Raw genomic sequence first — 72,089 nt, 5'->3', positions numbered from 1 at the left:
TTATTGCATGTGATTTTAATAAATGTATTTACTCTATGTGCATTATGGTAAACACGTATCTTTCCTTATAGAAGATTGAACTTTAATTACCACACGTCTTAACGACTTTACGAGAGTATGACTAGGTGCATCATGTTATAAGTTCATCTTCCCTCATAGAGCATCTTCCCTTGTAAAAGATGGTCTGTTGGATATATGACACATCTTAGCAGATTTTGAAGAATTAATGGATAAATATTGTTGAAACCCAATTTTGATTAAGTTTTGATTATGACAAAAATAATAAACGAATAAGATCCCTCTACAGATTAAAATTCAGAATTAATTAATTGCTTTTTGTACTAACAAGTTTGTTAAGTGTTGATAATTATTTAAAGCAATTGGCTGCTTCTGAGTCTATTAAGCAAACTCAGCAAAAAGCCTTCATCAATTAAAGGCTCAACCAGAAGTAAGGCCAAAGTCTGAACCCGAAGCCCAACGCATCAGAAGCCCAACCCACCAGAAGAAGACAACAACATTGTCTTCCCCAGGATTGCTATTTTTGGTTCTTCAGACAATCATCTCTGCAACCAAACCTATCTATCTCGTATACACAATAATAGAAACACTCCAACCTGACTTGAGTTCCAGAGAAGACCATTGGATGAAGTATCTCAACGGACCTCTGAGTCAAAACAACTAGTTTCTCAAATTGGCAATTAATCAGATAAACCAGAATCCTAGAGAAGAACAAAAGACAAAGCTTCTCAACTGACATCTTCTGGATTCAAACGGCCAGTTTGAATTTCTGCCTACATAAAGAAAGCTGAAGGATAAATTCCAATAAGAGATTTCAAGCGCGAAAAAGCTATATACAAGATATACTATGAAAAGTGAAAAACAGAGCAAATTGCTAAACACAATCAAATCTCATATATGTGGAAACGTTTGAGATAGAGATTAGTTCGATTTCTATCTGAAAATGTGTAATCTTTTGATTGTATTCAGTAGTTGTTTGTTACTTTGGTTATAAGTAGCAAAGTGTGAATTAGTGTGAGTGTTGGGTGAAGGAAGACACTTCATTCAAACTTAGGATTTTCTATAACAGGTTTTGTTCTCTACCTCTGAAAGAGATCGTTAGTGGTTTAAAGCTCAAGAGAATGTATCTTGAGGACTGGACATATGCAAGAGGCTGAACCCGTATAAATCTACTAAGTATTTCTTTTTTTACTATTGCCTTTTACTTCTAGTGAATTATATATTCTCTGAACTTTATCTCACATATCAACACTCTGAATATTCTTGAAACTATGCATATTTTACATATCTCTTGCTTTACGTTCTTCAGAACCTCTGATAAAGAGTCATCATCTGAGTTGGGAATTATCAGAAGCCGAAGCAATCTCAGTAGACTGAAATCGCCTCTGATACTGAAATTACCCTCTGTGTTATATTGACTTGAATAAAAAGTTCTAAAGGCGTAAAATTACTCAATAGTTATATTCACCCTCATTTAGAACTATTCCATCTTGTTAGGGGCCAACAAACATATCTTCTATAGAAGATCATGTTATAAGTCTTTCCAAACAGAATGGTGATCAATAAAACCATTAACCTTCTGTTAGCCTTTATTTTTCTCATTCAAGATTTGAAATTAAGAGTTATGTTGCTTAAAGAAAATAGATAAATAAAGAGATAAAACACATGATATTTTACATGGAAAACCCCGATGATGGAAAAAATCACAAGAGCGCAATTAGAGTTCCATCATCTTTATTAATTCATAATAATGATCACACTATACAACTATATTAAAAATAGAGCTTTCAGGTGATTTGCATTCCACAACTTATGAATTTTTCTTTCCTTCTAAAGTCTCGAGCATGCAAGTTCCTAGCATAATTATTTTCCTTATCCGATAGGGTCCTTCCTAATTCGGACGAAGCTTTCCTTCCTCCCAAAGAGCATTGGTTATAGCTGTCTTTCTTAAAATAAGATCTTATTCCGTCAAAAGTATTTCTTTCACTCTTAAGTTATAATAACGAAACACCCTCTATTGATATGTTGTTAAGCGTATACACGCTTGATCTCTATGCTCATCCAATAAGTCTAAGTTGTCACAAAGTTATCTAAATTTGCTTCCTCGTCAAATTCAATCATCCTTGGAGAAGTTGCTCCTATGTGTTCAAACAATGCAAGAAAACTATGACCTTCGTGATTGGAAGAGTACTGCGGGTTTCATTGCTCGTTCAATAGATGGGAAAGTTCTAGTGTCACGAGCTTTCCCTCAAGGAGATGCTGGTCCGCAACGCATGCTGAACTGCTCGCCATTCTTAACGGCTTGACCTTCACACAAGAAGTGTGGTTTCAATCTCTAGTAATCGCCTCAGATAGCAAAATTTCCATTGATGCAATAGTTCAGGGAAGGGATATTACCTACATGGATTGTATTTCTGCTTGTATCAATCCTAGCTGTTCTGATTATAAATGAAAGCTTTCTTATTATATATATATATATATAAACTATTACTTAGTTTTGGTTAATTTAATATCGCGGTTTAATACATCATTTGTCCATTGAACTTGTCCAAAATGGTTGATTGTCCCTCTGAACTTTCAAAGTGTCTCGATAGGTCCCTGAACTTGCATAAAATGTTCAGTTAGCCCCCTGAACTTGCGTAAAATGTAATCAATTAATCATTTGGTTGTAAAAAGTAAGTCAAATGCGGAAGATATGTTACACATGCCTTAGAATGTTATTACATACTTCACAAAATAGATTAAAACATGTTAAAAAAGAATTTCTTACTTATTCAACTATAAAACATTTTTTTCTCTAATATTATAATCGCATACCCCGATCTTAGTCGTTTTACTTTTTTAAGATGTGTGCAACATATCTTCTGCATTTAACTTATTTTTTACAACCGAGTGATTAATTGATTATATTTTACGTAAGTTCAGGGGGCTAACTGAATATTTTATGCAAGTTCAGGGGGCTATCGAGATCCTTTGAAAGTTTAGAATGCCAATCAATCATTTTGAATAAGTTCAGGGACAAATGATGTATTAAGCCTTAATATCGCTGGTCTTATTTTAATTTTAGAAAACCTAATTTTATTTGAATCAATTTATTTTCTTCTTATTTTCTATGGAATTAATTCCCAAGTCTTCAAAACTAACTGCAGTTTGGTGAATTTTGACTCTAAGAAAAGGTTTATCTCTCACCTAAACATATAAGCATAATAAGGTTCTGCTATTTTTATGCTATTTTTTTTTTCTAATATTATATATCATATATCATTTCATTAAAGGGGAAAATATAATATAAAAGCGAGAAATAAAACTCCACATAAATACAAGTTAAAGCCGATACAAGATCCAGAAAGGAAATAAAAAAGAATATAAAGGATAATAAAAATCTCACCTGGAACAAAAAAAAACTATAAATCACATATTTTTCGTAAATACACATTTAAATAGTTGCAATCTAGTCTTTATCATTTAGGATCTTCCAAACATTCATATTTGAGTCATTTCTATCGCAATCATGTAGATCTAGTGATCTACGGATAAGATAAAATGCTTCCGCTTTTTCTAAATCCGAAAAAGCTATAAACGTAAGAATTATAAATAATAGATGTCGTTCAGATGAAAAATAGATCCGATGAGATATATGGACTTCAACACAACAAAAAAAAAACACTTGGAATGTGGAGGAAAACAAATTGATGAGTTCCTTCTTCCTTCTCATTATAGATTCAGATACTCTTGCTCAAAAGAGGTAAATTCGTTTTCACCCGCAAGAGACACCAAGTTGCTGAGGTTGATAGTGGGAGAAGAATGCGACGCTAAGTTAGAGAGGATATTCTGTACTATTCTTACCAATTGAGTGAATGTCTAGCAATATTAATTAGTTTAATACAATATGACTCCCCTGAGTTTTATTAGAAATACGATTGCCCACCCTAAATTTTAAGGGAGTCTCATTAGCCTACTAATATGCTGAAAATGATTTATTGGTTCCCTAAACTTATCTAAAATAATAGATGTATATCCCTTAAATAGCTATAACGATCTATTAATCTTCTAAGCATGTTTAAAAGGATACACGTTTTTAAATTGTTTAAAACTTTTATTGTTTAGTAATATGGATTTAGAGAGCTAATGTGATATTTTAAGAAAATAAATATAAGGGACTAACTAGACACCCTTTTAAGAGTATGAATCGATTTTTCTAATAGAGGTGCCTCATGTATTAAAACTATTAATTTACTTTAGACTATTATTTTTAAGAAAAAAACATCTTTAAGCTTTTTTTTATTGATCAACTTCTAAATCTTTAAATTTGATATATTGAACTTTCAATAATTAATAATAACAAAAATTAGTTGATTGGAAACGTATATTTAATTAAACGAAGTTATTTATTTTATTTGTATCTAAAATTGTTCTAAAAAAAAGAATACAACTTTTTTACAAACAAGAAACATGTAAAGGAGTTTCAAATTTTCAAATTGTTAAAATATCAATTGGATTGGAAATTATGTTTAAAGTCAAATTTTCAAATCATTAATGTATGCAATAATACTTATTAGGAGTTGAATGTATCATATTGAAATATTAAAGATTTAATTAATACAAACTAAAAAGATTAAGAGCCTCAAAATATTTTATTTATTTATTTAATTCTTAATGACCCATACAAAAATAAAAGAATTTGCATTTTTCGTCAATAACTACTAGGACCATATTCATTCAAAATCTTGCATTAAAAAGAAAAAATGTCAATTTGGTCTGACAAGTTTGTCTCGCCATTTTTTTTCATTGAGCGATAATTTCTATGTTTTTTTGTAATGAAAAAAGCAATAATTTAAAGGCCTAATATACAAATAACCCTCCGAACTTGTCTAAATATTACAACTGTCCTTCTCAACTTTCAATTATAACAACTTACCCCTTAAACTTGTCCAATTGTAAACCATAACCCTAAATTGGAATTTTTTTTACCCCGTACTTGAAGCAGCCGTAAAAACGTTTTACCGGATTCACATCATGCCAAAGATCTGATTTTCACACTTCACGAGTATTGCAACTTTTGTATTTTATGTGTTTCTTCAATTGCAGTCCATGTCAGCAATTTGAGGTTATGTTTTACAATTGGACAAGTTTGAGGGACTATGTTTCATCATTTGACAATTTTGAGGGGTAAGTTGTTACAATTGAAAGTTGAAGGGGGCAATTGCAATATTTGGACAAGTTCAAGGGGTTATTTGTGTATTAGGCCTAATTTATATTTGGTATAAAGTCCATTTACCCCAAACTATATGACAAAAATCAATTAGTTTTCTATTTTATACAAATCAACAATGAGATCCTCAATCTCGGCAAAACTCGTATTGAAAAAATTAACAATAGATACTTCTTCTGCACGATGGTGTCGCTAGTATGAAAACTACTTTTCACTTAAAGATCAAAGTTTGCATTCTTATAAAAAGAGAAGTTTTATTATGATCCCGATACATTGGAATTTATCAATAGGAACATGATATTCGTATGTTTTCTTTCTTTACACCAAACTGAGTTATTATAATCAAATCCATTTAGTACAAAGTGATTAAGAATGCAAAATTGAACAAAACCGACTTACCTTCGAAGAATTTCTCAAGCATGTACTTTCAATTGTCTATTAAGGATTTTGCTTGGTCTCTTCTGAAATGTAATTTCCACAATGTAAACTCTAATTTGTAGGTCTATATTACAATAATTTTACAAATAGGTTAAGGAATTAGGGGGTGTTTAAGGTGTTTGGTTAGACACCTCCTGTTTGCCTTTTGTAGCCGAAAAGTAGCTTTTTATAAAAGCAGGGAATCCCTGCTTTTTGGAACAGCAACCTTTTCAAACAGCAAACAACAAACCGTAACAGGAAACAGCAAACAGCAACAACAAACAACAGATAAAACAAACGGACCCTTAAAGCTATAGATGAGATTATGATCGACCGCCGGAAGTCATAAATTTTAATAAATCATGGACAAATATTATAAAATAATAAATGTTAAAAAATAATAGGTTATTGGTTAAAAACCAACATTTTGAATATGTTAGAGGTAAGGATGTAGACAAGGTGGGACGAGGCGGGAGAGAGATTACATTCTTCATCCTTGCTCCTCGACCTATCAGGGATTTTTCATTTCCATCTCTGAAACCTAAACAGGGAACATTTTATGCTCGTCGCCTTCCTGCAGTGAATCCTCATCCCCGGGGAATTCACGAGGATCAATATTTTTTTTATAGTTAATTGTGCTTTAAGCCCCATCATTTTTTTTTGACAACCAATGAAGCATATATTAAGAATCAAGAAGAAACATATTACAAATAAAATCAGGGGGTACAGAAAACCACTCACCCCGATATAAAGGTAAAATACTACTTCTAGCAAATAAATGAGCAACAGAGTTTGAAGAACGACAGACAAATCGAATAGAGCAATTAAAAAGCTCGTTCAATGAAAAATGACAATCATTGGCTAAGACGTTAAAAGGAGATGAATCCTCTAACGGGTGGGTCATAGACTGTACCACGATCAAAGAATCTGATTCAATGATTACATCCTTCCATCCGCGGTCTTTCAATGAATCACTAACTTCATTATATTTCAATAAAGTCAATTCAATCAATTCATTAATTTCCTTTGTATTTCGTTATATTCATTACAATCAATTCAGTTAGAAAAAATAATTAAAATAGCGACGTGACATTCACATTGAAAAAAACTTACGTTTACATATAACATGCTAATCACATGACAACTACGTTATGTCATGTAACAAAAAAAATACATATTTTTTTACTTTTATATTATAATTTCAAGCAATTGGATTAAGTAAATATAAAATATATTTTCTTCAATCGTACGACTGTTATATTTTATATGTAAGAATCAATCATTTGCAGTATGATATACTACTTTAGTGCAATAAAATGAAAGTTAACTTTCACCAAAATAAAATGCAATAAAAAACAGAACTCAAACTTTAGTGACTAATAGTGTAATTTACCAAAATTACACCCACAACATCTTTTGTAATTTGAAATTCCGCCCATCCACTTATTAAAAAAAATAATTTATTTTGTAACGAATAAAAGAAAAGAAGGTAACAAAACAAAACTAAGGGCAAATATTAAATTAGTTTAGTCAATATGAAATAGCCGTTCAATACAATTTTTCAAACTATAATACACCAAAAATAAAAAGAAAAATTATATAATAGTCTTTACTTACATTATTTATATTATTAATATCTCCCTCTTGAAAGTATATTTCATCTCTCTCTGTGCAAGCGTGGAAGCTTTCTGCTATTAGCATTTCTGATTTGCCGCGAGAGAGAAATTCACACCAAGCTTATCTTCGTTCCTTTCTCATTCATCTATAACCTAAAGGATTCTAAGGGTTTTGTGATGTTTCTGCAATTTCAGATCTGATCACGAATTTGCAGTTTGAGTTCTTTTTCTTGGTTTAAATCTCGACAGATCTTTGATCTCGTGGTATATTCTCTCCATTTCTATCTGGTAAATCTATATATTTTTGTGCTATTTCATGAAATGTGGTTTATGATGATTGGAATGACGTGTTAGGGTTTAAATTTAAGATCGGATTGGGGTGTGTGTGTTGCAGAGTTTTTGTGGATTGGAGTTGCGGTTTAGAGGAATTCTTTCATGTTCTGCTTCGGATTCGAATTTTCTCCTCATTGTGAGTGTTGCTTTATTTGAATTTTTTTTTATCCGTTTTTGTTTTGTGGATTATAATTTTCTTCTGTTTGGTCTGGTTTTACATGCGAAGCTGTGTTAAATAGATCTTGAAAATTGGCGCCGCAAAAGCGATCGCAGCGCCCCATGGGTGGCCAGATGCAGCAAAACAATGCTGCTGCCACGACGGCACTATATGATCATGCCGGCGGTGGGCCACTGCATAATGCAGGTGCTGCTAATGATGCTGGCGATGCGGTTATGGCACGGTGGCTTCAGTCTGCCGGCTTGCAGCATCTGGCCTCTCCCCTGGCTTCCACGGGCATTGATCAGCGGCTCCTTCCTAATCTCTTAATGCAGGTAATGATGTGCTTTATCGTTCATAATTTCTGTTCTCTTAAGTTACTATTTACTAAGTTGGATTTGATAGCGGCAGTGGGATTCAGGTTGCCGATTTTGTATAGAGAAAGGAATTTGGATAAGTTCGTTTTCTTCATTTCTTAGATTTGCAATAAGGTGTTCCTTATAGTTTTTCTCTTTTCAAATATATTATTCTTTCGGTTCAACTTGTTGATATATGATTGATCTTTGAGCTCCTATGGCAAATAAATGACCCTTCTATTTGTTGGGGGTTCAAGGTTGCACTTACCTGTGAAGTTAACTGTTAGCATTGTTAATCACATTGTACTCATTTCTGTTACCTGAACATCAAGTTTTATGTGGCTAGTCTTGTGTTTGCAAACATCTTCATTGTGTTTTTACTTTCGAGCTGCCACTTGGTGAATATACTATCAAACATGATTTCTTTCATCTGCTTGAGTGAGTTTCTAGTTTCGTAGTTCATAGTAACATATTGTTTATATTTTACCTTTCATAAAGGGTTATGGAGCACAATCTGCTGAAGAAAAACAGAGGCTTTTCAAGCTAATGAGAAACTTGAATTTCAATGGAGAATCAGGTTCAGAGCCTTACACACCTACTGCCCAAACTTCAGCTGGCATTGCTGCATCAGACAGTCTTTATTCTCAAGAGTTTAGGGGGGATTTTGGAGCTGGCCTCTTGGATCTTCATGCTATGGATGATACAGAGCTTTTATCCGAGGTATGGTTTTGTTGTGCAGCTTGCAGCACGGATCTTCTTATTTTGGCTTTTGATGAGTGCAATACATTATATGAAGAGCAACAACATTCTTATCAAATGATATGTATCTACTGTTATAGTCCTTTTTTATTTTGCATCTCCATTTCCCTAGTCTTAGTAGCAATCAATTGTTATAGATTCCAATCACATGCAGGAATAAACTAAAAAAGGGAAACTATAGTTATTGATAGAATTTTTCTTTGTTAGGATAATAAGTATTTTTTTCCTTTTTATTTGAACTAATATTTCCTCTGTTTACTGTTTAGTGCTACATGTGCTGCATGGTTACTATCTTCTATGTTTTGGTTCCTCCTGCCAAAAAAAAAAAAGATAGCAGTTCTGATAAGGAAATCTAATCTTGTTTCTTCTCTAGCCTGTCCTTTTGTTTTTTTGATTGAACTATCTATAGATGTCCTTTGGATGTATAATAGCTACCTGCTTCACAAGCTGTGGCCTTTGATATTTACTTTCCATGTGCTTATGCATTGTCGCTTTTTCATCTCTACAGCATGTCATGACAGAACCTTTTGAGCCATCACCATTCATGCCTGGTGGCAGTTTAAAAGGATTTGACAATGACTTCAACATGACTAGCAGCAGACAGCAAAGAGAGCAAAATGATACGGATCCATCTATTCCATCCACCACGGCTGAAAAAGAGAACAGCACTAGGGAAAATAATGTGGCCAAGATTAGAGTGGTGGTAAGTTGATTATATACATAAAAGATTCCTATGCCCCCATCCTTACTCACATATGGATGCATGGTTGTTTCCTGTGAACGCTTTGTAGTTGTGAATATATCATATGGACGAAGAACATTAAATACTTAGAATTTGAATGTAATTTGCTTTTCTTTGCCTTTTGTTACTAGAGATACCAAGTTCATACTTCTTCACTTTAACTTATAATTCTCTTTAGCTAGTTTTAGTTATTAAGAAATGCTATAGTCGATAGTTAATTCTCCGTGGGATCTTTCTGTGAATGAACGAAAGGCCAAATCTTTTGAAGACAAGCCATTTCCAGAAATTAAGTTTCTTTTCGTGTTTTCAGGGTTATGTAATATCAATGCTTGTGAGATTTCAAATGTGTGTGCATATATGTTATTTCGTGTATTTTGAACATATGAGACAAGTATTTTTGAAATGCTTTTATGCATTTGCTTTTCAAGGTGCGCAAAAGACCACTAAACAAGAAAGAGACTGCTCGTAAGGAGGATGATATTGTAACTGTGGCTGAGAATGCTTTAACTGTCCATGAACCTAAGCAAAAGGTTTGTTATATGAAAACTCAGAATTGGACAACACTTATTTCGATTTTTTGTTTTTATTATTATTATATGAAATTATGAAATTTCTATTGATTTATCTTGATAGTCTGCTCCTTCCTTTTCCTGTGTAAGGCCTAACTTTTTTGCTAATATGGGAAGGTGGATTTGACTGCATATGTTGAGAAGCATGAATTTTGTTTTGACGCTGTTCTGGATCAGCAAGTCACAAATGATGAGGTACTATTTTGTGTTTGCGATATAGATGACAGTTTAATAGCTACTTTAGGGTTCATGGTACCATGAAAATGATTGAAAATTCATGGCTTTGTTTTTTGTTTAATTTTGAACATTTGTTTTGCTTCCCACTGTTGATGATTTTGATGGACATTTCATGTTTTTGAACAGGTTTATCGGGTTACTGTGGAGCCAATTATTCCTATTATTTTCCAGCGAACAAAAGCTACATGTTTTGCATATGGTCAGACAGGTAAAGATTGCTTTCCATACTTGCTATATTTCATGTTATCTATGTTGTCAGGGTTATGTTGAGATTGAAGACAGTTGATTGGGTCTTTATGCGTATGCACAATTAGTGGAAGCTGATGAAATGGACAAAACCAGCAATAGTTGGAAGCATCAAGCAACTTGAAATTGATGGCAGTTGTACTGCATCTATTCTGCTTTAGTGTTTTCTTTTTCTGTTGACATAGATTAGAAAAGGAAAATAGGATGGGGTTTTTGGCTTTATGCCGGGAAGATCAACTATGGAAGCCATCCATCTAATGAGACAATTAATGGAGCACTATCGAAATAAGAAGAAAGACTTGCATATGGTTTTCATTGACTTGGAGAAAGCATATGATAAGGTACCAAGGGAAGTACTTTGGTGGGCCTTGATAAGGAAAGGCATTTCGCGGAAATATATTGACATCATAAAGGACATGTATGAGGGAGTATGCACGAGTATACGTACTAGTGTTGGGAAGACTGAAGAGTTTCCTATTACGATTGGAGTGCATCAAGGTTCCGCACTAAGCCCATTTCTTTTTGCCATCGTTATGGATGAACTAACAACCAGAGGTCACGGGTTCGAGTCTTAGGAGCGGCCTCTTGCCAATTAAATTGGCAAGGGAAGGCTTGCCCCCAATACATCCTTGTGGTGGGACCCCTCCCTGGACCCTCGCTCAGCGGGGACGCGTAATGCGACCGGGCCGCCCTTTTTTTTTATGGATGAACTAACAAGTTCACTTCAAGATGGTATACCATGGTGCATGCTGTTTGCAGATGATATCGTGTTGGTTGATGAGACGAAAGGAGTGGAGAGGAAGTTGGAACTATGGAGACAAACTCTAGAATCTAGAGGCTTTAAGTTGAGTCGAAGTAAGACAGAATATTTGGAGTGTAAGTTTAGCGGCCGTAGGAGTAGGGAGGCAGGGACAATCACCCTAGATGGGAGAGTTGTTCAGGCCTCGGATTGCTTCCGGTATTTAGGATCTATTATCCAAACGGATGGAGAAGTAGATGGAGATGTTGCTCATAGGATTAGAGCTGGTTGGTCGAAGTGGAAGAGTGCTACGGGTTTACTTTGTGATCCCGGCATGCCTAATAGATTGAAGGGAAAATTCTACCGGACGGCAATTAGACCAGCATTGTTATATGGTACGGAGTGTTGGGCAGTGAAACACTGCCACATCCATAAGATGTCGGTGGCGGAGATGCGTATGTTGAGATGGATGTGTGGTCATACGAGAAAGGACCAGGTGCGTAATGAAATAATTAGGACAAAAGTAGGGGTCACATCTATTGAGAATAAAATGAGAGAAAACCGACTAAGGTGGTTTGGCCATGTGAGACGTAGAGCGCTTGATGCGCCGGTTAGGAGAACCGAAGAGTGGCAAAGGGATGTAGTGGTGAGGGGTAGGGGAAGACCTAAGCAAACTTGGAGGAGGGTGATCGAGAGTGATATGAGTTTACTGGGAATTGAGGAAAATATGGTAGTGGATAGGACGGATTGGAGGGAGCGAATCTGTGTCGCTGACACGACTTGACTTTCACGGTTTTATATGATGGTTCATGTTAGCCGATCCCGAATCATTTCGGGACTAAGGCTTTGTTGTTGTTGTTGTATTTAATCTGAAGCTTAGCCTGGTCTTAAACTGTTTTCTTCGGTTCTAAGATGTGATATCTTTATTTCAGGTAGTGGTAAGACATTCACCATGCAACCACTTCCTCTAAGAGCTGCTGAAGACCTTGTTAGATATTTGCACCAGCCAGTTTATCGAAATCAGAAATTCAAACTGTGGCTTAGCTATTTCGAGATATATGGTGGCAAACTCTATGATCTTCTCAGTGATAGAAAGTGAGTACCTTTTGTTGATTTTATTCACCTTTCTTTTAAATAATTTGTTTCAAGTATATATTTAATAATTGGGCAAACAGATGCTGAAATTCTGTTGATATTGTTCCTTCATGGTAAATGGTTAACGATTAGAAATATCTGCTGATATAATGTCTATCATAACCTTATCCATGACTGGTTAACGACTGATCAATTGCACTCGCATATGTTGCTGAACGCCTTTTCGGTTCCCAAATAGGAAGCTTTGCATGAGAGAAGATGGGCGACAACAGGTTTGCATAGTTGGATTGCAAGAATTTGAAGTTTCTGATGTACAGATTGTCAAGGAATATATTGAGAGGGGAAATTCAGCAAGAAGTACAGGTTCTACTGGTGCCAATGAGGAATCTTCAAGATCACATGCTATACTACAGCTTGTTGTTAAAAAGCATGTTGAGGTAAAAGAATCCAGGAGAAACAATGATGGTAATGAATCTAGAAGTGGAAAGGTGGTTGGGAAAATTTCTTTTATTGATCTTGCTGGAAGTGAACGAGGTGCAGACACCACAGACAATGATCGACAAACTAGGTACCTGCTATTTTAGCTGTATTTCTAATTGTGAATTTGTTTCATGATATTTGTATTCTTCCACTACCAGGTCTTCCTTGAATTTTTGAATATCTAGATGCAAGGTTATTTGATCAAATTGATCCTGGTGTCTCATTGACAAATTGGTACCTGCAGTTAGCATCTTAATCTGTAAATATTATATGATTCTCAGTTGGCCTGAGGTTTCTCTGAAGATTACATGGTTTAAATGCGCACTTTAATCCAATTCTGAAGTATTTGTACTGCAAAAAGAAGCAATACAATTGTTTCTTTTTGTGTCTCTTGCTGTGTCGTACAAAAAGTTTCAGTTACATGCCATTCCTGTCTAGTCGTTCACTTACATGTTGAGGGAATGCAAGGTTTTTTACACGTGATGCAATAATATTGTTTTTCAGGATTGAAGGTGCTGAAATTAATAAGAGTCTTTTGGCCCTTAAGGAATGCATTCGTGCTCTGGACAATGACCAGATTCATATACCATTCCGTGGTAGCAAACTCACAGAAGTTCTCCGCGACTCTTTTGTCGGAAACTCTAGGACAGTCATGATCTCTTGCATTTCTCCAAATGCAGGCTCATGTGAACATACACTCAATACTTTAAGATATGCTGATAGGTATTTATATTCCTTCTGAACATAAGCTTTATGTTTTATTGCGATTAACAGTTCTTCGTCCTTTTTATGAATCTCGAGCTAAACTTAATTTATTCAAATTGACAGGGTTAAAAGTCTTTCGAAAAGTGGAAATCCAAGAAAGGATCAGACTGTAAATTCATTACCTCCTACTACTAAAGATGTATCATCAACATCTTCTTTACCTCTGTCTTCTGATGTAGATGATGTTTTTGAGCAACCAGAAGCTAAAGCTGTGGAGACTGGTAGAAGGGCTGTAGAAAAAGAAACCTTTTCCTACAATTCTACTAGTGATTATGAGAAACCGCCCTCAAGTTTGACTTCAAGTTATCCCTCAAATGGACGAGAACAAAGTGGACCTTCGAGCTCAATGGACAGGGAGAAGTTTGAAATTAATAATTCAAATGCTGGTTCTACAAGTCAGAAAGTCTCCTCATTGTACTCTCAAAGTTCACTGGATGCAGAAGAGAAGGTGCAAAAGGTGTCACCACCTCGTAGAAAAGGGAGGGAGGAAAAATCAGAAAAATTAGGTAACTGGTTGAAAAAAGAAAGCAATATACCTGAATTTTCCTCTACGAACTCGAGGCAACAGAATACCACAAGCAATATACCTGAGTTTTCCTCTTCAAACTTGAGGCAGCCAAATACTGGTAATTATGCCACAAGCAATATACCTGAATTTCCCGCTACAAACTCGAGGCAGCAGAATACAGGTAATTACACAAGTAATACTGGGTCGCGACATTATGAGCCTGATCCCCCTTCAGATGGGAATATCAATGCAATACTCGAGGTGAGTAATGTACATTATGCTGCTTCTTACTTGCATTTGTTATGTTCTCTATTGATCTTTTTTTGTGGGGTTGTTTCTAGGAAGAAGAGGCTCTAATCACTGCTCATCGAAAAGAGATAGAGGATACTATGGAGATTGTTCGTGAGGTAAATGTTGATCCATCCCTTTATGGTTAAGTAAAATCAAGATGTGTTTTTTACTGTTAGTTGGGGGATTGGAATTAGAGGTGTCAAAAAATAAGTTGTTGTGTCATAATCGTGTTATGTAATCAATATATTTCATCAATTTATATGATATAAATACAAAAAAAAAAAAAAAAAGATAATCATGTCAAACGGGCTGTGTCAGGTGTGTTGTCTCTGTAAAACGTGTTGTCAGAAATTGACAACCCTAATTGTAGTTATCAACTGATTCTGCCTTGGGACTGCTTATTGTTATATGCTCTAATCAAATTTGTGTTATTTGGGGTTCCAGGAAATGAAATTGTTGGCAGAAGTAGACCAACCAGGCAGTCTCATCGACAACTACGTAAATCAGTTGAGCTTTGTGCTATCACGCAAGGCAGCAGGTTTAGTTAGTCTTCAAGCTCGCCTAGCAAGATTTCAGCATCGACTAAAAGAGCAAGAAATACTTAGTCGAAAGAGAGTTCCTCGTTAATACTACAGCAGTTTGTTTGTGCCCTGCTTGTAATTTCTTCTAGCAATGTGATTTTGTTCCATTGTCGAACGGTTTTTCAATTTGGTGTAATTGACTCCTGTTAGGGAGATCTAGTCACAATTATAGGGTAAAATACACCCATGACGTCTAAACATTGGCGTTACTAACATGATAGCTTACAAACTTTAAAATCGGACATAAAAGTTCCCTGAAATTTGACATAAAAATCCAAATGACGGTTGACCAGTTGAATATAAGTATATGTCAAAATTTAGCGACTTTTATGTTTGGTTTTGAAGTTCAAGAGCCATTATACTAGTAACGTTAAAGTTGAGACCCATGGATGTGTTTTACGCCACAAAATACTCAAGCTTGTATATATTTTCACTTACAGGCTTTTTTGTGTTAAATCCCTGCAGTCATAGAGGGATGTTATGGGCGGCATCCCAACTCTCGAAAGCTGCTATTCAGGCAATTTCTGGTATAGGTGGTGAGGGTTTCTTTCACATCCATTACCGCCGATAGCATTGTTATAAATGTAATATTCAGATGCTTCCAATGTGGTGTTGGGGCGTTAAAAAGAAATTGTGTAAGAAAGATAGAAAAATGTTGAAGATATATTTACTACATAAAAAGGATTATCAATTTGTTTTACTTTGCAGTTTTTTTCTTTTTTTGGCTTTCTGTTTTAGTTTTATGATCACATTTTCCATGGAACCTCTTCTTTTTTCCCGAGCTTGAAAAGGCGCATGCCGTAGTAGGGAAGTAGGGGTTCGAAACCATATTTGCTCTAGAGATGAGGCGATTCAACCCATAAGATTAAGAGTGTTGGTGTCAAAATTGTATTGTTGTGTTACCTTTTTATATATTTTACAAGATTATAAATGTGTACGAAATTTATAGCTCTAAATGATAATATGCAAGTCATGCCAGCCTGATCCGGATTCGATCGTACTGGACCATTTTATAGAAATTGCAAATTCATGTTAGATTGAAAGAATAAAACTAACAGAATATCTATAGACTAAGAACCACAAGATTAAAAATTAGTAACGGTTAATAAATAGGAAAAGATATGCAAAGAGAATTTATTATAAGAAATAACCCTTGTTCAGTTTCTGTTATATCTTACCCTCTCTTTTCTTTAAGACAAACAATGGTGAAATTAAATCTTTTACTTTCCTATCCTTTCCATTTTCTTCTTAACTTCGAAAATCTGCGGATGTACAAAGTAATCGTGAAATCTCAGCTCTATATATGAACTACTAAATGAGTGACGAAACCAGCTTTCTAAAAGGAAAAATCAACTTAATTCTTCTAAAAAAATATTTATTTTAATTATTTAAAATAAAAAGGAAATTTAGAAAAGTAACGAGGGGAACAGAAGCATGTATATTTCTCATTTACCAAAAAAAGGAAAACTAGAAACAAATCATTAAACCTAAGGCAGGAAAAGCCAAATCAAGAGAGAACATGACACTCTTTACATGCCAAATCCAAAAAAAGACTAAATCCTCCCAATACGAGAGAGCTTCAACTAATTGCAGAGTATATAAGCCAACACTTGTCCTGCGCTTTTATGTGCTATAAAATGCCGCATCAATGATCAATCACTGCAACAACAATCTTTCACTGATCAATCCAACTAAGACAAACCAAAACTGCTTTTACCGATTTCATCAAATGTTGAATGAATGCTCCACTATTCACAAGGTTGAGCACAATCTAATTTCGAACATCTGCTGTTTGCAGAACAGGGGACGAGAAGTAACGCTTTTGAATTTTCAAATCAGTCGGCTCTCAGTCTTAGAATCTCCTTGGCTGTCCTCTTTCGGAAATAGGGCATGTGCTCCTTGAAACAGAACCCAACAAAACAAGTCATTGATTTGAGTTCAAAATGACAATCATGATTCATGAAAATACACAAAAGATGATCTTGATTATCGCTCTTAAAATGTGCAAAATGAAGCATGAACCAGAACAAGAAGCACACAACATATAATCAAGGAAAAAAGTACGCTGAAGCCTTTGATCTCTACTACTTTTCAATTTGACATATTGAGCTCTCAATCAATTACAATCACACACATTAAGCCCCTGGTTTATAAGACAGGTGAATATCAAAACTTGGTTAAAAAGAACATTATTCATTTCATTTCACCTGTGTTTTAAATTGCATTTTGTACAGCTAGAAATGAGATTTTTACAGTTTTCTAGTCATAAGAAGAAAAGAAAAAAAAAAGCTTTCTAACTGTTAAAAATGCAATTTGAACCAAATTTAATGTTCAAAGCTAATTTTCCTGGTAAATAGGGGGCTTAATGTGTGCAATTACAATTCATCGAGACTTAAATGTGTCAAATTGAAAAATCAGTAGCTTAATCAACAACAACAACAACAACAACAACAAAGCCTTAGTCCCAAAATGATTCGGGGTCGGCTAACATGAACCATCATATGAAACCGTGCAATCAAGTCGTGTCAGCGACACAAATTCTCTCCCTCCACTCTGTCCTATCCACTACCATATTCTCCTCAATCCCTAATAAACTCATCACTCTCGATCACCATCCTCCAAGTTTGCTTAGGTCTACCCCTACCCCTCACCACTACATCCCTTTGCCACTCTTCAGTCCTCCTAACCGGCGCATCAAGCGCTCTTCGTCTTACATAAGTAGAAAAATTTGGGAGCCTCGGGATGCTATTTTCATATAATCAACAATAATGGTACCGCAAAGTGCTATTACAATTTGAACCAATGATCATATAATTTGGCTATAACATGCACAAAGAGAATGGAGTTAATCAAAGAATGGTCTTTCCATAAACAACTACCACTAGTAGGTGTTTTATCCCCAGATAGGATAGGGGTGTCAAAACGGGTTGTCATGTCATAATCACGTTATGTGATCTATATATTTCACATAACTATGTATGATATAAATGCAAAATCATGTTAAACAGGTCGTGTCAGAAAATGACAGCCTTATCCCTAGAATAATTGGTCTGGCTGGCAGAATGGATATTAGCCTTTTCGAATCCACATGTTTAAAGCCTCAATCAACCAACAACAGTTTTTAAGCCTTCTAACATGAAAATAAGAGACAAGTGTTTCCATCTAATTTTTGTACACAGCAGCATATTCATTAATTTCTTACCTGGCTAAAACAAAGTCCAATATCTCTGCTGTAAAAATCTGCATACTTGATCATGAATACACCGCAGTCAAACCTATATATAAAATACAAGGTTTAATAAGGAGCTTTAAAAGTTAATTACTGCAGAAAAATTATATGTGAATTTCTCGAGCATTCTTTGAACATAGACATGAACTTTACATCAGCTTAAATGTTTCCAAACACAAACATAAAACTCCGCTTTTTAAAGAACATAACAAGACAATGACATCTCACATCAGAAAAATAAGGTTAGTGGTAGACAGAAAATGTCATGGATTCAAATGATGCAAGAAAAAGACTATTTTAGATCATAACAGCTGATATTTGGCCCCATATAAGGATAGATGGGGTGGGGTGGGGGATTGCCGTCCGCCTTAACAAACAATAAAACCATAAGAGGTTGAATTTCAAGAGGGTCTAGTTATAATCTCTACACTGAGAAAACACCTTTGTGGATGTTATAGGGGATCTTTTAAACATGTAATTCTGATTAAAAAAAATGGAAGTATGCGTACCCATTTTGCTGTGTAGGAAGATCTACAAGAAATTCGCGTTCCCAATTACTGACATCAATGTCCTTTTTACACTTGTCCTTCACTTCGTCAACAAAATATTTAGCCTGGTAGAAATAAAGTATCAATATTAGCAATGTTTTGAAGACTCAAATAAGTGAAACTTCCATCCCTTGTTTCTTATAAATAAATTTTGCAATTTTAAGCAGCTCGCAAGCACATAGTCTGTCAAAGCATAGGATGAAAAACTGACGGTGCAAAACTTAAGATGGGCAACTCTAGGCTCCTCACAACTATCAAATAGCAATGCATACAAGCCCTAACCCTTTGTCAGGGATTCGAACTGCAGTATAGATGTCAGTAAGTAATTTAAGTTACATTACATCACAGCCCTCTTTGAAAAATTTCACAATCCTGAAGTTACATTGAGCACCCATGGTTACGACAACCACTGTTCACCCTTCTAGAAACTTTCAGATTATCTCTATTAGTCTCTCATTGAATTTTTTTTTCCAATTATCTAAGGGAGATGATAATTAGACAAGAAGCCCTCTTATCATATGAACAGAGATAGCATGTGGTGAACTACGCTAGCAAAATAGAGTTTCACAAGATTTTATGACTCTTAAATTACAAGAAAATACTACAGCACAAAATCGAAGGATGAAATCCCAAAGAACCTTTTTTTAGTCTGGTCCCAGATCACCTTAATCACAAGTGTGATGTTAATTCAACTAATATCTTTTTAAATGAAACCCCTAATTCTACTCTAGGAAGCACCGACACTGGTGCTCGTATGGCTACGGGTGTGGGTGCGGCAAACAGCATTTTTTAGAAATATGAGACACGGGCATGGCAGGGACACGCCATATATATATATAACACTCACAAGTCATTATAAACAATAAATAGCATCCATAATAGGTCACTAATTCACCAAAATTAAACTACTCAAACTATCAAAAAAGGGGCGGCTGCTATATTCTTTTCTTTAGATTTTGATTTCTTTTTTTATAAAGGTTTTATTTTAATTTTTTTGTATATCAACCCCTTTTTTGTAAATTATTACAAAAATCCCTATATTCTAATTAAATAAGAAACCATGTCCCCAAAGTGTATACCAAAAGTGTCCCCGTATTAAAAAAGAAAAGAGGGGACACTTAATTTGGAGTGTCGGACACTCGTACATTAACCTCCTAGAAGTCCGTTGCTTCCTAGATTCTACTTCCATATAGTTCTGATTGATTGGGTTGAGATACACAGCAGCTGAATATATATAAAAGACAGACTTGATTATGATAACATCCTACTAGGACCAGCTTAGTTAATTTGAATGCCAGGGACATCTTGTAGAGAATAAAAATGGTTGGCAACATCATAAATCCAATTACAGAAATCCTCATTAACCAAACTTACAAAACAAATGAGTTAAGCATACCAGAAATTCCAGCGCTTCAAAATCCCTTCCTTTGAGAGAATCAAGATACTGGAATTTTTTTTCCTTTCTATTAATAATTGCCAGGACCCAGTGTATATCTCTATGAACTGGGACAAATATCTGAGCACAATAGGAAGATTGAACCACAGTTAAGGGCAGAATTCACAAAGAGAGAAAGATAGGAGGAAATGAAAAAATGTAAGTTGTTTTACTTTATCACATTCAATCAAGAAATATCCCAGCTTCCTTTCTGTGGTCCATCTTCTGACAGCTTTGTAATCGTACTTCTTTGCTGCCCCACTTGTTAACTGGATATTAAACAAATTCGGGTCAATCAAATAACAAAAAAGAATGCAAATATAAACAAGGTAATACTGTATAATGTGAAGGGGAAAAAAAGCCAGAAAAAATAAAAGAGGAAAAAAAATATGTAAATCAATACATCATTTCTAGAAATATTCTACATCCTCAAGTGGCTAGTACTACAAAAATATTTGTAAGATGTTCCGAGCTCAAAAAACAGATATCAAATCTTTGCAAGACATTGTAGCTGCAAAAATATCAACGGAGTTCTAAAGATAAAGTACAGAAAATTAGTATACTGCTTCAGTTGAATTATAAAATTGTTAACAGTAAAGACATGAGTCATGAACAATATCAAGGGAAAGAATAAGAATGACTTCAAGAAAGATTAGTGATTCATACACTTAACGGAGACATCTGAAACTCCTAACATTAAGAACCAAAAGTTTCAGGCGAGCTTAAGTTCCCAAAGGCTCATTTTAAACAAAAGATCACATTTTGCCCTGAGTCTAAGTTCCATCTTTCAAATGACTAAGAAAAGCAAACAAACCACCAACCTTTTTGTAAAAAAAAGTGTTGAAGAAATGACATTTCAAAAACTTCTGTGGTTCTCTCTTTTCTCTTTCTTTAAGCAGCTCAAGGTACAAATTTATGACCTGAAAAGTACAGTGCAAAAAAATTCAACAAATCACTCTAGCAGCTCTTCTTACAACTCGTGACTGTATTTAAACAGCACATTGCAATATAAACAAAACTAAATAAATCAAGGTCTAAGCAAAAGCAAAGTTGAGCATTTATATTATATGTTATAACAAAAAATCACCTCATCATTCAACCATTCCCTTGGTTGAAGGCAACTCAAAGCTTCTCCAGTGATGTCAATATTTGAGTTTCTGTGATTGACCAAGACCTTCCTCCTGTGGGAAAAAATGAACCTCAATGATGCTATAACACCCTGATAGCACCTTTTGAACAGTCAAAAAACTCTAACACATACCTGCATTGACGCGAAAGTGCACGTTCAACCACAGACTCTTCTTCCTCTGTAAGAGGGGTAAAGGCTTCTTGAGATATGTCCTGTAATTCAATTAATACCCTTTAGATTTAACCTCTATGATTCCTACATTGTAGGATAACAATGAGCACAATCTAAAATTTCATTACAAATTGGCCCTACTATTTTCAACATCAATTCTTTCTGAAAAGAAAGAGTAAGATTCAATGTTAATTACATAAGTTTCCTTCATCAGAAAACAGAACCAGAAGATGAAGAAGCATTACCTTTTCAGCTGGTTTCTGCACAGGCCGTGTCGACTGATAAAAGCTTAGCTTCTTTTCAATCAACTGAATATCAAAATCCAATTCTTCCAATCTCCCATTCCTCCTATCGACACTCTCCAACAACTTCTTATACACTCCAACATCATCCAAACCAGCTCTCAGTACCAAGGCATCTAGCATTTTTCGATCATCCTCGACTCCCATATCCTCGTCCAAGGTAACAACTGACCGCTCCTCTACAATCTTAACATCGTCATCATCATCATCCTTGTTACTCAGAGCTCCATCACGTGAACTCTGGTCCAAGACAATTGACCTTCCTTCTCTTCCATCTGCTTCCCTTGCTCCAACTTCCTCTACACTGGAATCCTCAGATACCACCTCCTTCTGTGACTTCTGCAGCTCATTATCAACGTCAATCACTTGCTTATCTTTAAGAAAATGCCTTAATGTACCAAATGCCTTTCTCTTCGCCGATTCCAGCTTTCTACCCAAGAAATTCCCCATGTCATCAGCAAAAGATTTCTGTTTTTCACTATAATCAATATCGTGCGACCTCAAAAACCCAAATTTGTCTACTCTGCAAGGTGCGTGAACTTCCCGACGGAATTTCGAGGTTGTTTCCGGGTACCGTGAAATTCTCGAGACTATGCTGTTCGAAAACCCTAGGTTTGGCTTCGGGTTTGTTTCTGGGTGCCGAGAGATTGGAGAGCGGATACTATTAGAGAACCCTGGGGTTTGACTAGGATTTTGATGCATAAAAGAGAATCTAGCCTTTTTGGAAATGTGAAAATCTGGAGAAATCGGTAATGGATCTCGCTTGCTGTTACTGGTTAAGGCCCCCATTTTCTGAATCCAAATCCTAAAAACCCTAAAAATTCAAAACCCATTACAGAAATTCATTGTTAATCATAATCACATACCTAATTCGATAATGAGAGAGACTTTCTGGAAAGGAGATAAACCTTGGCCCCGCAGATTTAGGGTTATTTTTTCCTTGGAAATTTGAATTTGAACAGAAAAGGAAATGCCGCAGGAGTAATAATGTAGAAGAAAACAATTAAAAACAAATTTTGGGAATAGCAATTACGAAGGAGAAGAAGAGAGAGTTTCCTTGAGATTCATTGATTGAAACCAGAGGAAGGAAAGGGTTTAGTAAATTTTGCTGTTTTCGGCTTTTTCGTTTTTTCGCGGCACAAAAAAGAGTATTTGAGCCTCGTTAGCTTTGTTTATTATAAGCCGAACTAAAAAAATTAATCATTAAATTTAGTGGGCGATTATATACCGCACTAAAATTCTGGTTCACCATCCTGTATTGACCTTTTTGCCCTTCTTATTATTTCAAATATAAGTTTTGAAATTCCAAATCCTCTCAACATCTTTTCCATTCTAAAAAAAACCGACCAAAAACGAGATGGCACGAAGAGGAGGCATCGGCAAAGGATACATAGGTATTACGGTAAGTATTTCCATAAAAAAAATTATCAAAATCGTGAGTAATCGGGCCGAAATTCGGGATTAAAATCCCAGAATTTCGCCTAGGCGGGCGCCGGAATCCATCTCCACCTACGGTGGAACGCATGAACTATGCGTTCCACCGTAGGTGGAGATGCAGCGTGTCGAGCGATCCACCCTAAGGTGGATCGCACGGCGCACGCGCTCCACCGTAAGGCGGAGCGCGCGGCGCATGCGATCCACCTTAGGGTGGATCGCTCGACGTACGCGTTCCACTTAAGGTGGAACGCGTACAACGCATGCGCTCCACCTTATGGTGGGGCGCATGCGCCACCCGTTTGGCCTAAGGGCCAAACATTTGCGGCGCACTGGTCGGCCCTAAGGCCGACTGGTGCCCCGCACCCGTTTAGCCCTTAGGGCAGGTGGTGTAAACCACCCGCCCAGGCCAAAAAGGGGCAAATTTTGAATTTTTTTAAAAAAAAATTGCACGGACCGGGCGTAGGCAAACCCGAACGTATAGAAAAAAAAAATTATGTTAAATTGAATATACCTTATAAATAAATAATATTACAGGATAAGGAGGGAGCTGACCCTAGACGCACGTCTTCACGTCCTGTTACTGCATCTGCTCGGCGGGACCGGGAGGAGCAGCAGCGGTTTATGGCGGACGCCCGGAGGGCACATGCTGCACAGGCGGAGCGTGCTGAGGGACGGGATGAGGCGGCTGGTATAGACATGGACGGGGATGCTTCTATGCATCGTCCTAGTGCTGATACTATCCCCATAGATCGTGGCGTTGTGACGAGGGGTCGAGACGGACGATTTTCTTCTACCGCAGCATCTTCTTCTGGTAAGAGAAATTAAAAAATGTGTTTATTTGTATTTGTGTTAATCGTGATTATTGAAAAATATACTAAAAAATTAATGTCTACCGTTTGCTGTAATTTCAGGTAGCAGCAAGCGATCGAGGAGTGTAAAGGATGACTGGGTTGTGAAGGACCCCGTCCCCGGGGGTCCATTTGATGGTGCTGTGATCCCGAGCTTTTTGGGACATATTGCATGTGCTATATGGGCCGGTCAGGACATGGGCGTCCTTAGGTGTCATACCAGATCAGGGTATTGCACGAAGCTGAGATTATGGTACAGTGGTTCTTCCCGGACGATTCAGTCGCGTATCGAGTCATTTGGCTTGTTCCATTTACCTGGTATTATGCACAGTCACATAGATGCTGCACTGATCACGGCATTTGTTGAGCGGTGGCAGCCAGACACGTCATCATTTCACATGCCATTTGGCGAGATGACCATTTTGATGCATGATGTGTGGGAGATATTGCGCATCCCCGTAGATGGTGCCATGGTGACTGCTGATGCGACTGTTGATGAGCTTAAGGAGTGCGTGATGGATTTGTTTGGGGTGACTCGGGTTGAGTTAGATGCCCGTCATTATGCTTCTGGTGGTATACGAGCCGCTTCCGTCATGGAGCGCTGTGGAGGTGATCGGATTCCTGGACCCAGGCTATAGCTTGGACGTGGCTGATGCTCGGTTCCACCTTGTTCGTAGACGAGCTAATTCTGCCACTTCTACCACGACTCCTAGATGAACTAGTAGAACGAGCCCGTCCACGACGAGTTTCATTATATTCCCAAGAACTCGACATACGTTTTGTGGATTTGCTCACCTTAGGTCGCCCCCGCACGTTAATTTTGACATCGGGTTCGGTGTACTGAGCTTGATCAGGGTGTAGTTGATCATGGATAAACATTGAAATATTACGCATTACGGATGGGTCGACTTTAGAGACTTGGTCCACTAAGGACTTAAAATATCGCTGCTCCTCGTTCAGATCATTACGCCCGTCATTTTCATCAATGTGACCATGATTGATTAAAAGTGTTCTCCAAAACACGTGAACACTCTCAGAACTGATCATTTGTTCCAGATCACAAGCTCGTTTCAGTTCACATGCACATGGTATCTTATGCGATGTTCTCAATACACAACCGCAACGCACGTACACTTCATGGCTTAATCCTCTCATACGCTCTAACTCTTGATTCAACAACTGCAGACAATAATGAGAGACTTTGAATACAAGTTGGCTTAATGGGCGTCCGGTGAAAGTGACTGCTTGACGAAGCCGCGACTGTTCAAGCATGTACCTGATACGAAGACAAAATTATTATTAGTTAGTGAAATGATACAACCCTAAATGCAAATTCCAAAATCGCAGTAGAAGAAATTGCAAATACCTTATATTGGTTGCTTGTGATTCAATCTGCTTGTGAACCTTCTGCCATACCGTGTCAAGGGACCCAGTTGCCGTATTGAGCCATTGCTTTAGACTAGCATGTTCGCTCTCCACTCGACAAGTAGTTGTGTTACCAAAATGTAGGAACTCCTTTGTCCAAGCAACGACAAACTTCTCCTTATGCACCAACCACGTCTCCTCAACATACGAGATAACTCCTTTGAACCTGCTCATCTTTTCCTTCATCATCATAAGATTGGTCTCGTACTCCTCAATGGTTAATGATTCTAATATTGTTCTCCATTTGCCATTCTTGAATTTAGAGGCAAGGCTTTTATCTCCAATGATTCTATACACACGATCTTCCACATCCTTATTAATATGCCAAGTGCATAGCAAGTGCGCTGCTTGTGGAAAAACTTCTTGTATCGGCTTTAATAACCCAAGCTCCCTGTCACTAACAACAACGGTCGGGTTAAGATCATCCCCAAGCAAAATCTTCAGCCTTTGCAAAATCCAACGATAGCTCCCTTCGGTCTCGTCTTTAACAATAACATACGCTATCTTGAAGTTATTATTGCATGGCGTCATCCCAACAATCTCAACAAACGGCATTTTGTACTTGTTTGTTTTGTACGTTGAATCAATGCCGATGTACCAGTGGTAAGTCCTGAACATATCAACTGACTCTGAATGTGCCATGAACACATGCGTTATCACACCTGAATCAGCCTGTGTGTAATTGACATATTTGTTCTCCACAGCAATATGGTAGAATTGACTAGCCAGGTCTCTACCTTCAAATGCGTCCCTCCTCATTTTGTCCCTGTAATTATATATGTGTTTAATTACTGAGTTGTCCTCTGGGTGTTTTTCTTTAACTGCTGCTAAAATAGCACAAGGCTTTGCTTGAGCTGAAGACATATCACGCACAATTTGTTTAGATGCGATACTGAGTCCGCTCATTTGCCGACTTCCCTCTGGATACATACGCATTGTATGGTTATGCATTCCAGTTAACCCAGCCTTAGCCTTTATCCCCCATCCCGAAAGGTCTGCATGTTGATAGGCTTTAATCTGAAATTTACATCGGCACGCTTTAGTTTTACTTTTCCTAATTGCAGGATCTTCATCATTTTTCACAACACCTCTATATCGTTCACCCCGTGAACAGCGCAACAACTTTTATTTACCCCCATTTTTGTGCGAAGATATTACAAGCTCAAACCCATTCTGAATAGCTATCTTTTTTGCCCAATCAATAGCATCCTGACTGGAGGAGAAAACGGTATCCGTTATAAAACGCGAACTATAATCAATGTTATCGGGGTTCCAATCTTCTATCGGTACCTGAATATACGAAAAATTTACATTAAAATTACAAAAAAAATACTTCGAGCCTATTTCTCCCGTTCGAAATTAGTTCGGGGCAATTTCTGCCCACTTTTGCCTGAACGGGCAGGCTACCCGTTCCACCATAGGTGGAAACGGGCAGCGCGTACTGCCCGTTCCAAAGGTGGAACGGGTGGCGCGTACCACCCGTTCCATGGGTGGAGCGGGTGGCGATTACCACCCGTTCCATGGGTGGAGCGGGTGGCGATTACCACCCGTTCCTTAGGCCGATCGGGTAGTTCATCCGATCGGCCTAAGGAACGGGTGGTAATCGCCACCCGCCCAGGCAAAATTCGAATAAAAAAAATAAAAAAATGATTAATAACGTTTTTAATTCTCGTAATATTACCTCGTGTTCGAACTCATTGTCTTCGGGAATGTTTTGATCCATTTTTTTCAAATCCGGGATTTGTGCTCGGGAGAGAAAACTAGAGAGAGTTTTTAAGGTTTTAGGGGGAAAAAAAGTGGCAAGGGTAAAATGGTCAAAACAGTGCGGTGAAACGAAAATTAAGGGCGGTATTTAGCAATACCCTAAATTTAATCATTAATTCATTTTAAAAAATCATTTACAGTAAAACCTCGATAAATGCATATCCTTAGAATCGGAAAAAATATTCATTAAGCTACATTATTTATTTATCGATAAATAAATAATAAATAAATTATTCATTTATCGATAAATCAATATTTATTATTTTATAGATAATTTTTCATTCTAAAATGCATACAGAAGAAGAAATTATCCAGTCAATAATGAATAATTATGATGGAAATGATCCAGAGCCAAATGGTAGTTACGTTGTTGCAAATGTATCGTCAAAAGAGACTTTTCAAGCAATAGTCACATTAAACAACTACTTGTTACAACATGAGTAAAATATACCAGAAGTTGTGTTTGCACTATAAAAAGTGAAGGATGGTGTTCATTTTGGTTTAGGTAGAAAGAAAAAACAATCAACTATATATGCATTTTTTCTAGAAGAAGTGACTTCTAGTTGATTAATTAAAATATATATATATATATATATATATATATATATATATAATTCAATAATTATTAATTTATATTTTTATTGGGCTCTTAAGGATTTAAATATTTTTATTAGTTAATGCATTTAGTGAGGTTATTACTTTAGTCCATTGGTCCAAGTCGGGACCGAAAGAATTTATTATACAAAAGAAGTTATTACTTTATCGAACATTCATTTATCGAGGTTTAACTTTATTAAATTATTTTCAATGGAATTATTTTTTTTTATAAACCAATCGAATTAATATTCATCTCATATGATAACACATGAATTTTGAGTCAAAGTAAGGTTGACCTAACAACGATAAAATAATATAAAAAATTAAAATAACTTTTATATGTTTTTATATTTTTAAATATCATTTTAATAAAGATAATAAAAGTTAACACAATAGGAGTTCAACACGAAATTGGAGACTTATAATTTTATCAAATTGATTTTGTGTTAAATTTCATTTAACCTTATAATGTATTAAAAAAAATTGGGTTAGTTTAGAGTTTGAATAAAAAGAATTTGTCATAAGAAAAAAGAATTAGACCCTAACAACATGACTATTAGGGTTGGGCGTGGATTTTGGAGAAACTGGATTGCACCGAATATCCGAATAAAAAGATACAGAATTGAATCGAACTGTTGACTTTTCTCAAAGAACTGGACCGAACCAGACTATTGACTTTTTTTATCAAAGAACTGGACCGAAATTATCCAGAACTGGACTGATAACTGAATTGGATTGGATTGGACCGAACTGGATTGAAATAACTGAAGATTTATCATGTTAAATTTATATTTTATATGAAGTTTTATTTTTTCCTATTTAGTGAAGTGTTGTATTTCCTATTTTTATGTAAGGTAGGTTATATTTCTATTCTTATTTAAGGTAGGTTGGAATTATTAGGGTGATTTGAGGTAGGTTATATTTTCTAAAGAATAAGGTATGTTAGAATTATTGTTAGAAATATGGGATCACAAACATAAAATAGGGACGTGATTAATCACTGTCTTTAAGGAAATATTAGCCCCCACTATCAATTGCTATTGGGTTTCTGACTAAGTTTCCTCTAGGATTTCCCTAACATAAAATTAATGATAGCAATTTCACTAATTTCCCTATGAACGTATTTGAATAATTAAAACAGTAAGTGAAAAGGTATGAAGGATTGAAGATATTATAGCCAAAAAACTGGTTGTCAAAATACAGATGTCTTCAGACAATACAGATGTCTCCAGACATACAGATTTCTCTAGACATACAGATGTCTCTAGACAATACAGATGTCTCTTAGACAAAATAAAATACAGATTTCCTTCTTATTCTTTCCATGTGGAATTTTCACAACACCAATATTAAAGACTAATATCTAACAATCCCCCACTTAGGCTTTATGTATTAGTGTTTAAATAAATCTCATTAGAGTTATGCATAAATGTCGGTATCTTGCGATTTGGACCTCCACTTAGTGTAACACTTCAAGGAAAAACGAAATTAATGGCGGCTTGCCGCTTTTGAGCCATAATCCCTTTTGTTATACCGGAAGTATCACACACATAACTTCTATATAAACGTACGTTCATAGAAATGGTAGCACTATTATGGCCATGCGCTCATCCTAGACTTCATGGACAATTATAAAAGTAGACCACACTTTCATTAGGAGCGGCACCACTCCTTCTGTCCATATAGGTGAAGTTCAAATACAACATATGAAGCTTCATTAAGAGTCTAAGACTCACCCTAATAATCATATACTATATAATTTATTATTATAGTTAGTATATCAATCAGTTATCAACAACTTGTTTTTACCACATTGAACCTTTACATAGTGATAATACTATACATAGGTTGGGTTTCTGTTGTTGCTGATGTAATCATATAGGTCTTAAACCAATCTCTTTGGACATTTTATATACTATGTCCCTTGGAAGTCCTTTTGTGAAAGGATCTGCCAAATTATTACAAGACTTAACATATACAACAGTTATAATCCCGTATGATATTAACTGCCGTACATATGAATGTCTTAAGCTAATATGTCTATACTTTCCATTATATATCTTGTTATAAGCTTTAGACAAAGTAGCTTCACTATCGCAGTTCAAAGAAATGGCTGACATCGGTTGTGGCCACAACTTAATATCTAATAACATATTCCTCAGCCATTCAGCTTCTTTTCCTGCTGCTAAGGCCAAAAATTCAGCCTCCATTGCGGAATGAGTAATACAAGTTTGTTTCTTTGAAGCCCAAGAAACAGCTCCTCCACCAAGCATAAAAATCCAACCACTTGTGGACTTACTATCACCGATAGTATTTATCCAACTAGCATCTGAATAACCCTCAAGAACTGCTGGAAATTTATTATAATATAATCCAAGGTTTTTGGTTCTTTTTAAGTAACCTAAAACCCTACCAATCGCTTTCCAATGTTCACGACTCGGATTACTCGTAAATCTAGAAAGTTTACAGACAGCAAATGCAATATCTGGTCTAGTACTATGTGATGTATACATCATACTTCCTATTGCACTAGCATACTCAAGCTGAGCAACACCTCTTCCCTCATTTTTACTAAGTTTACAAGATGAATCATAAGGGGAATTAGCCTCTTTAAACTTTAAGTGCTCAAATTTATTAAGCACTTTTTCAATATAATGAGATTGACTCAACGCAAAACCCCCCACTATGTTTTATAGCCTTGATACCTAAGATAGTATCAACTTCATTTAAATCTTTCATTTTAAAACATGAACTCAAATAGTTCTTTGTCTCATCAATTCCTTTCATATTGGTTCCAAAGATTAACATGTCATCAACATATAAACATATGATGACACCATAATCTTTTGTAAACTTAGAGTAAATGCACCTATCTGCTGAGTTATAAGTAAAACCATTTGATAAAATAACAGAATCAAATTTTTCGTGCCATTGTTTAGGCGCTTGTTTTAATCCATACAAGGATTTAACCAATTTGCAAACTTTATTTTCATTTACAGGGAGAACAAAACCCTCAGGTTGTTTCATGTACACTTCTTCTTCTAAATCCCCATTTAGAAAAGTCGTCTTCACATCCATTTGATGTACACATAGACCAAAAATAGAAGCTAAAGCCATAAGTACTCTAATGGATGAAATTCTAGCCACAGGTGCATAAGTGTCAAAATAATCTACCCCTTCTTTTTGAGTAAAGCCTTGTGCAACCAATCTAGCTTTGAAAGAATTTATAGATCCATCTGTATTATACTTAATCCTGAATACCCATTTGCATCCAACAGTTTTGGACCCTGGAGGTAAGTCCGTAATATACCAAGTATTGTTTGATATCAATGAATCCATTTCATCATTGATTGCCTCTTTCCAAAAAGCTGAATTTCTAGAAGTCATTGCTTCTTGAAAAGTTTTGGGATCATCTTCTACAGTAAGTATAATTGGTATTTTATTAGTAACCCCATTTCTATTTCCTTCCACCAGAAAGAGAATAGCTTGAGAATTAATAAAATCTGGACCTAAATTCTTATCTTTTCTAGTTCTTTCACTTCTTCTTGGTTCATTAGAAGAATCAGGCACAACTCTTTTCCCATTTGAGTTTGAAGAAATTTGTGGTGCTATTGAGGTTTCTGTTCCTGTGGAATCGCCACGAAATTTATTTTCAAAGAATTCAGCATCTCGTGATTCCACTATAACATTAGAATCCAAATCCAAAAACCTATATGCTTTTGAATTTTCAGCATAGCCCACAAAAACACTATTTTTTCTTTTAGCAACTCCATTTTGTTGAGGTCTATAAGGAGCACTAACCTGATGTATAATTCCACTAGATTCACAAAAAGAAAAAAATTATGTAGGAAAATACTCCCCACCTCTATCACTGCGTAGGATTTTAATTTTCTTATTCTTTTGTGTCTCTACCATGGCTTTATAACATTTAAACATTTCAAATGCTTGGTCTTTTGTTTTTAACAAATAAACATAGGTAAAACGAGAACTATCATCAATGAAAGTTATGAAATACCTATTACCTCCTCTAGTTAAATTTCCATTAAATTCACAAATATCAGAATGAATAAGTTCTAACATTTCTGTACTTCTTTCAATTTTAGGAAATGGTTTCCTTTTCATTTTTGCTTGAACACATACCTCACATTTATCTTCATGATCATTACCATAAGATATCATTCCATTTTTAGACATATATTTCATGGTTCTATAATTGGTATGTGCTAAACGATTATGCCACAAATGAAAAGAAGTACATTCAATTGCATGCACAAGAAAATAAGCAGAATTCTCAACTTTATTAATAGACAATTTGAACATTCCATCACAGACATAACCTTTCCCAACAAATGCTCCAGCCTTAGACAAAATTATTTTATCAGATTCTATTACATCCTTTAACCCCTTTTTACATAACATAAAACCAGAAACTAAATTCTTCCTAATTTGAGGAACATGAAAAACATTTGTGAGAATAACTTTCTTTCCAGAAGTAAACTGAATTTCAACAGTCCCGGTTCCTTGAACCTTGGAAGAGTGATGATCACCCAACAAAACTTCATGGTCTGGAGAAGAATCAATATAAGTCTTGAAGAGTCCTTTGTTGTTGCAAACATGAGTAGTTGCACCAGAATCATACCACCAATCATTGCTTATGGTAAGAGATGCCATATGCAATTCTTGGATCATACCAATTTGCAACTCAGAAACCATGGCAATAATTTCATTATTGTCAACATGTTCAACAACATTTGCTTTGTCCTCACTCTCCTTCTTATTCTGATTTTTGCTATCCTTCTTCTTGGGGTTCTTACAGAATCTTTTGATGTGTCCTTTTTCACCACAATTATAACAAACAACATCAGACAAATTCTTCTTAAACTTTTTGTTGTTGTTGGGATTATTCTGATAATTTCCTTTCCTCTTTTTGCCCCCCTTCTGATTATTACTGACATAATTAACTTTAGAACTAGAAGCAACATCATGTTTCTTATCACGAATTCGAGTTTCCTCTTCAATTCGTAAATGCTTCTGAATTTGTTCCAAATTAAAATCCTCAGAAGTGTGCAACAGTTTCTTTCTATAGTTATTCCAACTTGGAGGTAATTTGGCTATGATTGCCCCCACAAGTAATTTCTCTGGAATGTCTATAGTAAGATCCTTAAATTTAGAGGCCAAGATAAGAAATTCATGGACTTGGTCAAGTACAGATGCAGAATCATTCATAGTAAATTCAAAAAATTTCATAGTGATAAACTTATCTGCCCCTTGCTTTTCTGAATTATACTTTGTCTCCAGTGATATCCATATATCCTTTGCCTTTTGTACATGAATGTACAAATCATAAAGACGATCAGAGAGATGGTTCATAATATATCCTCTACATAGCGCCTCGTCTTCTTTTCGCTTCTTACGTTCAGCCACAATTCCATCAGTATCTTTGTCACTCGGTTCTGGAATATATTGCAAATCAATGTCCAGAATGTAAAAAAATTTCAGAGTGATCAGAAAAAATTTCATAGTCTCCTTCCAACGAGTGAAATTCGTCCCATCAAACCGATCAAGTTTACCAGCATCACCAACATTCTTCAGCACGTTCTCCATAATATTTCCTTAAGATTGTTAGAAATATGGGATCACAAACATAAAACTGGTTGTCAAAATACAGATGTCTCCAGACAATACAGATGTTTCCAGACATTCAGATGTCTCCAGACATACAGATTTCTCTAGACATACAGATGTCTCTAGACAATACAGATGTCTCTAGACAATACAGATGTCTCTTAGACAAAATAAAATACAGATTTCCTTCTTATTCTTTCCATGTGGAATTTCCACAACACCAATATTAAAGACTAATATCTAACAATTATTAGGGCGATGATTTGTTAGGCCAACTGGATTTTCCTTGTCCCGCTTTCTATTTAAGAGAATCAGCTGGTACTTAAGCTTTTTTTTCTTCTATATTCTTCTCTCAATTCTCATTTTTTTTCTTCATATTCTAAAATTCTAGTTCATGAAAATCCTAGTTCTGACATAATCTCCTCAATTTCCTTGCTAAAGTGAAATCTAATTGTTTGCCATTTCAATTTCAGGTATTTTTTTTCTCCTACCATTTCTTTTGATTGTTGGTAAAATCCTATAATTTGTGTACATATAACAATCAAAATAGATCAATTAATTTGGTAGTGTACTTTAGTCAAATTTTGATTTCTGTTATTGAATTTTAACTCGTTAGAATCTAGTCAAGTTTTTTCTGCTATTGTACTTTAATTTGTTGTTGTTTAGCTTACGTTGTGCATTTCTTAAGATTTGCGTGTGTTAAGATATTAAAATTGTTAATCTTGAAACTAAGTTACCCATTTCTTTTTTAGCAATTCAGTTCATCAATTACTTTATTTAGGTTGAAATTAATATTTGGTATTGTAAACACATGTTATTTATTTTTTTATTAAGAATTCTATATATTTATTATCTTGTAAATTATGTTTTTAATTTATTTTTGGTACAAGTATAGGTATTTTTTTTATTTAACTCGTCAAATAACTGTATTAGATTGGACCAGAACCAAATCTCCGAATTGGACAGGACCGAAATTTTCAATCCAATCCTATCCTAGAGATTCATTTTTAGGAATCCTCGAAGTTCAATCCAATACTGGAGATTCTTGAATCCCCGAACTGGACCGAACTGTGCCCCCCATGACTTGCCATAATTTTCTAAAAATAAAATATTTTGGACGAGGCACACAACGAGCGTGACGAATAATCTTAAATTTTCAATTATGATCACATAAGTATTGACATGAGGGGCGGAATTAGAAATATTTTTGGAAGGCTTCCAATCATGGCAAGAGGAGGGAGTGAATGTTGCCGAAATGATCTCTCTCAATGTTTTTTCGATGGATCAAAGGGTTGGTGAACTCTCACCTCTTTCGTATTTTCTCTAGTTTTACTCTTGATTGACATCTCTTAATAAGTTATATTGGAGGATGATTATCATTCACCATACCTGCCGTTTACACGAATTGTCACAGTTTACATGAATTAAGCAAAACGAACACAACTTTCACGAATTGTCACCCCTATCCTATTAAACTTATTTTTAATAAAAAAAACAAAAGTTTTTCCATTTTTTTAAAATTGGGTGGTCATAGGTTGGTTGCATTCCATTTTCCTTCCTTCTCTCTTTGGATAGTATACAGCTTGTGAGAAAAAAAAAATTGTAGGAATATATTCTCTATTGTAGGAGTGAATCCTAATATATATGTATAACAGCCTTGCTCTCAAAGAGAAATATTGCGTTTTGATTGATAAAAGTTGATTACCCTTATAAATTGTGGGGTTTAAATACCTCCCCTAAATTAAAGACTAGGAATGCAAATGCCCTTACTATGGTTACAACGTATAGAGTAAAAGAGGTAAGATGGGAGGGAAGGATGGCATAACAGAAAATAGGACTAAATGGCAGAGACTAATTAGGACGTAATCGACTGGTCGCTAGAAGTGTCTCTTTGGAGAGAAAGTAATGTTGGCCTCCTTAGTGAGGAAGTAATCCCAGCTTTGGAAGGATTCACCTGCATAAGCTTCACTAAGGTTTCATTCCCCCTTTAGGTACTTTGATTTGCCCGATGATTCTTCTTACACTAACTGGAGCATCCGCCAAATCTGGCTTGAATAGAGGATCCAGAAAAGATGCCCTCATCAGGTAAAGTATAAAAATAATATCTATGATTTATCTAATTTACAAACACAGCCCCATAGTTTACAAATTTATGAATTTGTAAAGTTTGTGAAAAGGATTTGCAATTCAATTTTTTCAATGAAAAATACTTATGATTTAATTAATTTACATATGAGATAATTTCTAAAATAAATCTTTTTAATTACTACAAGTCGTTTATTTTTATGTAATTGATCACAATAATAATTTTAATGAAATGTCTGAATTTGCAAATTATACAAACACATGTTTATATTTGCTAAGTTTTAAACCACCTAAGACTTTTTACAAATCCGCCAAAGCATAAAGTCTTGTTTTTTTGTATTTTTCATTATGACAAATCATGTGTTTTACATTCAGTGGATGTAGAATTCAATATACTTACATCCAAATCGAAGATCCTTGTATTATATATATTTCAAATAAATTATATTAATGGTACGTAAATTTTATTTCAGTTCACACTTTGATACCTAGATTTTATTTTGAACTTACTTGTACACTCTTCTCCCTCATCTTCTCTTCTAAATATTCGATTTTTTTTAGCTTTCCATCATCGTCACTATCACTCAACGTTTCCGATCTTGCTTTTTAACCAGGTTTACTCTTAGAGGAAGAAGAAAGAAGCTTGTCTTCTTTGTTCCTCCTCCCATTTATGTTTAGTTTTAGTTTTTAGGTTCATATCTACTTTTTCTTGTTAGCTTGAAATCTATATTCCTTATCGAACTTCCTTTTCTGTCAGATCTACACTTGTTAGTTATATTTCTTTCATTTATTCTTTCTTCGGTCTCATTAAGAGCGGAAAAAGTTCATCTTGTCCATAGATTTATAGATCTACGTAGTTACAAAAAAAGAAAGGACTCAGATCTGAACGTCCAGAAGAGACTAAATGATGAAGTATGAGTTACAATATTTTTTCAACGGGAATAGACTTATAAGGACATGATTCCTATTTTTATTGTATGTGTACTTTTTTGTTTTAGTGTTCTTTATAGTCTTTTTATTGCTCTTTATAGTCTCTTTTATTTTCTTTATGGATCGTGTACTGTCTGTAGCCTGTATGGGTGGGAGGTTTTATTCCTCTTAATTTCAATATTGTATCTGTGTCTTTTAATCTAATAAAATGATAATATGACGTTTTTATCAAATATATATCGATAACTGGATAATTAAATACATTTTACCGGTAACTGATCGGTCAATGTGAGAATTGACCAATTTTTTATAAAAAATTGACGGAATTTTTTTCTCACTCTTCCATTCCTCTTTCATTCGCTCAATCCCTTTCAAACCCATAAAAAAAACTCCATAACTTTGTCCTGATTAAATTTTACCCAATACACCAAAAATACATCCATTCATGCTACACAAGACATTTGCGCCCCCTCATTTCAAAAAAAAAAAAAAAAAAAAGACATTGGCGCCCCTATTTCCCTTTTCCTCGATAGATCAAAAACTATGTAGCTCTGTGGGCATTATTCACATAGATGAAAATCTCTACAGGAACATGATGATCGAAATTTGAGAGATAAAAGGATAAATCTACATCGTCATCCATATCGCGATGGAAAGCTGCTCGCTTTATGTAATTGATCTGCACCATGTTATACTTTGCCAAATTGGTTTTTAGAAAAAGAAAGAAAATTGAAGACAGAAAGAAAATTAGTTTCCAGATAAAGAAATACATGTTGAATAACCTAATTGGCTTAAAAAATAAAGAAATTAGTTGCAACAAATCAGCAAAAAAAAAAAAAAAGTAGAAGCAAATTAGTAACAACACAGACCCAAATATAAAGTTCCCTTGCGAATATTCGGACAAAATAGCTGCCGGAGGTCTAATTAGGGACCAAGATGGAAATTAGGTAGGAGGTTTTGTTCATAATATTGGAAGAGGCAGTTCTGTTGAAGCAGAACTTTGGGGCATTTGGAATTATCTTAGCTGTTGATAATAAAATTAGGAGACTGCTGGTGGAATCAGATTGTTTGGAAGGAATTAATTTGATTAACCAGAGTTGTCCTATACACCATCCCTCTAGGTCCTTTCACAGGGAAAAGAATTGGTGTGCGGATTTTTTGGTGGAAAAAGCTCATGAGGCAGAATTAGGAGTGACTACTCTACAGATTGCAGTCCCTGAAATTGCAATCTTACTTGAGGAAGACATGCTGGGATTGAAATCCCTATATTGCTGCCTGTTTGAATGTAGCAGCTTTTAGGCTGCTGGTTTTTATTTTTTTAGTTGTTTTGTCTTCCTTTTACTTTGCTGCTCTTTTTTAATTTTCCAGATTGTACCAAAAAAAAAAAAATATAAAGTTCCCTTGCAACGGGTAAATAAACGGGTCCTAAAGCACAGACCCCAAATCATTTTTGGAGGTCGATTGTTTGAGCGTTCCTAGTAGAATAAGGTCTGGATGAAGTTTATGTTTTACTTGCCTAGAAGGGAGAAGCCCGAAGAGGCGAAGGAACGGAATTAAGGAAGTGAAGTCCAGGGCAAACTGTAACAACTTCTTCCTTACCTTCCCTGACTACTAAGCTTAGACTTACCGGATTGAGAAGAAAGAAAAGTCGGGAGTACTCAATGAGTAAACGTCGTTCCATTCTTTACACAATTATCACGTGGATTATGACTAGATAACCATTTTGACACTCCTACATTCAATACAAGGCGATTGCAGAAACTTTGACCCTAATCACATTTAAACACAGAATAATTAATGCATCAGTCGCACATGATTGTACAAATATATAATGTTTCTTCATGTTTCACTTAAAAATACAAACAGTCAGAAACTCAAAGGGTGAAAAGGTAACTAAGATATTTATAATACAACCAGAAAATTTTGTGATCTAACAACAAACTCTCTGTACAACTGCGTATTTCCTGGCCTTATATCTCAATGCATTAAGAAGAAAAAGTAATGGATGCAAATTAATGGGGTCCAATTATCATTTTTCCTCAGCAAAGCAATCACCGGAAATGGGCAGAACCGGAAGGTAAACTGCACTGACGATTACTGAAGTTTGGAATCTGTTTCACAAAAGTCAACGAACTTCATATTTAATTTCAATAAAGTCACTCAGGCCAACTTATGTATAAAAATTCACCGGAATGTTGATGTAGCACAGAAAACAATTGACTATATATATATATATATATATCAGCATTCTAGTGAGTTTTCCTAAACAAATTGGCCAGAATAACTTTACTGAAATCAAATGGGGAAATTAGTAATTTCATTAAAAGAAAATGAAAGTTCAATGACCTCGGTGAAACAGACCAGAAACTTCAATGACCATCAATGTATTTTACCCCATAGATGGAGGAGCATTCATACTATGGTGCACATCTGAAACAACGAAAGATCAGGGAGAAATTTGAATTTGCCCCAAGAATCAGCACACTGAGGTTAGAACTGATATGAATTTGGGGACATTTACCTTTGGATTTTATACAAGCTGCACAACAGCAGCCACTCGCAGGGTCCCGTTTTGAAGTAGTTCTGAAAGTTCATCAAATAGCAAAGCAGTTCGCCAGCCCCATCCCTTGGGAGCTTTGGGTAGAAGAGTACCTCGTTGTTTAAAGCTTCCGAACACCATAACTTCTCTCTTTGATGGACAAATCAACTGAAACAAAAATCACAACAGAACCCAGATTATTACAATGTATCTTCTAAACTATGGGTGCAGAGGTGGGATAGAGGTGGCAATTGTGTACACGACCACAAAACACGAGACAGACCCAACACGAATTTAGTGGATTAGCATTTTATTAAACAGGTAATGGGTCATCGTTGGGTTTACACAAAATTGACATGCAAATTTTTGGGTTGGATTACATTAGGGATAACATGCTACCTTGAAAATGACACAAATATTTAAAATTATTAATTATATTCTCATATATTTACATGTCATCTTAATAGAGGTAACACAATTATTATTGTTCACTCGCGAATATAACTCGAACGCCTCATATGAACAAGTAGGGAATTGTTAAATAGATACAGAGGTAGTAAAAAGCTACATGTGACCCGCAAACACGACTTGAAAACAATACTAACCCGATTGAGTTGACACAATCGATAACTGACACGACACTAATTACACGAATTGACACCCCTATATGTGGCCACATAGTTTTGCAGCAACTTATTTACAACTTCACCTGATAGCGGGCAGTAACCTTTTCGCGGGAATCTACATATGTATGAACCTGAAAACAAAGGCTTAAGCTCAAGCTCAAGTTCTAATTGAAAACTTTAATTGAAATGTACACAAACCACAATAAGTCAGCAGCTACTTAAGTAGCATTAGATGAACAAATCATTGAGGATGTTATAACAAAAGTAGGGTTAGTTTCAAATAAATGCCCTGTGGCTTTCCGTTTTTGCAGATCGGTACTTGTGGGGTTTTTTTTTTTGTTACAAGCCGAACCCTCTGAGTTGTAAAATTTTCATTTTTTACTGACTTTGCCAAATTTGGCCGATAACAACCTCAAAATGAAAATCTTCAAGAATTAAAATTGTCTAGTATCATATTTTCTATGGAGCCAAAATCATCATTTTTTGAGTTTTCTCTCTCTAAACATTAACTTTCTCTCTCGTAAAAAAACAATACTTAAATGACCTCGAACCTAAAAAAGTTGAAGAATTAAAGTTGCTTAAAATATCATTTAATTCTTGAAAAAATTCATTTTGAGGTCGTTACCGGCCAAATTTGGCAAAGTCAACAAAAAATGAAAATTTTGCAAACCACATGTACCAATTTGTAAAAATGTGAAACCACAGGGCATTTATTTGAAATTAACCCATGAAAGTATAAGCCTAAGAAAGAAATACTAGGAATAAGGGATATTCATATCCTCTCCTAATTGATACCATAGAACATCTTATGTTGATTTGCCGGAGGAAATACTTACCTTCCTGAAAGAGTCAGCAGGCTCTGCCTTGCGTCGGTGAAGAAATAATCCTGAAAACAGTATAATAACTTCTTTTCATCCCAATAAATAGAAAATAGGTATTGTTTTCAAAATAATTGTTTCTCATCAACATAATGCTACCAAGAGTTCGACGTCCTTGAGGATCCTCATCATTGAAGGCCTGGACGCTAACCTATAAAATTAAATACATCGTTTATACTATAGTTGACTTGTATAGTATAAGAACATTAAATTTGAAAAACAAAGCCATGAACACATTTAGAAACCAACCATCTATCGATATTTCATATACCTTCCACAAAGAACCAGCATAAAAATATTCTTGGGAGTGCTTGACTTGGCCATCATTGAGTCTGTGCACATCCTCAAATTCAACCCTATAGCACCAAATAGCCAATTCAGACAATAAAAAGAAAAAGCAGTTTGAATAGTCATTTATTTGCAAAAGAAAAGAAGGAAATAAATGATATCGTGAGCAGGGCTGTCAATTTCTGACACGACAACATTTTTTACAGAGGCAACCCGCCTGATTATCGTTTTTATTGCATTTCAATCATATATAATCATGTGAAATATATATATCACATAACACGAATTTGGCCACCCCTAATCGTGAGAATTGAAACTGGATTCCAAACAAAGAAAAGTAGGCAAAATCATGACGAATTCTCTTTGAGCGTAGGAGCTGAGTTACAGCATAACTAACAGAAGTCATAGATAATATTTAGAAGTCAAGACTGAATCAAAACACCTCTCTTGCAGTCTGCAGAAGGATCGTAGTTTGAGATCTTAAAAACAATTACTGATGCAAGGAGATAAAGTTTTAGGGAAGTACGAAAGTAAAACTCACCCAAACCTAAATGGAGGGAAATGACTCAAAGGTGTTTTCATATCTAAAGATATAGAGGAACTATTTGTGTTCTCCCATTCAATACCAATAGCATGCTCAGGTGCATCTAGCATCTGAGCAGCAACACCTTGGCTACATGGTGCTGAAATGGATGGTCCAGGTAGCCTGCTTCTCAATTCTGCCTCACAGCCTCTCCCAACATGCTCGCCATGAACATTAGTGGTGCCAATCCCTCCTGGGCTCAATCCAACCAGAGCTGTCAAACCATCTCCAGTTAGGTCTCCACTGTGATCAGTTCTACTCTCTGAATCTTCATTGGCATTAGGTTGCTGGCAGTTTCTGTTGCCCACACCAAAAGGCACCCGGGAAAAGACAAAACGTGTTGGGGGCCATGCAGCTGTTGGAACAAATGTAGTTCCACGTCCAATACCTGCAAGTCCATCAATAGGTCCCCTAACATGAACTCGTTCTGACCTAAAGAGTCCATTCCCATCACTTTGAGTTGAATCAGCAACATATACATTTCCCATGTTACTGGAAGAAATATTCTGCTCATGCTCTTGCATGTAATAACCTGTAGTACTAAATCCTTGTGAAAACCCAAATGGCTGTCTGCAAGCACAAGTCATACTTGCAAAGCAGCAAACTTTACAAGTGTCAGCGCCAATTTCTTGCACTCTCTGGCTTAAAAGCATCTACAATATAGGCCAATAATTGGAAATATTAGCATTTTCATAGAGGTCAAAAGTAAAAGAGTAGCTTGTGGAAAATAAAATCTTATATTTGAAAGAAAAATGAAATTTCTTCTTATAGACAAAAGAGAGAGAGGGAGAGAGAGAGAGAGAGAGAGAGAGAACTGTAATTGCACTACCCACTATATTCCTAGACTGGACCAAGAATTATATGCTTCAAAAACTGAGATAAGCCAGATGGTCAAGGATGAAGAAAATGAAAAACGAAGTCAATGACTCAATTGGTGAGTCAAAGTGCCATAACTAGCATGGACTCTTCGTAATCTCTCTATTGAAGCAAGACACTGTTTTCATTATGTTGCTAACAAAACTGAGAATACTAGGAGCAAACATAAGGCATATACCAACCTGCAGCCAAACGCCGTCATTCACAGCTTTGCAAGGAAACCCCAATTCTTCAAGCTGCTTTCTCACATTTAAAAGTGCCTCAAAGGACATGTTGCAATATAAAAGGGAACCTCCTTCAAATATATTTACAAATGTATCATAGTCCTCCCCGTGAATCCCACAGTTCCCTTTAGCATAACTTTGGACCTGTCTTCTGCCCACAACCCTACCACCCCATGAAATAGAAGGTGGACCACATCTGCCCCAGTCATTAAGCATGAGCCCTGTACAGGATGGTTCCATTGATGTGCAATGACCAGATTGATCACCTGTAACCCAACTGTTATTGTTCAAGTTGTATGAACCTGCTTCAGATGGCCCCTCCATAGCCACTCCACTAGTTCCTCGTCCATTTGTTCCAACACCAATTGGCATTTCAACATAAGAACATGAGGTTCTATTTCCAATCATTTCTGAAAATGGGTTACCCAAGGATGAAGACTGTTCCAGAGCAGAGGAATGAACATCATTCAAATTTGACTGTTTAGAGCTGGAAACTACAACTTGCAAGTCAGCCACAGAATCAATAAGCTCTACCAGAATACCATGAGCTGCACCTTGACCTTTTAATTCATCTTTTAAACAGGGTCCTTGTTCTGATTCCAACCTCTTTCTAGATAAACTATCAACCAAATTTTTGCTTTTTGATTCGAAAGGGTCTGAATGACCATCCACACCCATCTCAGCACAAGAATTTCCTTGCTCAGAATGCTCTGTCTTGCAAAAAGCACCTTTAACAAGAAGTGTGTACAATGCCAATTCAAACCTTTTAACAAAAAAGAAGCATGAAGTTATCCATTTAAATAATAAATCAGTCTCCAGTACAATACCTAATTCTGACAACCTCCACCCCCTTACCGTTTCTCCTCACTAGGTACCCATAACTCGTCTGAGGTTAGTAGAGCATGCAAAGTCTGCGAGGAAAGTTTTGGAAGCACCTACTATAACAGAAGGATCAATAATCCGGAAAGATGATTGACCAAATGTCATAATTTGAAAAGGATAATAGGTTGTCCTCATATATTTAAAATGAAAAATGGACTTCACAAGAACCTTGCAACCAAAGATGCAACAAGCATTCCTATCTAGAACAATAATCACTATAGATTTCACAATCAGCAGCAGAAACAAACAAGAGCTGCAGCTCAAACACAAATCATGGCAAAATAATTCAATGAGAATCACACAAGGTTGAAAAGTGCAGCACATTATACAAGGACATTCTTCAAATTTTAAAAGCCATGTTAGAGAAAGGAATAAAGAGATGAAACATGTACGTTAAAGCTGAAAATTATACTTGCAAATCCTCTGCAATATATATGATCAGCAGTTTATCACCATTCCTCTCAATTCCGTAGGTTCCTCGGTGAGTCAATCACTATAGCTAAACACTCATGACTCTTCGTACCAGCTTAAAATCATAAGGCTAACCATGATACAAGAAAAAAACAGCATTCACTATATTTAATCCAAAAGGGAATAATGATTGTTAGCGTTGACATATGAACTTACAGTATTAACATCGGTAATACCTTCACAAGTTATTAACTTCATTTCAATCTTTCTAGTGCTGTTAATTGTTATGGACTATGTCCCCTTCCCCCCAAAAGAGAGTCACTGAGAATAAGAAAGGGGCATAGCTGCCAGATCCACCATATTACATGCAACTATATCAGTCACTTGAACTTTTACCTCTTTCAATTCCATGGCACCACTTTGGCAGAGGTAGCCCCAGCAAGCATTTCTAACACGTTCTCCATGCATGCCATAATCTTGGCCCTCTGCAAATACCTGAAATACAGAAGTATGTACTGACAACTAGATACTAGGAGGAACATGTAAGTAACGCCAAGAAATGGATATACTGTTCAAACTTAACCTGATATGCCAAGAAATTAGATGTCCATAATTCAGATATAATGAAGTCTGTGCATATAGCACATAAATCCTGCAAAGAAATGCCCAAATGTAAATTGCTATCCAAACATAAAGACTGATCATTAAAGAATCATGGAATCAAGCAATTGGCAACGACAAGTATGATACCTGAAGGTCGAGAAACGAAGCGGAAGCCAAGACACGAAATGCATTGTTATCATTAAGCTTAGGAAGATGCCCATAAAGATAAGCCAAAGCCATTCCAATTGCCTCCGCATTAACGTTCTTATCATCTACGAGCAAGGTCACAATAGGAGAAGTGGCTTCTTTCCAGGGACCATGAAGCATGTTCCTGCCAGGACATTAAAATAGCAAAACCCCTCAAATTTTGTTACAATTAAACAAATTATTCGAAATTTCGAAAAAACTTCAAACAAATTCGCGCAATTCTCAAAACCTATATTCTAATCAAAACGATCAAAACCAAAACGAGAGCAATTAGGACCTGAAGTAGGAACTTCGAGAGAGGATGAGGCGATGGAGATGGTAGGTGGAGCCCATAGCGTGAACAACGATATCAGAGAATGAACCGGAATTGAATCCCTCCATCTGGATATGGTCGCAGAGTGAAGTCAGATTACAATCCAGTGCTCGGAGCTCGCTGCTGCTCCGGTCATTGTCGGAGTGCTGCAAGGGCTGAATGGTCATTTTCATAGGGTGAGGTCCATATGATCGAGTCTGCTGGGGATATTGACTTTCCATTTGTTAGGTCGTAGCGGGTCTTTTGGAGTTCAGAGTGATAGATTAGAGATCAAACGAGCGAAGGAAGCCATTGAAGAACAGATGAAACTTTTTCATTTTTACTATATAATCAACCAAACCATCACTCAGATATGCACGGGACACGAGGGACAAAAGTAGCGGACGAAACGCAGCGTTGTACGCTATAATTTGAAACAAACGACGCGTTTCTCCGGCGCTCCTTTTTTAAGTCAGTCAATGAATAGTTACGGAGCATTAGAGCATGTGAGGTGGTAACAAATTATTGCCATAGACATAAATTACACTTCAAAATAACACCCTTTTTGTTATTTCATAATTTTAATTTTTTTAGTTTTTCTTCTTAGTTTAAAATCTATATATTTTCTCAAATTTCTTTTCTGCCAGATCTACATCTGTTAACTGTATTTATATTTTTTTTCCAGTTTTAGCAAGTTCATCATGTTCGCAAATCTATGCGTAATTGCAAAAAAAGAAATGACTCAGACTAAATGACTGTAAGAGGCTAAATGATGAAGAATGTATTACAACTGTTTTTCAATGAGATTCGACTTACGAGTAGTATATGATTTCTATTTATGTTGTATGCGCACTTTTTTTTATGGTTTTTATTGGTCTTTGTAGTCTATTTTCTTCTCTTTGTGGATCTTATACTGGTTGTAGCCTGTATGGATGAGAAGTTTTATCGTGCTGTATTTGTACTTTGTGATTTAATGGAATGACATATGTCATTTTTATAAAAAAACGGGGTATTCATAAAAAAACAAACAGAATAAAAAATAATATATTGAATAAGATGGACCCCATGTTTTAAGTAGTTTCTTCTGCTTTTTGAGACGTCAGACGCATATCTTACACGCATATCTGATGTCCACTGTCCATTAAAACACTTGTTATTAACTTGTATCACAAAGTTTATTACTTTATTTGGTAATAACCAATATAATGGTTGTTTACAACCAAACCTGCTAAAATAACAATAACATTACCACCACTGGAGAAGTTCTTAACGAGTCTTTTAATATGGATTGTCGATTTAAAGTTTCAACTATCCAATTACATAATTTTATAAATTATGACCACTTAATTTTATTCATTTTAACTTTATAATCATTAAACTCTAAAATGTAACATAAAGGTAATTGATTGTTATGGTCCAAAGTCTGTGGTCGAGTTATAGGTCGATTGGTGAGTAGTCTCCAATCTAAACCAAATCTATTCTTTTTTAATTTTCTATGTTTAGTACCTATATTTGCTAATAGATGAGAACCATTAGAGAGAACGCAATATCTCAGTATTTTTTTATGAAAAGGAACTTAATTGTTGTACACTGAAACATGGGGTACATTTTACGAAAACTGAATACAATTGATACCCTAGGAAACTGCTCAATAACTAACACCGCAGGATTAAAACAAAGCACACTTAAGACATACTCAAAACAAACCACACGCCAACACATAGTAAAATTAAATAAATAATATCCTTAGGTCTAAGAATTTTTTTATTTCTTGTTGTCGTGAGTAAAACGACTGTAAACTTTAAGAGGTTTATAATTTGGGCGTATAACATTACTCCACCCCCTCAATATTGAGCTTGTCCTTGAGCGAAAAAGTAGGGTATTGTTGCTGCATATGAATGACATCCTCCCAAGGTGCATCAATTGGAGAAAGACCTTCTTAATAGACGAGAACCTGATTAACACCATGAATGGACCGACGGCCCAGAATTGCTTGTGGCAAGGCACTAAGCTCACCATTGTTGGTGGAAGGAAGAGAATAAGGTGATGGATCAACCGCTTCATCGTGATATTTCTTCAAGACTAAATGAATGTGAGAATCGTATAACAGATCCAATTTGTAATCAACATAACTAATGTGTGCCAATACTTTAAACGAGCCATAAAATTTAGGACCAAACTTCCGATGAGTACAAGCTCGAAGAGAAGGTTGGTGATAAGGTTGAAGTTTAAAAAGAACCAAATCACTAACCTCAAATTTTAGATCACGATGGCATATATCATAAGTAGTATTCATTCGTTATTGGGCATAATGTAATCCATAGATTAAATAAAATAACATCTTTATCTTTAAGTGTAAAATCCACGGCTTCCAAACGAGGTGAATAGGACAATAAGAGCATGTCTAATGGTTTTCCATAAGGACTAACCTGCAAATAAAAAAAAAAGTTAAAAGTTGGTATTTAACCATTAAAATTTACAAAAGTATGTGTATCTAGATTTGGTAAGTATTATCCAACATGTGAATAAGTGGACCCAACAACATAAAAAAAACCCAATAAAAAGCTTGCAATTTTTTTTTTTTGTAAGACATAAAAAGCTTGCAATTAATTTTATTATATATTTTTTATTTATTACTTATTACTCTAAATTGATTTTTCTCATATTGAATTATATTATTTATTACTGTAATTTTATTCAATAAACATTTGATTGTTGAGATTTAACCTGAAATTTTAACTCATTAATCAAATTATAAATATTTACTAAGATAATAAATAGTAAAATTTAATTTTTAATTATTACTATAATATTTGATACTATTAAATAACTTAATATTAATAAATATTATTAAAAAAGATTAGATTAGAGTAAATAAAATAAAAATTTTGACGTGTGGGATCCATTAAAATAAAATGAAAGTATCCAACCACTAGAGATGATTTTTAAGAAGAATGTTTTAATATGGAGAGTGTTTTGTAATGGTGAAAATTGATGAGGTGCCAATGGGTAAAGTATCCAATCATTAGAGATGCTCTAAGTAAACAGTTTAGGAGAAGCCATTCCATACACGATCTCAAAATAAGTAGCATGAAAAGAGGTATGAATCTCGTGTTGTAACAATATTCTGCCCATAAAAGCCAATTGAACCATTTGTTTGACTTGTCACTTGTAAAACACCGTAGCTGCATTTCAATGGTGTGGTTCACCATTTTAGTTTGACTGCCACTTTGAGGCTGGTAAACAAAGGAAAACACATGTTGGCCCTTGTAATTTGAACTACACGATCCAAAAAGCACTAATAAAGGTGACATACCTATCCTACACAATAGTTTTCAGGCATCCCATGAAGCTTAACAATATTGTCAAAGAAGACTTTGGCCACAATGACAACCGTGTAAGGGTGAGATAAAGGAATAAAATGCGCATATTTAGTCGATCAATGATAGGGGCATTTTGTCCTCATCTTTTAACGTGATTTACGGTTTAATTTCGAGCTTAATAGATAAGTTTAATTACAAAACACGCCATCAATCAACCACCACAGGGAAAACAGATTTAAAATGAGAAGGGGGGTAAGGCGTTAATGAAATCCATTAAAATGTTTACCAAATACGATGCAGATTTGGAAGTGGTTGTAAGACTCTAACCGGATGAAGCTGTTTAACCTTATGACATTGACAAACATTACAAGAACGAAAAAATCTTGAATATCATATTTCATTCTCTTCCAATAAAAGTCTACAGTACTCTTTTCAATGTCTTATAATATCCTTCATTATTGATTATGTAAGGTTAAAATAATGGTCGAGTGAAAGAAGAATCAACTAGAAGATATACCATTTCTTTGGAAAAAGATTAACCCATCAGGAACCGTCCACTAATCATTCAAATGCCCAATTGCTTCAATGTCTTATAAGATCGATTTTATCACATATCAGTTCATTTTAGCATATATATATATATATATATATATATATATATATATATTGTGTGGTAGCAAATAAAGGGTGAAAATAGAGGGCCAGGTCTACCAGCGGTTGGAACCACCTCTATCATATATAGTTCTGATCCCTTAGATATGGGAACCACCTTTATCACGATGGTTTCGGTTTCCTTGTTTCAGATAAATTAAAGTTGGAGGTGGTTAATTAGCTCATTTAGTTTGTATTTAATTACAAAATCCAACTTGATTTACACATAATAAGGAGTAAATTTCCTCAAGTTTGTTTAAAACAATCAAATTTTAATTTTGTAGTTTTAATCTAGCTTAATTTTAAGAAATTGTATACTAGTACGGAAAACTTGGTTGTGGACCACTTAAATGAGGAGTTTAATTTAGTAAAAAAAATTACACGCAAATGTAAAATTAGGCTTCACGAGTAATTCTTATATTCACCATTGATCTTATAAACAACATTCTCTTATATATAAACTGAATTGGTTGCTTGTGTATATTGTATGCTTTTTTTTTTTTTGAGGGAATTACTTGAATAATATAAAAACATACATTAAATTAACTATAGAAACTAAATGCTAACTTAATTAACTCAAACTATGTTGTTTAAAATGAGATTTATAATAAATATAGAAAATGAAAATATGAGAAAACATATAAATAAGGGGAAATCTCATTTCCGTTTGGATAAATAAAATCAACAAGCACAATTATATTTTTTCTACAGAGGGAAAGAGATTTTATAACTCAAAATTCACAGCATTAGACAAAAAAGGAGGAGGTAAATCAAACCAAACTTCATAATCAGATATAGAACCAACCAACCAACCGATCGAGCCAACACATGTGCAGTATGGTTCATTCACCTTTTACAGCAAGATAGAGACTCGTCAAGCAGAGCATCCAGGGTACAGTCAATAAGGCCATTACAGCAGGCCACAAAAGAGCTCGAGGAATACCGAGCAAGCCAGTCGAAGCCCACTAAAGACTGATCAACAAACAATGCGACATCAAAGTTGATCTTGAGCTTACCATTCGGCGGGGGCTGCCAAGGAGACAGAGGAGCTGGTGCAGCAATGCTGAGGAGTCCGATAGAGTAGTTGGGCCTGCTGCCAACGAGATAGAAGCATTGTCGCATTGCTGAAGAGAATAGTGGCCGGAGTGTGCGCTTTATTCCACGTCCAGTTATTCAGGTCAGTCCAAATCGACCAACACAGTATTTCTGTTTCGTACTTTTATTCCTCAAGTTCGTATTTCTGTTTCGTACTTCAATCGTCCAGTTTTATAACAAGAATAGGAACAATAAAATGCTTTTCAATAACTTATTTCTGTTTCGTACTTCAATTCCTAGTCCCATAGATTCCGATTCTCTTCCTATTTCCTGCTCGATGACGATCATAACTGGATCCGGGAATATCAATATCAATATCAAAGGTATTCGCTCCTCTCTCGTGGTTCACTGTGCATCTGAGATGAATGAAAGCTCAACCCATGTAACTGTGGACAATACCTTTTAAGCAAGGTTTGTCCTGGCGAACCACCTGGAAGTCTCTCCCTAGATAAGTCATGGACAGTCCATTCTTCTATTTGAGCCGCGGATTAGATATCCATTGGACCATCTAGATAGGCCAGACTTATATTTCAATATCAACCGAGATTCACCTTAACCTTAGAAGAGTCATCTCTGAAACTGAAAGCCTTTCGACTGAATACCAATAGAATAGCTTTTCTTTAGAGTAGCTCTTTCCAAATCGAGTAGCCCTTTACTTTATAGAAAAGAATAAGGATGTTTGAGGTCTAAAATCCACAAAATCAATTGTGTAATATATCTGCTAGTTGTAAACCTCTCTATTTTTCAACAATACATGTGAAAAAGACTTGAGAACCAGGTAAATGTAAATGGCACTTCCAAATGAAGTTGGCTTGAACATATCCAACTTCCTCAGCATCTGAACTTCATCTTTATGTACAACTAGCATCAGGAACCACCGAGTAGGAGTTTCAACAAGGTGTTTCCTTAATGGATCTTCTCCCAAAGGGGAGAGAATTGATGAAGCTGCACTAACCATTTCTCTAAAGAGCTTTTCATCTCAGGTACGTCTATACCTCTAAGCTTCAGTAGACTTAGAAAATTAGACCACATTCATCTTCAAAAACACTAGAACCTGAATGGACCATCCCTGGTGATGTGAATCAAGTAAGAATGAGTCCAATTTTGCCAAATTGATGTGCAAACAATGGAGAACAAGTGAGAATTCGCAGGATCACTGGATAGATCAGACCTGGCAGGCAACTGAGGTTCACAAAAGGAAGCTGCAGCATCATTCTCATACCAAGTAAGAAATGTCAACTGAGAAGATATCTATGCAAAGTAATAAATTGTTGTTTGCTCACCAATCTCCCTAGAGACCACCTCATGGAAAAGACCATTTCAGAATTATTTTCAGTATTTCTCTCACCGAAAATGTCTGTAACTATACCATAGAGGCCGAAGTACATCAGTTTCCTCATTTATCGGAGTATGTCCTTCATATTATATATCTTTACATTCATCTGCAATGTCACTCCTGCTAGAAAAGACCATTAATTTTTGGTGTCATAGTACCATAATGATTATCATAGTAGTTACCAAGATCTAGTAAAGTGTAGCTTCGCCCAAATCAGTTTCCGCATTTCTCGAAGAATTGCAGGGAGTCTTAGAATTGTATCTTTACATTCATCTGCTCTTTTTCTTCACTGATTTTCTCAATATAGACAACTGCTGAGACCGATTCTCAGCTTTCCAACTGTAAAAATCATGCAGAGGAATTTCCTCCACCTGCCATTTCAGGAACTCATTCTTCCAAGATCCCTTTAGGCAGCAAAACCAATGGTCTGGCATCTGGATACCGGGCTAGAAAACTGTGAATAATGTCTTCCCTGAACCAGGATCATGGGCTAATATACAACCCCCTGGATTATCTACAAAGAAAATTGAATCCCTTCTACTTGGTGGAGTTTCATATGCCCTTTATGCCTTGGATGAGCAGAAATTCCTGCTACCATTAAATCACGGGCTGTAACGGGTGCTTCTAGGCTCATAAGTTCTAGCACTTCTTTTCCCCTGGAAATTTAGTGAAAAAAATGTAACCAATACTATCTCAATTTAGAATTACCATTCAAAAGATATCATTTAAAGAGAGAAAGCACAAAAGATAAGATATATATTTGTTATCCATGGAAGAATGTCTTAATTGATAGTATTTTCCATCCTTGAATTAATTATTGGAAACAAAAATTGGTAAGAGAATTCTTGTACCTTAGGCGATGGAAACTCAATTATGGTATCAATGCCTTTCTGAATAACTCCACAAATGCGACAAACATGACCGAGATCATCCTTCAAGATAAGAGAATGGTCACACTCATCTCCATGTTCTTCCACGCATTCACCGGTCGCAGCCGCAGCAGCAGGAGAGTCCTATCAAAAGCAATATACAGCTAAGGCAAAAATAGAAGAAAGTAACAAACAAGTGGAATTTCAGAATTCACAGTAAAGTTGTAAGTTAAGCTATTGGTATACCTTGGAACACTCTAATGCAACTGTCATCTCGTCCCAAAGCTTAGAAAAATCATCATTTGCAACGCCATCTACATCATTAATCTGAGGAGGATACTTTGGAATTTCTTGAGCAGTTTCAATCAAGGAATCTTTCTGATGCAAATATTCAGTGTTAGCATCAATATCTTCAGAGTCCAGGATTATAATAGGTATATTAGTCCATTCCTTTACTTGTTTTGATGCACTGGCCTCCACACAACCCCTTCCCTGAATATGAAAACACACCAATCAAAAGACCATATATACTATTCTTTCCAAGTTTAATTTCAGATTTAGAAAAGCCCAATTTGTCATTTTATGATCGAGACAAAAGACTTTAGTCAAGCATACTAATTGAAGAACAAAATTGATCCTTACAGATAAAGGCGGCGTTTGTGGAAGTTGATGAGGATTAAAGTACCCCTCCCATCCATCATTGGCATCAGAATCAGAATCAGAATCCAAGATTATCATAGGTATATCAGTGGTTGTCCCATAAAATCTTGATTGGTTGAAACTATCAAACCCAATATCTGAATCAAGGATTAGTATAGGTAAATCAGGTGATGATCCATAAACTCTAGATGGATCATCCTTCAAATTGACATCATCACCAAACTCAAGTCTTCTCCCTACTGCTTGGAGAATGTGAGAAGGAACATATCTTCTACGTTTTCTCTGTAACTTTATTGGAGAAGAGTAGGTTGAAGTGCTACATTCCTTTCTTTTTTTGCCAGAGTGCTCGCCTTTTCAATTTCAATATAAGGAAGACAAAGAACAGCTAATAAGTCATATAATTCTAACATATAAACAGAAATATGAACACAAGAACATAAATGTTTCAAAGAACAAATAATTGGGAAATTTTAAAAAGTGAATGAAAATTTAACATACAAATGGAACAGGAAAATCAGAAAGAAAAAAAATCCATGGAAGTGTAGAATACGAAATCAGATGTAAAAGGATTTCAATGGAAGTATCATATTTGAAGACTTTTTTCCATGGTTCTTACCATAACCATCCTTGGGTGGAGGTGAAGTAGCAGAGTCGATAAAGATCACTTGTTTCTCCATTAGTAATCTTCTAGGACTGTTGAAGAATGAAGAATAGGAAGAAGGTATGGTGTTTAGAGTGGTTAACAAGGTATGGTTTTTAGAGTGAGATTTTAATTTATAATCTTTAGAGGAAGAATATAGAGAAGAGGGAACAGAGAAATATGGAAAGTGAGATTTCAATTTTGGAGAACTAATTTTAGGGAGAAAAGTGGAAAGTCAATGTGATTTCGATTTATAATCTTTAGAGGAAGAACAGAGAAAGACAAGAGAAGATGGAAAGTTAATGGTATTTCAATTTTGAGGAGTTAATTTTGGAAAAAAAATGGACACTCAATGAGATTTCAATTTTGGAAAGGAGAATGTTTAGAGAGAGAGGAGAGAAAAAGGAATAATCAATGAGATTTCAATTTTGGGGAGTAATTTTAGGGAGAAAAATGGAAAGTCGAGCCAAATCAACTCACATATACTTTAAGATAAAGTGAATTCAATTGAAGCGTCGTAAAGAAAATGGTAAATGTAAACTTAATTAATTCTTTAGTCATTTATTTGTTTTTCCATATGAAAGTATAAAACTACCCTTAGTTATATAAATACAAACTTTTTTAATGTTATATATATATATATATATATATATATATAATTTATCATTTATTGAAGGACACAAGTTATTTAATTTTAATTGTATTTTCACCTTACACCACGTAATATTTAACATACATTTTTCTCATATATTTTTTTACCAATATATATATATATATATAAATTTTTTATTTCAAAAGCAATTATTCGAGAAAAGTATAAAAATAAATTTTGTAATTTGCCGATTTATAAAAACAATCATAAGAGTTTAAAAGTTTTCAAATAAAGATTTGTATTTTATAAATTTTGCAGTTAAAAGGATATATGAGTCAATTTTTATTTATTACACTACTTTTTATAGAAAAGGTAAATTTTATTGAATTGAGGGTTTTAGAGTGGTTAATAAAGAAAATGTTATTAATGGTAAATAATAATCTTTAAAGAGAGAGAAGAGAGAAAAATGTGAAGTCAACGAGATATTAGAAATTTTGAATATGAACTGACGCTTTAGGGATTTCAATTTTGGAGACTTATAATCCATATATATTTTAAGGTCCTCAAAGTTTATCTTGATTAACTCTTTAATCCTCTATTGGTTTTTGCATATGAAAGTATTTAGTTATATAAATATAAATATAAACTTGGCTTTTATTGAAGCATAATACTCATTTAAACCTCTAAAATAAAAATTTAAAGTCAATTAGCACCTTAAACTATCAAAATCATTAATTATGTCACTTAGCTGAGCCAAAATCATCAATTCAATTTTCATCCTAGATAAAATCAGAAACTGTGACTATTTGACATTGACTGTAATAATCTCTATATTGGCTTAAAATGAATTTGGGAAAGAGGGTTTAAAACTGTTCAACTGAATGATTTTCAATGATGACCCAATTGATGCTTTTTACTTCTTGAGGACTGAACTGATGAGTTTTGCTTAGTTTAGGGACTAGATGATGATTTTAATAATTTACTGTTCTAATTTACTCTGAAATTTTAGTTTGAGGAGTCAAATAAATATTATGTCTTTATTGAAGGACACAAGTTAATGTCTTTATTGAAGGACACAAGTTATTTAATTTTAATTGTATGTCCACCTTACACCACTGTAACATTCTCTAGAATTAGATTAATTAAATTTTCAAATAATTAATTTCATTTTGCACACATTTGTCTCATATTGATATTTATGCTTCAAATTAAATGTTTCTTGACCAATATATATATATATATAATTTTTTTTTTCAAAAGCAAAGATTGTTAGAAGAAAATATAAAAATAAATCTTGTGGTCTTGCCGATTTACAAAAACAGTCCTCGTGGATTAGAAGTTTACAACCAGAGATCTGTACTTTGTGAATTTTACAGTTAAAGGATCTGCGAGTCAATTTTTCGACCAAACAATATTTGTGATTTAGTAAATTTGCAAAGTTGACCTTGAATTTTAGATAATTTTCAAAGTCGGTTTTTTTTTTTGTTCGTAAGGGTATCCACCGTCGACAACAGTGACTATCTCTTTCGCAGATGGTTTGCACCTCTATGAGTGAGACTACTGGCCACGAAATTGTTTCCATTCCCAAAGGTGAGGATCGAACAAAGTCGGTCTTTTTAATTGTTCAAAATCGCCCCTTTTTTGGATAAATATTCACGACAATAATTTTTAAAGAAATAACGGATATAAACTGCAAAAGACACAAACTTCTATTTGTAAACTTTTAAACCATGTCGATTATCTTTACAAATCGAATAAACCACAAGGTTATTTTTGTATTTTTCTCTAAATATTATTAAAATATAAATATTATAAATTTTGATCACAGACATGACATTAAGAGAGGTATTAGAATTTTCTCAAGTTCAAACTCTCTTAATTTGGTCATGTCGTCCTCTCCACCATTAATTTTAGTCCTTTTATTTGTTTTTGCATACAAAAATACAAAATTAATATCACATGTTATTTTATCTTAAGTTTTTTATAAAAAAATATTCATATATGTTAATTACCTAATCTGAAATATTAAATTAATTGATAAATGAATATATAAATATCGTTGCAGCTATTTATAAAATTAAATTAATAAATAAAATACCGTTGCAAGTTAGAAATTTGTATTTGATGAGGGCATCTTGCTTTATGCGGAGCGTAAAATAGAACACGTGGGGCGTGAATCCGGGGCTACCGTAAAAAGGGGAAAACACGCGGAAGGGAGGTCACTAGCATTCCACGCGGAACGTATTAGCCAGTGCATGGAGGATCCTACTTCCGGAGGACAGCTCAAGAGCTCATACACGCGGGGCGCAGATCAGGCATCCGGAGCAAGTTATACCCAGGAGGTCAACTACGCGGGGCGTAACACCAGGGACACCACGCGTGAACTTCATCAACGAGATGCGTCAAGTCCAGGAACTTGACTATGCGGGGCGTAGCAAGACCCCCGTGGGGCGTGTCCCGCCTGGAGTAAACTTCTTCACCAAGTTCTCATGAGGGGGGCCATTTATGATCTTCCTTATTTACAACTCATGCTACTTACTATTTACCATCCATGCCACTCCTTTTATCATTAACCCAATTTAGCCTTATCTTTATATTATTACTTAGCTTTGCAAATTGCCCTTTATGTAATTTGGCAATTAGGTTTTAAAATTCATCTCTTTCTATTGTAATACTTAACTTTTATCAATACAAAATATATTTTCTTCTTCATTGAAGTGTGTTAAGGTTTTCACCTTCAACAATGGGGATTTCACTATTCCTATGGATTTAGTCCATGAAACCCGAGATTCACTCCTTCTAGTTTAACTAGAGAAGAACATCTTTGTTAGTTTACGATTAAAACGAACATGTCACGAATTAATCCATATCAGTATTATTTAAGTTAAAACATGGATTCTATTTATAACAAAATAAGCACTTTTTTTTCTGTATTTCGTAGAATTAGATCCAACTTATTCTTTGATTTTCTACGTATAAAATCTGTATATAATATAAAATAATAACGATGGAATTGAGATGTCACTTCCTCTTTTTTACTGATAAAAAATTTAATATATTAATTTTAATTATATTATTATATTTATCTATAAAAAGATTATTTTGTCCGTACTATATCTAAGAGTTCTAAAAATTTAAATTAATCCATAAAATCTCTCTAATTCTCTACACATCTATATATAATATAAAACAGTAACGATGGAACTAAGGTATCACTTCCTCCTTTTTCAGTGATAAAAAATTTAATATATTTATTTTAATTATATTATTATATTTATCTATAAAAAAATTATTTTATCCGTACTATATCTAAGAGCTCTACATAATTTAAATTAATCTCTAAAATCTCTCTAATTCTCTACATATCTATCTATATATAATATAAAACAGTAACGATGGAACTGATGTGTCACTTCCTCCTTTTTTAGTGATAAAAATTTAATATATTTATTTTAATTATATTATTATATTTATCTATAAAAAGATTATTTAAAGTAAATATGAAAATAAAATAATAATATTTAATTTATATAGCACCATCACAATATACATGTAAATTCAAATCCGATTAAATATACACTAAGACTGATGAGAAGTATAAAGCTTTTGAATCCAACTCAAATTGGTTTTTGTTGAAAGTTGCCATGTCCAATCAAAAAATATAAAAAAAATCAACCATTTTAACCTAGGTATATATATCAAATTAGAATTTTTGTCCATATGTCATTGCCTATTAAGAAGAAACCAATAAACAATCAATAAAACTCAATTTAATCCAATCAAGTCACAAAAAAATCTAGAATCTAAATATTAAAAATAGGATAGATCTCTATGTGATTCAACCTAATTATTTCGTAACAACTTGGACAAATTGGTTGGTTCATATAAAATTTTACTTCATTGGCACCACCTTTTTGTCCAAAATCTTTATCCAATGGATATTTGCAGAAATAGCTAAATTTTTTTTGGTGTTTGTTGAATAAAAAGACTAAAAGTAACCTTTTGCCAATGGTAAAATACATGAAATGTAGAAACTTAACAATTTTAAGTAGAAAATTAGCACATGTAACCAGGGCCGGTCCTGGTAATCTATGGGCCCTAGGCGGAATAATAATAAAGGCTCCTTTAATAAAAAAAAAATATTTTACGTAACAAAATTTAAAATGTATTTCAACACATGATAAATAAAAAAGTATTAGATGTTTATAATTTCTTTAAATTATAGATTAAACTTCTATTTAACAATGTGGTATCTAAAATTTTAGTATTTTGCTAATGTGGTATTATTTGATAACATTTACCTCTTATACTATTTTCATAAGAAAAATTTAACTTATATGGATAAAAAAAAAACTAAATAATTTTTAGAGCTTTTTACATTAATATCACAATTGGTTACAAAAAGTACAATTAAATCATATCATCAAAATTACTTTTCAATGTCATTATTTTTCGTATATAAGAAATAAAGTATGATTTAATACTCTAATTTAAAAAATTTAGACCTTAATTCATAAAGGCAAAAAGCATCATTAGGCTTCTAATCTTTCATTTTTTGGTTTATTAGGCCATTGATCTTTTATTTGGATATATTAAGCCTCCGATCATTTATTTTTTGTCTTATTAAGCCCCTGGTGACCAAATTAGTAAGTTGTGAATATTTAATTATGTTAAAAGAATGTTATTCATTGTACATGCATTCAAATTTTGTATTTTTTAACTGTTTGAAAACAGTTTTGGATGTGTAATATGTTATAAGAAAACTGTACAAACCTTAATTCAAATTGTAAAAAATATTTTTTTAATAATTTCAAATATAGATGAAGTTAATAACGTATTTTTAACAGAATTAAATGTTCACAACTTACTAATTTGGTCATTAGGGGTTTAATGAGACCAAAATAAATGATAAGGGGCTTAATGTATCCAAATAAAAGATCAATGACTTAATAAACAAAAAAAACGAAAAATCATAGGTCTAATCATGTTTTTTGCCATTCATAAATTTTAAACTTTAATAAATATATTCTAGACTTTTAATTTATAAACCTTTAACATAACTTAAAGTATTATTTGACATAAATTCATAAATTCAATAAATATATCCTATAGTCTTAAAATAAATATTTGTAAATGAGTTTTTAAAAGTGAATTTGAATCTAAAAAAACAATTTTGGAAATTTTTATGTTTTGCTTTCTCCATAATCCGAACACAGGGGATCATTATTATTATTTTGAGGATATCTAAAAAGCATGCATTTGTGAGGAATCGGACACAGGATCCTTGGGGTGGGGAAATGCACACTTTACCACTAAGCCACTGAACTAAATTTGAACTAAAATTATTTTCTATTACTTATATATATTTTCATACTAATAAAATTTTTGGGTCTCCTTACGGCATTGGGCCCTAGGCCGGCACACTCCTGGCCTAGGCCCAGGGCTGGCCCTGCATGTAACAAAAAAATGAAAATAAATAACAAACAAATAACAGTCTAATGTTGCAAGTCAATAAAAAAGTTATATATAAAATGTTAGTATGTAATTTTATTCATATATTGTTTTTTTGAAGCACATATATTGTTTTTTTTAAATATGAATAACTACAATTGATTATGATTTTTCTTCCTTGCAACAAATAAAAAATTATATTTTATTTTGGTTATTAACTCTGGATATTTCCAGAGATAAATGTATGTAGCTATTAACTGTAAATAATTCTAATTATAGACCTACAATATTTATTGATTCATATATTATTTTATTCAAAATAACTCATAATATAATCTTATTTTATTTATAATTTTATATGTTAAATATATATTATCATGTTAATTTTACAAACTAAAATATAAACCAACCCTAATTTATAAACTTTTGACCATAAATGGAAAGGTTCTGTATAAACCTTGAGCCTTTGAAAATGCATTTTGATCAATCCTCATACCTATTTTGTTCTGAAATAAGCAACACCAATAGCTTGAGGTTGAGTCTTGTCAAGACACAAAAATGTCGATATTATCTGGAACGGTAATCGAGATTATGAAAATGTTTTATATAGTCAATCGCATAGAAAAATAATACTTCACTATTTGAGCAAAAGAAAGCTTTTAATCCAATAAAGAAAAAAAAATCCCCTAAAAACAAATCATATATAATAACAATCTTAAAGAAAACTATAGACATCCAAGAACTTACCTTTCTTTGTAGACTTTAAAAGGAAAATTGTAAAAAGAATAAAAAGCAACAATAAACTCAAAGTGATAGCCAAAACCAAACTATAAAAATCAAACCATTCTGATGAATTCATAGAGCTTACCACGATTAATGAAGATGACAGAAGCAACTTCAGAAATCAAATAAATCTGGATACATAAGGCAAGTTAGAATTCAAAATTAAAAAATAGAGTTTTAACGCACAACTGACCCTAAAAGAATGCAAGGAATGAATCAGTTTGGTGTACATTGTAAATAGAAAGATGAAATATAACCCTAAAAACATTTTATTTAAATAAAGAGATAAGAGATGGAGAAGCAGGGAGTGGTTGGTTCTCTTCTAAACATGTAGGAAACGAAAAATTAGAAAGTTAGAGTAGTAGTTGTTTAGGAGAAAAATTAGTTCAAATATTGTTTTGAATTTGGGATTTAGGGCCCGTTTGGTTTAACTGCTGTTTGTTGTTGCGGTTTGCTGTTTGATTATTAGTGTTTGGTAAAACTATGATTGACTGTTGCTGTTAGTATGTAAAATGACTAATATGGACATGTTTTAAATAAATATATAAAATTAATTATAAAAATAAGGGTAAATAATTTATTAGTCCTCTAGTTTTTACCTAACACATTGTTTAGTCCCCCTATTTTAAAAAACACATTTTAAGGTCACTATCTTTTGTCAATATTAATCTTGTGGTCCTTTTATCTATTTTTTAGATTTTTAACCGAACATATCATAGCTTTTAGGTCAACCAATGTACAATACAAGTTGACCATGTTACTCTGTTATTTTATATATATCTGTCACTAGTACAGAAATGCTCACTTGTGTCGCACCTCTTGTGTCGCGCTTGAAGATAAAGCGACACAACAGAGTAACTAGTGTCGCACGTTCTATAAACGCGACACAACTAAGTATTCTGTGTTATCACTTGTATCATGCTTTAAGAGCGTGCGTCACAAACGAGTTACTTCTTGTATCGCCTGTTTTAGAGTGTGACACAAAAGCAAGCTTGTGACGCGCCTTTACCAAAGCGACACAAAAAGTGTGTTATCTTTGTGACACGCTTTTATAAAAGCGACACAAGAAGAGCCTTATCTTTGTGTCGCTCCTTTTTAAAAGTGCGACACAACTAATACGAACTACTATTTGAATATAATTATTTTTTCTTCACATTTCTTAAAATACAAAGAAATTAAAAAAAAAAGATGAAAATCAAATAGCATGTACATACATATAAACTTAAAAATTTATCCCATAAAAATTAATTAAAAATAAAAAATAATTTAATTAATTATAATAATATATTAAAAATAATGTTATAACTATTAATTAGTATAAAACTATTAATTAATAATAGGTATAATATTAATATTAATCATAATTTTTTAAATATAAAAAAATAAATTTTAGAAAAAATATTGATAGATTAACCCATTATTACAGATTTATACCATTTATTAAAATGATTTGAAATTAAAAAATTGTAAACTATGAAAAAGGATAAATAATTGGAGATTTATCTAGGTTCTTGAACCCTAAAAATCAGACCCAAAAAATAACTTCTCTGTTTCTTCTTCCCCATCACTGTCGTCGCCTCCTTTCTTCCCTATACAGCCGGCCGCCTGAGATTTCTTCCTCCGTGGCAAGGCTTGTGCCACCTTAAAGCCTCCGATCGGACAACTTCAATGCCTCCTACTGCTTCTGCTTCCTCCTCAATCCTAAAATTGTCACTGACGTCTTCCTTCGCCGAGAGTATCGGTTTCTGAATTTCCCCGCTCTTAAGTTTTACTCATAAAATTCAACCAATCTATTTCTCTCACATTCTCCCCAACCTTCAATTTTCACATCGCGTACCGATACCTATGGAAGCCCAACAAAGTGGGACTGTGTGCACTCGATCAAACTGTCGGTTCAAGCGCTCCTATTAACCTCCTCTTTGTGGAAATGGGTGTGGGTTATGATCAACATGGGTATGTATGCTATTCATTGCCCTAACTCTCTTTTATCCATCCTTGTTTGATTAATTAGTCGAATTGTTTGAGGTTTTATTCATCCATTGATTGTGTGTGTGTGTGTGAAATTGTGTGCCCCAGCCAAGATATTACAGTAGCTGCAATGCGGGCATGTAGAGATGCCATCTCTTCAAATTGGATTCCTGCTTTTCGCAGAGGTATGACTCTCGTGTTAATTTAATCATCATATAAGGAACTGCGACCTTATGAGGTCATATAACTCTGTAGAGCTTTAATATTGTGTTTCTCATAGTCCACTTTTGTTGTATTTTTTCTGAGAATTGTGTTGTTCTACCAAAATAAAAATTGGTCCATACCCTTATAAGGAAATAAAATTAATTCTAAAGAGGGGAAGATTAAAACCTATGTCACTCTGATTGTCATCTTTCTCTGCTGTGAAGTGGAGCTTTCTTCAGAAGAAAGCCTACCTAAGTCTGGTGTCTTTGCAACATCTCTAGGATTTGAGGTCTTGACCTTGAGTTTGTCGTTTAAGGAAATAAGCTGATTATACACAGCTCTTAGTAGATTGGAACATTTGGGAATATCCTTTTGGGTTCTCTTAAGATCAATTGAGTTAAAAGTCTTCTCAAATACCCTTTTTCCAAGAGGTAAAGCTCTAATACGAAAGGTTCTTGCTTCTCTTATAGAAGTTGTTTTAGTTGTTTGGCCATTAATGGAGTATAATTTGAAAATGAAGAGGATTGAGTTGAGTTGAGTTGTAAGGGATATAGATTGGTAAGATAACTGAATTAAATATGAGAGAGGATAGATATCTGTCAGATAAAGAAGATTGGGTATTTAAGGGTTGGAAAGAGAGTAGGATCTAGGCTATATGGTCTTTAAGTGGTTTGATGTTAACCCTTTTCTTCTCTTCATCTTGCCCATACATATGCTCAATTCCAGGTTTTGTTTGCTGTTAGTTATTTCTTGTCTCTATTTCTAACACTCTCCTCTCTCATATTTACACACAAACACGTCTAGTTGTGTTGGTCCTAACAGTATTTTTGTCTTAGTTGTGCATAAAATACAAATCTAGCTTTTAATCAATATACTAGTATTTCACATGCATCTCAAATTACTAAGGCATAGTTAAAATTATATTGTCTCCTACTTCAAAATATACATATATGCTTATGGGAGGAGAACACATGCATAATATATATGAAGTCCAAGTTTTACCATATTGTGTAATTTCAAACATTATAAGGGTGAAGGTTGGAGGGTGGCCAAAACCGGCAATTGTGCTATCATTTGCAGTTGAAGGAGATGGTAGTGGCTTTATTGAAGGAATCTGATCTAGTTTTATCTGCTGATGTTATTGAAACAATTATAGACAAGGTATGCATTATGCAATGTGATGTACACTCTTCTTGAGGGTTCGGTTCTCACTTTGATTTCTGATTTTGATGTTCATGTCTATTATTCAGACATTTAGCGAGGCAGATATAAAAGGGTGATGGGAGGATTGATCAAGAAGAGTGGGAAGAATACGCCGTAAAGAATCCATCGCTCCTAAAAAACATGACGTTGCCTTATTTAATGTAAATATCCTAATTAAGCTTTAAAACTTACATTGAATGCCCCATGAGATATAACATTCTGACTACTTTCATGTTAAAGAATCTGCTGTTTTTGTTGATTTAACTTTTTGCAATTTCAGGGACATAACTCTAGCATTTCTGAGCTTTGTGCTAAACACGTAAACCAGTTAGACATAAACAAGTCATTTTTTCAATCCTTAATATCATTTTCCAAACCCCATTAATCAGAAGCATGGCTGGTGTTTTAAAAATTCATAGAGATATTATAACTTCAGTCCCCGTAGCCACCATGTTCAAGATTTTTGTCCTCGAATCAGATAACTTTATCCCTAAAATTATTCGCCAAATCACCATTGAAGTTCTCGAAGGAAATGGAGGCCCTGGAACCATCAAGAAAACTTCCTTTGCTGCTGAAGGTAATTTCTTATTTTCATTTCTGTCAATAGAGGAATATGTTTATAAATCGTGTTGTCATGTCAAAAATTGAAAATGCAGGAGCAGAGTTCAAGTATATCAAGAAGAAAATAGAATCAACGGACATAGAGAATTTGAAGCACAGTTACAGTGTGATAGGAGGAGAGCCATGGATGGAAACACTTGATAAGGTTACTCATGAATTCGAAATGGTGAGTTTGGATGGAGAAACCAGTGTTAAGTGCAAAAGCTTGTATTTCGTAAAGGAAAATTCGGAGGTTGATGAAGACATTATTATGGCTGCTGCTGATAAGGCTATGGAAGTTTTTAAGGCCATTGAAGCTTATATTATATCTTGGCTAATACCTGATGTGCGAATTTAATTAAATGAATTTTATGTTTTGATTTGTTTATTTTTATGCTTTCTTTGAATAATGGAGTGTAACGGCCTTAATTTGTCTTTTAAATGAAAGTTTACAGTTTGTGTTTGAAATTGATTATTATATATACCATTTTGTTGTAACAAAGTTTATTGGGTGTTTCAGTTGCTCATTTTGTATGTTCTATGATATTCTTATTTTTTTATTCTTATTATTTTACTTATTAAATATTTCTTTTTTTTTCTATATTTAATTCTATTTAAATTTTTAATTTCTATTTATGTAGAATCAAGTAAATTTTTTATTATAAAATTTTATTCTGGATGATGGAAAATTTTGTAAAATTAAAAAAAAAAATTAATATTTTGTGTCACGCGTGGTGAAAGAGCGATACAAAGTGTACCAGATTAACCGGGAAGCTTGTGTCGCGCACTCTTGGAGTGCGTCACAAGAAGTATCATATGTTGTGTCGCGCGTGTGTAACAAACGACACAACGGATGAGTAGATTGTGTCGCTCTCAAGAGCGATACAAAGTTCTTGTGTCGCACCCCTGTTGTGTCGCACAAAAGTGCGACACAACAACCTGAAAAAGTGCGATACAAATAAGCATTTTTGTACTAGTGTGTTTATGTTAAAATATAACGATTACAAGTCTAAAAAAATTAGAGAAAAGGACCAAAGGGTTAATGTTGACAAAAGCTAGGGATCTTATAATGTGTTTTTCAAAATAAGGGAGCTAAACTGTGTGTTAGGTAAAAACTAGGGGACTAATAAATTATTTACCCTAAAAATAATACAAATAACTAAATAAAAATTACAAAAATGATAATTTATAAATAACTTCATTTTCTCCATAAAGTACTATATATTAAAATTTCAATTGCTATAAAAAATTTATAGTATTTATTCACTTAAAGATCAATTTTTATCTCTAAATAGGATGGAAGTAATATGATCTCTCAAAACGTTCATTTGAGTTGCTCCAGTTTCCTCATGATTTTCATTTGTATCAACATCATTTAAACTAGTCAATGAGTCATATGGCACAAAATCCGGATATGCATCCAAACGTTTAAAGCCCGGATCTGCTAATGCGTTTCTTCGAATATAATTATGTAGTGCCATTGAAGCAATCACAATATCCCTCTGTGTAGTAAATGCATAAGAAGGCATCGCTCGTAATATTCTCCACCTAGCTTTTCAAACACCAAAAGTTCGTTCAATACAACATCTAAGAGATGAGTGCCAACGATTGAAAGTCTCTTTATGCCCATTTGGTCGACCACCACGTTGAAAATCGGGTAAATGATATCTTATTCCCTTATATAGTGCAAGATACCCTTCAATTTGTGGATATCCAGCATCAACCACGTAATATTTTCCTGCATATATCCTTAAATACATAAATAAAACAGTATAACATACATATTCTAAAATAAAAAATAAAAAATTGGAATATGATTACCTGGAGGTGGTTTAGGAAAATTTACTTCTGTTTTATTGATAACATATTGGAAAAGTCGTGAATCATGAGCAGTACCTTCCCAACCAGTCAGTACAAATGTGAATAACATGTCAAAGCTACAGGCAGCCATAATATTTTGTGTAGGCACTCCCTTTCTACCAATAAATCGAATGATCTCTTTTTCTTTTACACAAGCTAGTATGTGAGTTCCATCAATTGCTCCAATACAATCCTAAAATTTCATTATGTATTTATAGTTTATAAAATATGATGATATAGAAAATTAAGAATATAAACATAATAATAATTACCTTAAAATATGGCATGTATCTCTCATCGTTAGCTATTTCAGGTGGGATTGTGGAAAATGTTTGGTCCTTAGGTTTTATCAAGTCCATTGAGAATTGTATCATTACTTTCAACACTTCATGAAAAATCCTATTAACTGTCTCACCCGAGTGTTGGAAACGTTATTGAACAGCTCGATTTGAAGCTCCTTGAGCGAGTACATATAAAAATATACAAACTTTCTCCAAAATAGATATTCTATTTGATTGAACTAGTCCATAATGCTCTCCAAGATCGCGACAAAGATTTATCAATGTCTTCTTATCCATTCTAAACATATTAGTACATCTTGTTTCATTGCCTCTCATTATTTCAAACAACCATAATATCCCTGTTTGGAATGAATCCATGCATGGTTCTTTTTTAATATATTTCAAATAATGTTGAGTTAGAATCTCAACACTATATATTACTCCTCTCAACATATCATCGTCTTCATTGTCATCATCAAAAATCGTTTCACGAACAACATCCATATCTATATAAAGAAAAAAGAAAAACAATATCATAAAAAAATTATTATATAAATATAAAAAGTCACCAATGAACTAAGGAAAGTTTAGACAAATCCAAATTAATAGTAATGTAAATAATTATAAAAATAATAATAACAAAACCCTCTAAGATAAAATATAAAAGACATGAAATCGGTTCTTTAACCCCTCATTTCTGCTACTTTTTCGAATTAAACTTATATTGAAGCCATTTAATCTTCAAATCATCATTCTTTAGTATTTTGTATAGTTCCCTGTGCAATTTATCAAGAAACAAATCCCCGCAAAAAAAATGAATATCAGAACCAATTTCTATCTGTGGCAAACTCAACACATCATCCAAAATCTCTTCTAAAGAATAATCACGAGGTCGTTCTCCTAACATTTTACCCCATGCAACAATTTTGTTTTCAGCAGTTACTTCAATGTTGTCCTTTAATGCATTAATAACATCAATAACTTCTGTAGTACTGTTAAGCCTAAAATATACCTAAAATATCATCAATAATTACATCAATATTGCTACGAATTTGTGCTATTTATACCTGTTTGGAATGCTTTTACTCTCGAATATGTTTCTTTCTTACAAGGTACGTAAATATTTGGTAAAATCCAAATAGGAACGAAAAGAGCTTAAAAACGGAAGAAAAACCTTACAAAAGGAGTCAAAAACAACAAAGATCAATTACACCAAAACGAGGACAAAGACGAAGTCAGAAACAGAGAAAAATGCAAATTCTCGACAGAGAATCCAAAATTCTCGGTAGAGAATTTGAGGCCGCGACAGAGAATCTCAAATTCTCGGTCGCGACACGCCCTTTCGTCCAAAGGCTGAAAAATCACTTCCTCACTCTCGGCAGAAAATTTCCATTCTCGGTAAAAGCAGAAATTCTGCCCAGCACAACAAACACATGTTTAAATTCCAAGAAACACGTTCGTTCGGGTGGATAGAAACGACTCTCCACAACGGATACGACTCTCCACAACGGACACGACACTTCAATCACGACTCTTCAACATCTATAAATAAAGTATTGATTTGAGAGTTGATATACAATGTTGAGAGAGTTAGATTTTGAGATTAGTGCAGAGTTTATAATATATTTATGTATTTATTTATTTATTTTATAGTTTTTATTATTCATTGAGGATGGTCACTATGACTAAATCCTCGTTGTTATTTAACGTTTGCAATTAGATGTTTACAGATAAAAAAAATTCAAGTTCTTTCAAAGATAACCTGGAGATTTGATTATCAATGAAATTCACAGAAGGAGTCTACAGAAAAGAAATTTGGCTAGCAGATACATTAGAAGGGAAAGAAGATTTTTGAAATAGGATGTCAGACGTGACAGATGATTTTTCCAGAAAATTTACCTCTTCCCAAACACCTTTAACCCTTTTCTACACACTTAACCCTTCACCAAAACATCATTTCTCTTTGTAAAATTTTTTATTCAATTCCTACATTACACCCAAATAATTTCTTCTTTTATCCTATCATTTCCTTAAACACCTACATATATCTCTCTAAGAAATCACCATGGAAACTCTTCTCAGACAGATGAGCGAGTAGGATGAAATTATCTTATCCGTCAGGAAGGAATTGTATACTTTTAATATAGTTTTGAAAGTTTCGGTTCATGTGCGTGGTTTTTTGTTCGTGGCCAGAACTAGAAGTTCGGGCATTCAACCGGAATCAGTAGATCCTTAAATTGAGAAGACACACAAAAAAAAGCGCTAAAAAAATGCTAGTAAAAAAATATTATTGTTCCAGGTAAGTTACATGGACAAAACCATTATTTAAAACCGGTCTAAGTAATTGACTTTGTCCATGATTTAGATTCTCCTTGAGAATTCTTAAGGATTATCACATTTTTAGTTTTTAGTTTTTCATATTTTAATTTCCTACATTTCGTTTTTGTTTAGTTTATATTTTAAAAGTTACACAAAATTTAAGTTTCTGTTTATATTTAGTTCATTGAAAATTTCTGAACTTACTGAGAATGTGAATTCTCAGTTAAGAATTCAGGATTTCAAAATTTCAAGGCAAAGAAAAAAAAATTCTGAACTTACCGAGAATTGAAATTCTCGGCCGAGAATTTAAAATTCTCGATAACTTCAGCGAAACCAAAAAAAAAAAAATCACGACCGCGGATCGCCATTCACGGTCGCGACACGGGTGTATATCGGACCTGTATCTCTTCTTTCTTCTTTAGTTCATGCACCATTGCTGAAAGTTTTGAAAAATTAAGTTTCTTCATATTCAAATGGTGTGAATTTACACCTTTTTAATACCAACAGACACCTTGATTTGTCCTGGATTGATTATAAATAATTGAAAAAGATCAGATTTTTGTTACTTACATTTTCTATTTATCTCTATCAGACAAAATCTGATTTCTTCTCAGTTATCACACATTTAAAAAAAATAACACAAAGTTACAGAATTTTTTTTCTTACTTTCGAAACCACCAACAGACATTTTAAGTCATCCTAACATCATTAAATAATTAGAGAAGATCAGATTTCCATACTTTTTCATCTCTTTCAGACAAAATCTGATATTCTTCTCCAATTATTCAAACCTTTCAAAAAGTTCCAGAGACTTTTTCCTTTTCTCAAAACCATGACTTCCAAGCATAAATCTTCCAAGAAGATTACTGCCGCACGCAATAAGCGTCCTGATTTATCAGAATGCTATGGCGCACCGTTTTCCATTTAACACATAATGAAGAACGCAGATTTTATAAAACTATTTGTTATATATAGTTTGTATATAGGTTTGTTTTTGTGTTTGTTCTTTCTGTAACTGATATATGTGTTTTTCTAATTTTAATAAAACTATCAAGTTTGATTCTTTGATTCTTTTTGCTTAAAAATGCGTTAACCATACAAGTTATACGAATACATCTGAATCTAAGTTTAAATGAAATAATTTAACTTTTAATCTGAATCCAAGTTTCAATGAAACAGTATAACCTTTACAATGACTTTGTAATTATTTTGAATCTGTATCCATTTCAGAAATGTTTCTGAACATCTGACTTTTCATATACATTACACGCTCATAAATTATAAATCATTAATAACTATTTCATGAACATTCATTTTATATTATAATTCTAAGTTTTGTTTTGTATATATGTTTTTCAATTTTGATAACATATCAACTTTGATTCTTTGGTTCTTTTTGATTCGTATGTGTTAACTATGCAAATTATTTGAATGAATCTGTATATATGTTCATATGGAACAGTATCACCTTCACCATGAATTTGTCTATAATGTTAAAATGAATCTGTATGTCATTTCATTATTCTGCATAAGTTTCAATGTTTCAGATTTAATATGAATCAGTGATTAATAATTTGATTTGTTTAATTTTCATTTATTTGTTTTTGTATATAGGTTTGTTTCTAATCTTTCTTGTACATATGTTCTTGTTCATTTATGTAAATATGTGTTATGCAATAGGAATTCAAATTCATTTCATACTTTAATCTTATGATCTGGTTTATGACTGTTAAAATTTATACACTATTAGCAAATGAATCTGTACATATATATCTTAAATGCCAATAAGTTATAATCATTATTAACTTTTGAACATAATAATAAATTTTTCATGCAACCATTAAGTTTAATCTTAATTATGAAATTATGAACTTTTATCGTGTTGATTATTTCATATATCAGTATGAACTTATTCAAATAAAACATACAATTTTCATATGACTCTGTATCAGTTAGAATACGATTAATGTCTAAGGTTCATGTTTCATTATTTGAGTACTGATTTAATTTGAATAAGGTTCATGTTTACGTTTTAAGCATGAATAAATACCTACATGAACTTACATTCATTACCTTTTAAAAGATTAATTTCCATTCAAATGCTTATTCATTCAACTTATGTGAATTAATGAACATTGATTCTACATTAACTCTAATTCAGCATTTAATGTTTCATTACTCAAAATTTCATAAGGCTAAACCTTTGGTTTACCTTGAATTTAATGTTATTTATTTTAGTTTTTGAGTGCATGTACATTTTATATTACGTTCAGGACACAATTAATCAACAAAATTGCACAAACCAAGTCAAAAGGCATCCAAATAGCCAGTTTTGACCAATTCTCTACCGAGAATTGATAATTCTCGGTATGAGCAGTAAAAACGGATCAAAATTTAGGGCAAAAAAATTTCCTGAAAGTCGCGTGCCGCGGCCGCGGCTTTGCCATTCTCGGTCGCGACACGCGACCTGCAGGCCCTTTTGATTCCGATTTCTACACTATGTTTGCCTATTCCTATTCTTATTCTACCTCTACACCTACATATTTTCACCCTATATAAACCTATCTCTTACACAAACCTAATATCTCCTCCTCCCATTTTACCCTCATTCCACACTCCATAACCTACTCCTCTATTTTTTTTATCTGCCTAGACATAAAAAGATTACTCTTTCCTATGCTAAAAAGGAATGAGAGGATTATATTTAGGGATTTCGGTTAATATTATGAAGTTGGGGATGGCGAGATGCGTATTTTGTTTGGCTATCATCCAACATCAATTTATTGTTAAGCCATCAATTTTCAAACCACTCCGGTTTGGACATATTTTGCCTAGTTTCGGTTATTTTAATTCCAAGTACACTTTTAGCAATCTCATTAAGGATAATAGTACTTTCTATTTTAATAAATTTTTGTCCTATTTTCTTTTTGGGCATGTTAAAAAGGTAACGGATTTGAAGTCAGGGTTTATTTGTTCATTTTGGATTACATCTTCCAGGATTTCGTGGTAGATTAAATTGGATTACCTTTTTGCCAATTTAGTCCATGTTTTCATTTTTAACCAATAAGCAAGTTCTATCAGTCCTTTGATTATGGGTATTGTTTTGGATGCTACAAGTATTATGGAATTCGATGTTGGTACTTCCAGTTCACATGGTAATAGTATTCAAGAGGATAGTAATGCGAAGACACCTTTTTGT

At 34.1% G+C, this 72,089-nt stretch overlaps 5 protein-coding genes across 11 annotated transcripts; 2 read left to right on the top strand and 3 right to left on the bottom strand.

Moving 5' to 3' along the window:
• Nucleotides 1–7,279: 7,279 nt before the first annotated feature.
• LOC136219967 (kinesin-like protein KIN-13A) lies at nt 7,280–15,821 on the top strand. 7 transcript variants are annotated; one of them, XM_066007587.1, is made up of 15 exons: nt 7,280–7,551; nt 7,658–7,732; nt 7,823–8,088; nt 8,608–8,829; nt 9,377–9,571; nt 10,039–10,140; nt 10,297–10,374; nt 10,543–10,624; nt 12,334–12,496; nt 12,735–13,064; nt 13,481–13,699; nt 13,805–14,510; nt 14,591–14,656; nt 14,985–15,196; nt 15,587–15,821. In XM_066007587.1, exons 3-14 carry the CDS (start codon nt 7,876–7,878, stop codon nt 15,165–15,167), a joined length of 2,559 nt encoding a protein of 852 aa, XP_065863659.1. In that variant the 5' UTR covers nt 7,280–7,551; nt 7,658–7,732; nt 7,823–7,875; the 3' UTR covers nt 15,168–15,196; nt 15,587–15,821. The 7 variants fall into 7 exon arrangements, with proteins under 7 accessions (XP_065863659.1, XP_065863664.1, XP_065863661.1 ...); XM_066007592.1 differs by having other exon boundaries at nt 7,280–7,527; nt 7,836–8,088; nt 14,985–15,821; XM_066007589.1 differs by having other exon boundaries at nt 7,280–7,527; nt 14,985–15,821.
• Nucleotides 15,822–16,479: 658 nt separating this feature from the next.
• Nucleotides 16,480–23,087, bottom strand: LOC136219966 (ubiquitin-like-specific protease ESD4). The gene is made up of 10 exons (XM_066007584.1): nt 22,844–23,087; nt 21,879–22,749; nt 21,595–21,674; nt 21,421–21,514; nt 21,155–21,253; nt 20,507–20,602; nt 20,295–20,414; nt 18,860–18,963; nt 18,324–18,396; nt 16,480–17,019 (listed from the first exon to the last, which is right to left on the bottom strand). The coding sequence occupies exons 2-10, from the start codon at nt 22,722–22,724 to the stop codon at nt 16,957–16,959; spliced, it is 1,575 nt and encodes a 524-aa protein (XP_065863656.1). The 5' UTR covers nt 22,725–22,749; nt 22,844–23,087; the 3' UTR covers nt 16,480–16,956.
• A 15,375-nt stretch (nt 23,088–38,462) lies between these two features.
• Nucleotides 38,463–45,477, bottom strand: LOC136219965 (uncharacterized). Its single transcript, XM_066007583.1, has 13 exons — nt 45,041–45,477; nt 44,704–44,887; nt 44,537–44,605; nt 44,350–44,448; nt 43,516–43,595; nt 42,619–43,423; nt 41,519–42,213; nt 40,961–41,045; nt 40,789–40,840; nt 40,648–40,697; nt 39,895–39,942; nt 39,168–39,353; nt 38,463–39,076 (listed from the first exon to the last, which is right to left on the bottom strand). Exons 1-12 carry the CDS (start codon nt 45,295–45,297, stop codon nt 39,177–39,179), a joined length of 2,601 nt encoding a protein of 866 aa, XP_065863655.1. The 5' UTR covers nt 45,298–45,477; the 3' UTR covers nt 38,463–39,076; nt 39,168–39,176.
• Nucleotides 45,478–51,171: 5,694 nt separating this feature from the next.
• On the bottom strand, nt 51,172–52,908 carry LOC136220233 (uncharacterized). The gene is made up of 4 exons (XM_066008020.1): nt 52,897–52,908; nt 52,576–52,821; nt 52,312–52,473; nt 51,172–51,375 (listed from the first exon to the last, which is right to left on the bottom strand). Exons 1-4 carry the CDS (start codon nt 52,906–52,908, stop codon nt 51,172–51,174), a joined length of 624 nt encoding a protein of 207 aa, XP_065864092.1.
• Nucleotides 52,909–64,223: 11,315 nt separating this feature from the next.
• Nucleotides 64,224–64,788, top strand: LOC136217489 (major allergen Pru av 1-like). Its single transcript, XM_066004086.1, has 2 exons — nt 64,224–64,407; nt 64,487–64,788. Exons 1-2 carry the CDS (start codon nt 64,224–64,226, stop codon nt 64,786–64,788), a joined length of 486 nt encoding a protein of 161 aa, XP_065860158.1.
• Nucleotides 64,789–72,089: the final 7,301 nt, after the last annotated feature.

The sequence above is a fragment of the Euphorbia lathyris genome, chromosome 2 (assembly GCF_963576675.1).
Source record: "Euphorbia lathyris chromosome 2, ddEupLath1.1, whole genome shotgun sequence".
In the NCBI taxonomy this organism is placed as follows: Eukaryota; Viridiplantae; Streptophyta; class Magnoliopsida; order Malpighiales; family Euphorbiaceae; genus Euphorbia; species Euphorbia lathyris.
The sequence above is the reverse complement of the archived record's forward strand: the minus strand, read 5'-3'. Positions and strand labels throughout refer to the sequence as shown.

Bases quoted from the DNA above. Each gene is read 5' to 3' on its own strand.
- LOC136219967 (XM_066007592.1), top strand. From the start codon at position 7,876: ATGGGTGGCCAGATGCAGCAAAACAATGCTGCTGCCACGACGGCACTA. The intron at 10,625-12,333 runs GTAAAGATTGCT...TCTTTATTTCAG, and splicing joins TTTTGCATATGGTCAGACAG to GTAGTGGTAAGACATTCACC. The intron at 14,511-14,590 runs GTGAGTAATGTA...GGTTGTTTCTAG, and splicing joins ATATCAATGCAATACTCGAG to GAAGAAGAGGCTCTAATCAC.
- LOC136219966 (XM_066007584.1), bottom strand. From the start codon at position 22,724: ATGGGGGCCTTAACCAGTAACAGCAAGCGAGATCCATTACCGATTTCT. The intron at 20,603-21,154 runs GTTGGTGGTTTG...TTTAATATCCAG, and splicing joins ACACTTTTTTTTACAAAAAG to TTAACAAGTGGGGCAGCAAA. The intron at 18,964-20,294 runs GTATGCTTAACT...TATTTCTACCAG, and splicing joins TTGAAGCGCTGGAATTTCTG to GCTAAATATTTTGTTGACGA.
- LOC136219965 (XM_066007583.1), bottom strand. From the start codon at position 45,297: ATGGAAAGTCAATATCCCCAGCAGACTCGATCATATGGACCTCACCCT. The intron at 41,046-41,518 runs GTGAGTTTTACT...TTGGTGCTATAG, and splicing joins TTCCCTCCATTTAGGTTTGG to GGTTGAATTTGAGGATGTGC. The intron at 39,354-39,894 runs GTGAAGTTGTAA...TTTTTGTTTCAG, and splicing joins AGGTTACTGCCCGCTATCAG to TTGATTTGTCCATCAAAGAG.
- LOC136220233 (XM_066008020.1), bottom strand. The intron at 52,474-52,575 runs GTATACCAATAG...TGCTTTTGATAG, and splicing joins TTGCATTAGAGTGTTCCAAG to GACTCTCCTGCTGCTGCGGC. The intron at 51,376-52,311 runs GTACAAGAATTC...TACTTTGCATAG, and splicing joins TTGAGTTTCCATCGCCTAAG to ATATCTTCTCAGTTGACATT.
- LOC136217489 (XM_066004086.1), top strand. From the start codon at position 64,224: ATGGCTGGTGTTTTAAAAATTCATAGAGATATTATAACTTCAGTCCCC. The intron at 64,408-64,486 runs GTAATTTCTTAT...TTGAAAATGCAG, and splicing joins AACTTCCTTTGCTGCTGAAG to GAGCAGAGTTCAAGTATATC.